The sequence below is a fragment of the Nicotiana attenuata genome, chromosome 3, assembly GCF_001879085.1.
Source record: "Nicotiana attenuata strain UT chromosome 3, NIATTr2, whole genome shotgun sequence".
NCBI classification, from domain to species: Eukaryota; Viridiplantae; Streptophyta; class Magnoliopsida; order Solanales; family Solanaceae; genus Nicotiana; species Nicotiana attenuata.
Window position 1 is genome coordinate 55,300,598 of NC_031991.1, and position 72,089 is coordinate 55,372,686.

At 39.3% G+C, this 72,089-nt stretch overlaps 2 protein-coding genes across 3 annotated transcripts; one reads left to right on the plus strand and one right to left on the minus strand.

Annotated features, from left to right (window-relative positions):
- Nucleotides 19,851-26,629, plus strand: LOC109223801 (phosphoethanolamine N-methyltransferase 1-like). Of its 2 annotated transcripts, XM_019388236.1 has the most exons (12): nucleotides 19,852-20,281; nucleotides 20,361-20,476; nucleotides 21,451-21,588; nucleotides 21,799-21,936; nucleotides 22,967-23,110; nucleotides 23,662-23,772; nucleotides 23,859-24,000; nucleotides 24,542-24,822; nucleotides 25,627-25,788; nucleotides 25,882-25,935; nucleotides 26,022-26,096; nucleotides 26,183-26,629. In XM_019388236.1, the coding sequence occupies exons 1-12, from the start codon at nucleotides 20,266-20,268 to the stop codon at nucleotides 26,279-26,281; spliced, it is 1,476 nt and encodes a 491-aa protein (XP_019243781.1). In that variant the 5' UTR covers nucleotides 19,852-20,265; the 3' UTR covers nucleotides 26,282-26,629. The 2 variants fall into 2 exon arrangements, with proteins under 2 accessions (XP_019243782.1, XP_019243781.1); XM_019388237.1 differs by lacking the exons at nucleotides 26,022-26,096; nucleotides 26,183-26,629 and having other exon boundaries at nucleotides 19,851-20,281; nucleotides 25,865-25,935.
- On the minus strand, nucleotides 27,416-30,054 carry LOC109223802 (tubulin beta chain-like). Its single transcript, XM_019388238.1, has 3 exons — nucleotides 29,561-30,054; nucleotides 28,626-28,895; nucleotides 27,416-28,288 (listed from the first exon to the last, which is right to left on the minus strand). Exons 1-3 carry the CDS (start codon nucleotides 29,952-29,954, stop codon nucleotides 27,621-27,623), a joined length of 1,332 nt encoding a protein of 443 aa, XP_019243783.1. The 5' UTR covers nucleotides 29,955-30,054; the 3' UTR covers nucleotides 27,416-27,620.

The following is a 72,089-nucleotide window of genomic DNA, read 5'->3' on the forward strand; positions in this document are numbered from 1 at the left end:
GTAGAAGTCATGCCTACAAGATTCTATTAACTAATTCAGAATTCAATTATCACTGTCAACCACTTAGACAACATGCCTATAGGATTTAATAATAATTCTAGACTTATGATTGTGATTTACTATTGAGACGCCCAGATATTGTACTGAATTAAAATCAGCAGGCAAATATACATAGGACCTAACACTTGCATTAAGAACTGACTCAACATACTACTGCTCGCTTGTTCATCACATAGATATCCTGCCCATAGGACTCCAAGATTAATAAAGCCTGCTAAATTAGTTGCGTGCATTTGTTGTTTACATGCGGAGGTTAACATGAGCCCATATCTGTCTTTATTTGAGAAGTCCTAATTGTTTTGCTTGTCGCCTAGTATTTTACAATTTTGAGAACCTTAGGCCTAGTCTAGAACTTTCCCAAATAGAGGTCCCAATGCCTCCAGGACCTTAGCTAAGGGACGGGTAGTGCACGCATAGGACACGAGTTAGAATCAATTAGAGCACTTTTAGGTAAATACTCAAATATAGTAATCGGGTAGCAGGAGATGATAGTTTGTGCCCGCTGAACAATATGAGTAACACCCCCGTCTTGGGGGAGTTACGAAGTATTATTTATGTTGCACGGGTTGATCCTACAGGCTATAAAATTTAGGACCCCCCATCCTTATTAAATAGTTTACTCGCTTCCTTAGACTAATTCACATTATTTAAGTTCGATCGGGACCCACCGTTGTGGACCTCAAGGGGTGCCTAACACCTTTCCCTCAAGGTAATTTGAGCCCTCACCCGATCTCTAGTGATGCAAACTGGTTTAATCTGAGTTATTTGCTATAGGTGCCCTAACGCACCTTAACCCGTTAGGTGGCGACTCTCACAACCAATTCTTTTTCCCTACTCTCTCAAAAGGAGTTGTCAAAATATCGAAACCCGATTTCGCGAAAAAAAAAGGGGACGCGACACCAGTGTCACACACGGGCTCACAATGCCATGAAACTAGCCCGGAAAATGATATAATGTGCCAAATAATAATAACAACTGAGACGGAGACATGATATGATATGCATGAATAAGACTGAGTACATAATATCAATAAAACTAATGAGTTGACAACACGAAATGACCACTCGAGTCTAAACAATATCGGCGTGAAGCCCTAACATGATAGCTAGCATGATTTACAGCTCAGCTACTTAATCACATGATAGAAACACGGAAACCCGCAAGAAAGAGTCACTAAGCGGTGCCACGGAATGAACCAGGCTACAATTCTCATAGTGCATGCTCGCACGCCCGTCACTTGGCATGTGCGTCACCTCAATACTAATCACATAGCACATAGTTCAGGGTTTCGAACCTTCAGAACCAAGTTTGGAAGCGTTACTTACCTCAATCAAGCTAAAAATCCTTCTCTGCGACGCCCTTGCCTCTCGAACCGGCCTCCAAACGTCCTGAATCTAACCAAAAGCAATACAATACAATCAATATAGGCCAAGGAACCAATTCCACACGAAAAACAATCAACTTAGACCAAAATCCCGAAATTCACCCAAACCCGGCCCCCGAGCCCACGTCTCGGAATCAGACAAAAACCACAAAACTAGAAAGCCCTTTCACTCATGAGTCTACCCATACCAAATTCATCAAAATCCGACATCGAATCGTCCCTCAAATCCTCAAATCAAACTCTCCAAAATCTCAAGCCCTAACCCCTCATTTTCACCCCAAATCTTCACTAATTACATGATTAAACAACGGGAAATCATCACATATATGAGTATTAGGGCTCAAGCAACTTACCTCACTGATAATCCCTTGAATTCCTCCTCAAAATTGATCCCAAAAGCTTCAAAGCCGACTAGAAATGGTGGGAAATGAACCGAAATTCGCGAAGTCCACAATTTTTGTACTTTCTACCCAGAGATACCGCATCTGCGGTCCAAATGTCACTTCTCCGGCACCGCAGCTGCAAAAAAACCATCGCAGGTGCAGTTCCCACTTATGCCCTCAAAATCCGCTTCTGCGGTCCAATTATCACACCTGCGGTCTGGCAGGTGCGCTCCACTATTCGCACCTGCGACTCCTGCCCACCTCATCCTTGGCCGCATCCGCGGCTCCTTCTCCGCTTCTGCGGGCTCGCACCTGCGGTCCCCTCTTCGCAAGTGAGGTTATGACAGCTGAGTTCAACTTCAGGATTCCTCAAAGTCCAACCTTGTTTCTCCAACCACCCGAAATCAACCTTAGGCCCTTGGGACCTCTGCCAAACATACCAACAAGTCATATATCAACATAAAAACTTAGTTGAACCTTCGGAACACTCAAAACAACATCAAAACACCAAATTATCCTCGGATTCAAGCCTAAGAACTTCTAAACTTCCAGTTTTCGCAAATGATGCCGAAACCTATCAAATCACCTACGAATGAACTGAAATTTTGCACACACGTCACAAATGACACCACAAACCTACTTCAACTTCCGGAATTCTATTCCGACCCCGATATCAAACTTTCCTCTGCCGACCAAAATCGCCAATTATCCAACTTTTGCCAATTCAATCCTAATTCTACCACGGACCTCCAAATGATATTTCGGATACGCTGCTAAGTCCAAAATGACCTAACGGATCTAACAGAACCATCAGAATTCACATCCGAGATCGTTTACACATAAGTCAACATCTGGTCAACTTTTTAAACTTAAGCCTTCACAAAAGAGACTAAGTGTCTCAATCCTCTCCGAATCCACTCCAGGCCAGACCCAACTGACTCAACATACATAATATAGTTGAAGGACACAAAAAGAAGCAGAAATGAGGAAACTGGGCTATAACTCTCGAAACAACCGGCCGGATCGTTACACTCTAAAACTATATCAAGCTTCTCATTAATAACTTGTAACAATGAATAAATATTATTAACATACAATATATTATTGTACCAGCAAAATCAACACTAAAATAAAGCACCAAACTAGTTAATTACCTTAACAGACTTATTGACATGTGTCTTCATCTTTTTTCGAGTAACTTTAATATTTTTCTTCATCTTTATCTTAAAATTAACCTGATTTGCACGTATAATCTCTTCAACTTTGGCTGATACCCTCTAAAAAGAAAAGAAAAATGCTAAGAATTTCAGCATCATAACACAGAAACACTCTTATCGAGTGTAAAAACAATTCAAGAAGGCTAGCATATAATTTTGTATTGTAAGTTATTAGAACTGAAGAACATAGTGAAATGAAATATATTATACTTATCCAGTATCATATACTGATAGAGTATATTAGGGGTATCTAGTATATTACACTAATCCAGTATGTTATACTATTTAAGTATAGTGTATGACTATATTAAACTCATAAAGTATATTAAAATGATTGAGTGTCATAATCATCCAGTATAAATATTATACTGATCTAGTAAATTATATTGATAGAGTATATTCCACTTCCAGTAGAAAAAACTGGAAAATAATGCTTCTGAGAACAGACTCCCAGAATAATATATAGCAACCAAAAATTGAAATGCAAGTTATCAGAACCAAAATTTAGTATACGATAGTAGAAATTAATTAAAAGCAAGACTAATTAAAGTTAGAGAAACAACAACTTACATTCACAATGTCGCTAACATTAACTTTTGATGAATGTTGGAGAAGATATGATGGATTCACCTTGAAAACCTTAAACTACTATTAAATAAATAAAAAGATAAACAATTAGATTAGAACAAAATATATGAACACAAAAACATGATAAAAAGTCACATACTATTAACTTACACTTGCATTAGTAAAGAAATCATTGTAAAGTGTATCATATTTTGGACATCCAATGCTTGAGTAAGACAACATCCTAATTGGCCCCCGATCCTCATATTTTGAAAATTGACAGAAATCATTAACCACTTTCATTATCCAAACATTAAACAAAAATGGGAATCCAAGCACCGTATAAGATGCGATCCTACCAATTATTTCTTTTTCACTGACTCAGTTGTTAGAAGATGAAATAAATTATCAATAAACTCATCAAAATAGAAACTGCCCCATGGAAAAGAAGCACAAAGTTCTTCGTCGTCTATGATTTTCATAGAACGATCACTTATATTTCTACCTTCAAATTTATCCAAAAGAACGACTTCTAATAGATAAATCTGAGCAAGCTTTACTGCATCTTCATCGCAGACCTCGACATCAACACATACATCATTTGCTGCACCAGCACGCAATCGAGAACACTTTTGCATAAATTTATACAAAGTCTCTACCTTCAAACCCTTTTTCACATCAGAGAAATACCGTTCCTTCAAACGGTTCTCTCTAGCGTCAACGAAACTATAATCGGATGCCTCAATCTTAAGCCCGATAATAGTGTGGAAATCATCTTCTGTAAATGCTACATCATGCCCAAAAACTTTAGAACCCATTTTGCTTTTATCCTTGTAAAAAACTTGAGACAACAACATACAATAAGTCAACTTCCCAGAGTGACTCACTTCATTCAACTCAAAAAACTTCCCGAATACACTATTCCTTAACACATCCATTTGAGTTTCGGACAAAAAGGACGATTTGCTTAAAAATCTGGTCGCCTTTCCAATAACAATCAGCAGGAAACCACTGCTTAAAGTCATAAAATCTATCTCCCTCCTAAAATTAAAATACAACACATATAAGCAACATTTCATATAATTTTAAGATAAAAACTTCAACATTACAGAAATACGTACCTTCAATATACTACTTGAAGATTCCATTTCTATAAAATCATGAAAACAAAACATATTACAAATTAGATGTCACGACCCGGATTTCCCACCCTCGGGAGTCGTGATGGCGCCTACTAGTGTGAGCTAGGCAAGCCAATTATTGAACAGATTACCTTTATCCATTTTTAAATTCGTTAACAGTTATAATCCAACAGTTAATAATCAAAGAAATTTAACAAGCGGAAGACTTAAATTACAAGTTTAATAATACTGCTAATACCATTCCATGACAAAACTACCCAAGATTGGTGTCACAACTTCACAGACTGTCTAAGATTACTACAAATAAAGGTCTGAAAGAAATAATACAACACTATCTCTGGAAATATAAGAAACAAACAGGAATAATAGCTAGAAGGAGACGCCAAGGCCTGCGGACGCTTGCAGGACTACCTCGGGTCGCCTGATGGACCAGAAGCAGCAACCTCACTGCGGTCCGAAATCCACAACACTGGGGTCTGCACAAAAGAGTGCAGAGTGTAGTATCACCACAACCGACCCCATGTGCTTGTAAGTGCCTAGCCTAACCTCGGCGAAGTAGTGACGAGGCTAGGACCAGACTACCAAATAAACCTGTGCAGTTATATAATATACAGCGGAAAGTAAAGCAGAAATAAACAAGTAAAGATGGGAGGGGGGAAAGCATGCTCCGGGGAATAACAGGTAAAACAAAATATCAAGAGAATTATAAAGGAGCCAAAATCCAACTACTAACAAGGATAAGGAAAACAAAGGCAGAATTCACTTTCATTTCACATCTTGTTGCAGGCGTGCAACCCGCTCCCATTTCATGTATCTCGTTGCAGGCGTGCAACCCGCTCCCATTTCATATATCTCGTGGCAGGCGTGCCACCCGCTCCCATTTCATTTATCTCGTGGCAAGCGTGCGACCCGATCCCAGTTACAAATCAACAACAACCACAAAGAATCCCAGCAAGGGAACAAGAGCAATATAACAACATCCCGGCAAGGGAACAAGAGCAATATAACGACATCCCGGCAAGGGAACAATAATATTTCAACAACATCCCGACAATGGAATAATAATATCAAAACAAACATCCCGGCAAGGGAACAATGATGATAGTAACATGTGAGGCACAATAAACCACAGCGGAGTCATAACAATTATAATACAAGACTCACGGGCATGCTTGACACCGAAGTATAGATACTCATCACCATGCCTATACGTCGTACTCCACAATTAACACGTAGCAAATAAGACACGACTCCTAATCCCTCAAGCTAAGGTTAGACCAAACACTTACCTCGATGCCACGAACATAATTCACGTTTCAGTTATAGCTTTACCCCTCGATTCCACCACCAATTCGCTCGTATCTAGTCACAAGTTACTTAATTACATCAATAAACGCTAAATGAATCAACTCCAATGCATGAAATTGAGTTTTCCAAAGTTTTACCCAAAAAGTCAAAAATCGCCCCCGGGCCCACATGGTCAAAACCCGAGGTTCGAACCAAAACCCGATTACCCATTCCCCCACGAACTCAAATATATAATTTGTTTTGAAATCGGACCTCAAATCGAGGTCCAAATCCCCAATTTTGAAAAACCTAGGTTCAACCCAAAACACCCAATTTCCCCCATGAANCGAATATGTGTTAGGAATGCGTCGGTTCGGACCCTTGGTATTGATCTAAGCTTTAAAAATCAAAAAGAATCAATTTCCCAGAAAAATGCTATTATGCGATCAAGAATGCGGTCGCAGATCTGGTATGCGGACCGCATTCCTATCGCATAGTGAAGCTGTGGTTTGGTTAAACTTGAGGTCAAGATACGGTCCAAAATGCGACCGCATAATTGATATGTGGACCGCATTTCTACCGCAGAGTGGAACAGAAGAACTGTCAAAATTAGTGTTGAAAATGCGGTATATTATGCGATCGCATAACCAATATACGGACCGCATAATCGTCGCATAATTCCTCAAGGATTTGTGAAGGTCAGTTCTGCGGTGCACTATGCGACCGCAGAACATGAATGCGGACCGCATTCCTGTCGCAGACCCAAACAGAATCCTCAGAGTTTTGGGGGCACTTCTGCGATCGCATCTGCGGACCGCATTTCGATTCTACGATCGCAGAATGCGACCGCAGATCTTGCTCGGCTTCTATTTTTCTAAATTTTAAAACCCGACCCCTTTTGTAATAAAACACCCAACCCCTCATTCTTTAACGATCTTCTACACAAAATAAGAGAGAGGAAGAGAGGGTCTTGAGAGAGAAAGTCATCTCCTCCAAAATTTGATTCTTTAAAGCTATCCGGACCGGGAAATCTCAAACTTATCTTCATCCCCTTTCTCTTGCAGGTAAAATCCCTAACCCTTTTCATTGAATTTCAGGTTTAAATTAAGGGGGGGGAGCCTCATGCATTGGTTCTTGGAAATAATGGCAAAAATGGTGCATGCGTATTTATTAAAACCTAAAACCTAGTGGGGGTAATTGGGTGGGAGCAAAGACTTATGCAAAGAAGGGATTGATAACCTAAGTATGTTCGCGTAGTGGTTTTGAACTTGAATTCTAAGTTACGAGCATTAATTTGTGCATTATATTGCCGTTGCTAGATTTTCGGTGAATTGGAAGTAGAAATTAAAAAGGGATTCAACTCCAGGTATGTATGGCTAACTTTAACCTTTGTAAGATCTCCATGCTTGGTGTCCAAATACTTGGTATGTGATATCTTCATGGATTAGTTGTGAAGCTGAACTCTTGTGAGTAGTATGTGTTTTCTTGTGTAAACCATTTGTGAACTCGTGTCAATGTGGTGCCTTAAACGTTGTTGGCTAAGACGTCCGATATGGTTGTGTAAGAAAAGGGCAATAAACCAAGTTGTAATTGCGAATGTGTTATGTGGTAAGAACCGTGGAATAAATGATGGAAAGGAATCGAAAAACTGGTGATATTGAAATAACTGTGGTAACACCCTTTGTGGCTAGCTGTGGAAAATTATTGCTGTGATTTAAATGGTACAACGGGCTGTTGGAAAAGATGGAAATGGCATTGATAGTCGTATAAACTCTGTGTGAGATGTGTTGCTGTTGTTATTGGGATTCGTTGTTGTATCTCCTGTAAATTGTTGTTGTTGTTGTTGTTGTGCTATTGTTTGTGAATTGTGATTGTTCGGTGGGATCGGGTTGCGCGCCGCAACACAAAGTAATAAGGTGTGGGTTGTGGTGATAAGGGTGGCCGAGGTAATAAGGATGGAAAGTGATCGATATCACTATTGAAATGAAACATGAGAACATTGTGAAATTGAAAATGTGGAAATGATGATGGGGAAAAGGAGAGATTGTCAACTTGTTTGCCTTGATTGTTTTTTCCTTGTGTGTATTCAATTGTTGTTTCCCTCTATTGTTGTTATTCGTGTATGGTTTGAGGTTACTCTGGGTAAAGTTTGTTATTCATACCAGTACAATTCAAATGTACTGACGTCCCTTTTGCCGGGGACGCTACATTCGTGTTATGATTGTAGGTGGATCCGTAGCAGGTACTCCAGCCCACCGATTGTAGCTCCCCTTCGTCCTCCATCAGCTTCTTGGTGAGCCCCTTTCCTCTCGGAGCCCTGCGTGGCTCAGGTCGCTTGTTTTCGGAGTCTTATTTTGATTTTGTGTAAGGTATAGTCGGAGCCTTGTTACCGGCAAATACTGTATTATCCTGTTGTACTATTAGAGGCTCTGTAGACAGTAGATGTGGGTTTAGAGCTTGTGTAAGGCTATGTTCATATGTTGGCAAAGAACTTGTAATTTCATAAACTATTAAGTACGCATGTATGTTTGAAAAAGGATGTTCTAACTTAACTATACGGCTAATTCTTGGAATATTGAGTAAGGAATACATGGGGTGACATGTGGGTTAGGAAAGGCATCCAGGTTCGCTTGGCTGGGGCTACCCGGTCGGGCGCCGGTCATGTCCCTCGAATTTGGGGCGTGACAAACGACATACAGTTGATTTGGAGAAGAAGAGACCTTTGAAAAATCGCCTAAGTGTGTTTACGTTTTGAGAGGATATGAAAAATGGGTTAAAAATTTGGCTAAGTATAAAAGTTGCAGGTCTCAGATATGGGAATTGCGAACAGGGGTTCGCAATTGCAAACCCCGACCTCTGCTATTACTGGAATTGCGAAACAGGGCTCAAATTTGCGAAACATGTGTCGCATTTGTGATACATCAGCCTTCCAGCCATCATCGCATTTGCGAGAGGCTGTCCGCAAATGCGAAGTCGCATTTGCGATGATGAATTCACATTTGCGACTCAGGCTGCCAATCCACTACTTTCGTATTTGCGATGGTTTGTCGCATTTGCGAGCCAGGCTTCGCATTTGCGAAGCCTGCAGACCTGATACACCAGCTGAGAAAATCTGCAATGTTCTAAGTCCGAAATGCACTCTGTGGCCTATCCAAAACTCACCCGAGCCCTCGGGGCTCCAAACCAAATATACACACAACCTCAAAAACATCCTAAGGACTTATTCGTGTAATCAATTCACCAAAATAACATCATGAACATCGAATTAAACCTCAAAGTCAATGAAATTTCTCAAAACTTCTTTAAACATCAAATTTTGCATTTAAGGTCCGAATCACGTCAAATGGATTCCGTTTCTTACCAAACTTTACCAACAACGCATATATATCATATTGAACCTGTACCGGGCTCCGGAACCATAATACGGGCCCGATACCACCGGTTTCACATAACATTTCACTTTCAAAAGCCTTTATATTTTTCAAAAAACAATTTCTTCCAAAAATTTATTTCTCGGGCTTGGGACCTCGGAATTCGATTCCGAGCATACGCCCAAGTCCCATATTTTCCTATGGACCCTCCGGGACCATCAAATCATGGGTCCGGGTCCGTTTACCCGAAACGTTGACCGAAGTCAAATTAATTCATTTTATAGCCAAAGTTTATCATTTTTTCATAGATTTTCACATATAGGCTTTCCGGCTACGCGCCCGGACAACACACGCAAATTGAGGTGATGCTAAAAGAGGTTTTGAAGGCCTCGAAACGCAGAATTCAATTTAAAAACAAGTGATGACCTTTTGGGTCATCACATCATCCACCTCTAAAATAACCGTTCGTCCTCGAACGGACTAAAGAAGGAAGTACCTGAGTCGGGGAAAAGATGGGGATAACGGCTCCGCATATCGGACTCGGACTCCCAGGTCGATGCCTCAGCAGGCTGACCTCTCCACTGAACATGAACAGAAGGAAAACTCTTCGATCTCAACTGACGAACCTGCCGATCTGGAATAGCTACCGGCTCCTCCTCATAAGACAAGTCCTTGTCCAACTGGACAGTGCTGAAATCTAACACGTGGGATGGATCGCCGTGATACTTCCGAAGCATGGACACATGAAACACTGGATGCACGGCTGATGAGCTCGGTGGAAACGCAAGTCTATAAGCCACCTCTCCCACTCGATCAAGAATCTCAAACGGGCCAATGAACCTAGGGCTAGGCTTGCCTTTCTTCCCGAACCTTATCACGCCCTTCATAGGCGACATTCGAAGCAATACCCGCTCACCGACCATGAATGCCAAATCACGAACCTTGCGATCGGCATAGCTCTTGTGCCTGGACTGAGCTGTACGAAGCCTATCCTGAATAATCCTGACCTTGTCCAAGGCATCCTGAACCAAATCCGTACCCAACAACCGAGCCTCTCCCGGCTCAAACCATCCAACCGGCGACCGACACCGCCGACCATACAAAGCCTCATAAGGAGCCATCTGGATACTCGACTGGTAGCTGTTGTTGTAGGCAAACTCTGCTAAAGGCAAAAACTGATCCCACGAGCCTCCAAAGTCAATGACACAAGCTTGGAGCATATCCTCCAAAATCTGAATAGTCCGCCCAGACTGCCCATCCGTCTGAGGATGAAATGATGTGCTCAACTTAACCCGCGTGCCCAACTCTCGCTGAACTGCTCTCCAAAAATGCGAGGTAAACTGCGTACCTCGATCCGAAATGATAGACATGGGCACACCATGAAGACGAACAATCTCCCGAATATAGATCTCAGCTAACCTCTCGAAAGAATATGAGACTGCCACATGAATGAAATGCGCTGACTTGGTCAGCCTATCAACAATGACCCACACTGCATCAAACTTCTTCTGAGTCCGTGGGAGTCCAGTAACGAAGTCCATAGTGATACGCTCCCACTTCCACTCAGGGATCTCAATCTTCTAGAACAAACCACCAGGCCTCTGATGCTCGTATTTAACATGCTGACAATTCAAACACCGAGCCACATATGCGACGATATCCTTCTTCATTCTCCTCCACTAATAATGCTGCCACAAATCCTGATACATCTTAGCGGCGATAGAGTACCGGGAGATATGGGCCTTCTCTAAAATCAACTATCGAAGACCATCCACATTAGGCACACAAACTCGACCCTGCAATCTCAAAACTCCATCATCACCTAAGGTAACCTGCTTGGCACCTCCGTGCTTTACCGTGTCTCTAAGGACACACAAATGGAGATCATCATACTGTCGATCTCGGATACGCTCCAATAATGAAGAACGAGCGACTGTGCAAGATAACACACGGCTGGGCTCAGAAACATCCAACCTCACAAACTAATTGGCCAAAGCCTGAACATCCAAAGCAAGCGGTCTCTCACCGACCGGAATATAAGCTAGACTGCCCATACTGGCTGACTTCCTACTCAGGGCATCGACCACCACATTGGCCTTTCTCGGATGATATAGGATGGTGATATCATAGTCCTTCAACAGCTCCAACCACCTCCTCTGCCTCAAATTTAACTCCTTTTGCTTGAACAAATACTGCAGACTCTTGTGATCCGTGAACACCTCACATGCCACGCCATACAGATAATGCCTCCAAATCTTGAACGTGTGGACAATGGCTGCTAACTCCAAGTCATGAACCGGATAGTTCTTCTCATGAATCTTCAATTGCCGCGAAGCATAGGCAATGACCTTGCCATCCTGCATCAACACTACACCAAGTCCAATACGAGATGCATCACAATAAACTGTATAAGGCCCTGAACCTGTGGGCAAAACCAACACCGGTGCCGTAGTCAGAGCTGTCTTGAGCTTCTGAAAGCTTGCCTCACACTCATCCGACCATATGAACTGGGCACCCTTCTGGGTCAACCTGGTCATCGGGGCTGTGATAGATGAAAACCCCTCTACAAACCGACGATAGTAGCCTGCCAAACCCAAGAAACTCCGGATCTCTGTAGCTGATGCTGGTCTAGGCCAGTTCTTGACTGCCTCAATCTTCTTCGGATCAACTTGAATACCTTCTGCTGATACAACATGACCCAGGAATGCAACTGAACTCAACCAGAACTCACACTTCAAAAACTTGGCGTACAACTGACTATCCCTCAAAGTCTGAAGAACCACTCTAAGATGCTGCTCGTGCTCCTCCCGGCTGCGGGAATATATCAAAATATCATCAATGAAGACTATCACGAACGAATCCAAGTAAGGCCTGAACACTCGGTTCATCAAATCCATAAAAGTTGTTGGGGCATTTGTCAACCCGAATGACATCACCAAGAACTCATAATGCCCGTACCGAGTGCGGAAAGTTGTCTTAGGGACATCGGATGACCTAATCCTCAACTGATGATAGCTAGATCTCAAGTCAATCTTTGAAAATACCTTGGCACTCTGAAGCTAATCGAACAAATCATCAATCCTCACCAGCGGATACTTATTCTTGATTGTAACCTTGTTCAATTGCGGTAATCTATACACACTCGCATCGACCCATCCTTCTTCTTTACGAACAACACCAGCGCACCCCAAGGCGACACACTAGGTCTAATGAAACCCTTTTCAAGCAAGTCTTGCAACTGCTCCTTCAACTCTTTCAACTCAGGCGGAGCCATATGATACGGCGACACACTGGCTACCATTGTTCATGCGTTGAAGATTCGGAGGCATTATCTCTATGGTGTGTCTTGTGAGGTGTTTACTGATCATCGTAGCCTCCAGCACTTGTTCAAATAGAAGGATCTCAATTTGAGTCAGCGGAGATGGTTAAAGCTGCTAAAGAACTATGATATTACTATTTTGTACCATCCGAGAAAGGCCAATGTGGTGGCGATGCCTTGAGTAGGAAGGCGATGAGTATGGGCAGTTTGGCATATATTCCTATTGGGGAGAGACCTCTTGAGGTTGATGTTCAGGCCTTGGCCAATCGGTTTGTGAGGTTGGATATTTTGGAGCCCAGCCGGATCTTATGTGGTTTCTCGATCTTCCTTGTTTGATCGTATCAGAGAGTGCCAGTATGATGATCCTCATTTGCTTGTCCTCAAGGACAGAGTTCAGCACGACGATGCTAGAGATGTGACTATTGGCGATGACAGGGTGTTAAGGATGCAGGACCGGATATGTGTGCCCAATGTAGATGGGCTTCGGGACTTGATTGTGGAGGGGGCCCATAGCTCGTGGTATTCCATCCATCCGGGTGCCGCGAAGATGTACCAGGATTTGAGATAGTACTATCGGTGGAGAAGAATGAAGAAAGATATAGTGGGGTTTGTGGCTCGGTGCCTCAACTGTCAGCAGGTGAAATTTGAGCATCAGAGACCGGGTGGCTTACTTCAGTAGATAGAGATTCCGGAGTGGAAGTGGGAGCAGATCACCATGGATTTTGTAGTTGGACTCCCACGGACATTGAGGAAGTTCGATGCTATTTGGGTGATTGTGGATCGGCTGACCAAGTCCGCATACTTCATTCATGTGTGTACTACCTATTCTTCAGAGCGGTTAGCTGAGATTTATATCCGAGAGATTGTTCGCCTGCATGGTGTCCCAGTTTACATCATTTCAGATAGAGGTACTCAGTTTACATCGCAGTTTTGGAGGGTCGTGCAGCGAGAGTTGGGTACTCAGGTTGAGTTGAGCACAGCTTTTCACCCTCAGACGGACGGGCAGTCTGAGCACACTATTCAGATATTGGAGGACATGTTGCGCGCTAGTGTTATTGATTTCGGGGGTTCATGGGATCAGTTTCTACCGCTCGCGGAGTTTGCTTACAACCACAGTTATCGGTCGAGTATTCAGATGGCTCCATATGAGGCTTTATATGGGAGACGGTGTAAATCTCCAGTAGGTTGGTTTGAGCCGGGCGAGGCTAGGCTTTTGGGTACAGACTTGGTTCGGGATGCTTTAGATAAGGTGAAGGTGATTCAAGAGCGACCTCGTACAGCCCATTCAAGACAAAAGAGTTATGCTGACAGGAAGGTTCAGGATGTGTTTTATATGGTTGGGGAGAAGGTTCTACTAAAGGTTTCACCCATGAAGGGTGTTATGAGATTTGGGAAGAAAGGCAAGTTGAGCCCTCGGTTCATTCAGCCTTTTGAGGTGCTTCAAAGGATTAGGGAGGTGGCTTATGAGCTTGCTTTTCCACCTAGCTTATCGGGTGTGCATCCGGTATTTCATGTTTCTATGCTCCGGAAGTATATCGCGACCGTTTCATGTCATGGATTTTAGCACGGTTCAGTTAGACGGTGATTTGACTTATGATGTGGAGCAAGTGGCTATTTTGGAACGGTAGGTTTGAAAGTTGAGATCAAAGGCTATAGCTTCAGTAAAAGTGCAGTGGAGAGGTCAGCCCGCGGAGGAGGCTACTTGGGAGACCGAGCAGGAGATGCAGAGCAGATATCCGCATCTGTTTGAGGCTTCAGGTATGTTTCTAGACTCGTTCGAGGACAAATGTTTGTTTAAGAGGGGGAGGATGTAACAACCCGGTCGGTCGTTTCATAAGTTATAGCCCCCGTTTCTCCCATTTCTGCTTCTTTTTGTGTCTGTCAGTTGTATTTCATCGTATCTTGTTGGTCGGTTAGGGTTCTGGGTGATTTTGGAGTAAATTGAGACACTTAGTCTCTTTTGAGAAGGCTTAAGTTGGAAAAGGCAACCGGATATTGACTTATGTGTGAACGATCTCGGATGTGGATTCTGATGGTTCGGTTAGCTCCGTTAGGTGATTTTGGACTTGGGAGCACGTCCGAAATGTGATTTTGAGGTCCGTGGTAGAATTAGGCTTGAATTGGCGAAATTGGAAATTTGGCAATTGTCGGAATGGAATTATGGAAATTGGAGTAGGTCTGTAGTGTCATTTGTGATGTGTGTGCAAAATTTCAGGTCATTCGGAGGTGGTTTGGTAGGTTTCGACATCGTTTGCGGAATTCGGAAGTTTAGAAGTTCTTAGGCTTGAATACGAGGGTGATATGGTGTTTTGATGTTGTTTTGAGTGTTCCGGAGGTTCGACTAAGTTTATATGTTGTTATGTGATGTGTTGGTATATTTGGTTGAGGCCCCGAGGGGCTCGGGATGATTTCGGATGGTTAACAGAGAGTTTGGAAGTGGGATTTTGCAACTGAAGTTGCTGCTTCTGATTTTTCCGCACCTGCAGAATGGGAACCGCAGGTGCGATGATCGCAGACGCCGTAAGCAACCGCAGAGGCGAAATTTGTCGCAGGAGCAGAATGTTTGACCGCACCTGCGAGCTTGCTGGTATGAGACCTGGGCGCAGGTGCGGAAGCTTTGGAGTTAAGTGTAAAGCGTAGATGTGGCATCTTGACCGCAGATACGGTCCAGCAGGCGTGTGAAATAGGCCGCATGTGCGAAAATGCCTGGGCAGAAGGTATAAATTAAACCCTTTGCGAATTTTTGCCCATTTCATCCATTTTTTAAGACGGGATTGGAGATTTTGGGGAGTTTTGAAGAGGGAATCAAGGGGATACTCATTGAGGTAAGATATTTGAGCTTAATACTTGTGATTATGGTAATTTTCAGTTGTTTAAGCATGAAATTGGTAGAAATTAGGGATGAAATTGAGGGGTTAGGGCTTAAAAATTTGAGAGTTTAATTTGAGGATTTGAGGGACCATTTGATGTCGGATTTTGATGATTTTGGTATGGATAGACTCGTGAGTGAAATGAGTTTCTAGTTTTGTAATTTTTGTCGGGTTCCAAGATGTGGGCCGGGGGTCGGGTTTGGGTGAATTTCGGTGTTTTGGTCTAAATTGAAGTTTTTCGCGTGGAATTGATTCCTTGGCCTATATTGATTGCATTGTATTGCTTTTGGTTAGATTCGGGACGTTTGGAGGCCGATTCTAGAGGCAAGGGCGTAGCGGAGTAGGATTTGGCTTGGTTTGAGGTAAGTAACGCTTCCAAACTTGGTTCTGAGGGTTCGAAACCCCGAACTATGTGCTATATAATTGTATTGAGGTGATGCACATGCCAAGTGACGGGCGTGCGGGCGTGCACCGTGAGAATTGTGGCCTGGTTAATTCCATGGCACCGCTTAATGATTCTTTCTCGTTGATATCCGTGTTTCTATCATGTGATTAAGTAAATGTGTTGTAAATCATGCTAGATATCATGTTAGGGCTTCACGGCGATAGTGTTGAGACCCGAGTGGTCGTTTCTTGCTGTCATTTCATTTGATTCATTGATATTCTGTACTCAGTCTTATTCATGCATATCATATCATGTCTCGGTCTCAGTGGTTATTATCTGGCACATCACAATATGTTTCGGGCTAGTTTCATGGCATTGTGAACCCGTGTGTGTGAGACTGGAGAGTGATGATTGAGTGAGGCCGAGAGCCTGATTATGAGTGACAGTGATGGGACCAGGCTGCACGTCGCAGCGGTTATGTTGATGATTATGATAGCGCTCGGGCTGGAGAAGCCCCTCCAGAGTCTGTAACACATCCCCAGTGAGCGCAAATGATATTTGAGGGATGGATTTCCGTGGACATGGATTTGTCCAAGTATTGATATCTGGAGATGGATTTCTCCCCAGGGTTGGATTACCCTTTTTCCTCGGTACCGAGTGACTTATAGTCAGCGATGAGTATGTTCCGAGATGGATTTCCCTGGGCCGAATGGCCATATGCGGTACCGAGTGATTGAGTGTGTGTGTGTGTGTGTATATATATATATATATATATATATATATATATATATATATATATATATATATATATATATATATATATACCTGGAGATGGATTTCTCCTCATGGTTGGATTACCCTTGTCCCTCGGTACTGGTGGGCTTGCAGTCAGTGTTGTATATGTTCCGGGATGGATTTCCCTAGGCCGGATGGCCATATGTAGTACCGAGCGGTTGAGCACTTGAGAGTGGGAGCACAGTGCATTTCATACATTTTGCGCATTGGCATGTAGAGTTAGCTGAGCTTTATATCACACATTGTTCAGATCTGTATTTATCTTACTGTTTGAGTTGTATTCTTGAATTGACAGCATGCCTATTTTTCCTGCTCAGTTTATTTCTATTACCTGTTGAAATTACGTTCGTCACTACATATCAATCCATAGTTTGGACTTGTTACTTACTGAGTTGGTGTACTCACGTTACACCCTGCACCTTGTGTGCAGATCTAGGTATTTCAGGCACGGTAGCGGCTGTTGACTATTCCAGTCGCGGACTTTTATCGGAGATAGCGAGGTAGCTGCCTGGCGATTGCAGTCCCACCTTTCTCCTTCTTTATCTTCCTTTTAGTATACTTTGGCTATTTTCAGACTATTTTAGTCTTGTTATATTTCAGAACAATTATAGTATTTGCTCATGACTTAGTGACACCCGAGGTCGGACTTTTATTTCCGCATTTTGGCTTTTGAATTTATCTCTTTTATGGAATTTCAGTATGAAAAAGGTTATTATCTAATTTTTAATGAAATATCGAATCATTTTGGGAATGTGTCGGCTGGCTAGTTCCATGATAGGCGCCATCACGACCGGTTGGTTTTGGATCGTGACATACACCAAATTTAAATATAAAGTCCAGCACATTTCAAGTTTTAACAAGAACTCGAGAAATCTATAATGCAGTTGAAGCAAAAAATACTTGAAAATTAACACTAATATATAGAGACTAGAAAAATATTTGAACAACATATCAAACCAAATTACGCAACGATTACAACATTACAACATAAAACTAAGGTGAAATATATAAACGGCCCCTTGAAGTTGTCCTCAATGACCAACTGAACACCTCAAATGAGCCTATTTTCAGTTGGACACTTCTTGCCTTTAATAAAGTAGGTCAACTAAACACCAGAGACCAACAAACCTCATGCATGTATTACAATTGCGGATGACATGTCAAACGAACAAATCATTAAATGACACGTGTATTTGTTTAAAAAAAAGATTATCTATTAACTTTCCTACCCAAAGAACATCTGCCCACCCTAATTAATTGGTCACCATGGCTGCCAAAACCCCCTACACAATTTTCTTTCTTTTTTCTTTCTCAAACCCAAATCAAAAATCATCCTAACCCACTTAAGTGAAGATTTTCACCAGCAGAACCATTTCGTCTCCAGCCCTTCCTCCTCGTCTCCAGTTTTCTTCAGCAACTATTTTGCAGAAGAGGGGAAATTGAAAAAAAAAAATCAAACACACAACTCACCCTTCTTCAATCGGAACTTCACGTCAATTTAGAAACCCAATAGATGGCAGCCTTGAACCAAATCTTAAGAAAGGAAGATATGCCGGCGACAGAGATATTTGATACCGGACCGGAGTATGTTGGAGGAGCAATGTTGCCGATTTTCCTAAACGATTTGCGGCAAAACAGCGACCTTATCGCTGGTCTTAGGGTGGAGATCGGTGGTGGTTTCTTGAGATTTCATCTTCTGCTATGTTAATCTCCAAATCCTTTGTTGATATCTTCTCATTGTTGGGAATCCTACGTTCATTGTAACTATTTGGAGGCTTATTCTTCAACCTAAGAGAGCGACGAGGTGGGTCAGTTGACAATGGCTGGCTCTAAGCTGAAGAAGAGGTTTGGTGAAGATGGAATATTTTGGGAAGAAAGTGAAATTAATGTGTGGAAAATAAAATATAATGGGACCCACATAAAATAAAGTTAAATTTAAAAGAAAGAGAAAAAAACCTTAATTTTGAGAGTTTCACGCGCTTAGAATTGAGTATAAAGCACACACTTTGCCATGTCAGCGTGAAGGGTTCACAAGGTCGTACTTTAGTGGAGAAGAAGCGTCCAACTGAAAATAGGCTCAGTTGAGGTGTTCAGTTGGTCGTTGAGGACAACAGAGTGATAAAATTATCAGAAATAAGACGAACTACTGGCAGAGAAAAAATCATAAAAGTTAAAATGCCACAAATATTTAAACGCTACCAGTACGGAAATCAAACTTAAAGCTAACGAAACAATAATAACAACGAAAATTCAAACACATTTTTGTAAAAACAAAACTCACCCGGATAATTTTGAAGAAAATTAGGTTTAACCCAGACTAAATTCGAGGAAAGTGCTCTCACGAAAGCGATTAAATATGAAAAGTAACTAAACAGGATGTTAAAATGTTCAAAGGCAATTATGTCATTTACTAATATATTTTAAGTTAAAATGGCTAGAAATCGATTACATTAGCGATGCTGGCTATTTTTGGATAGCCAGCCGTAAAAATGGCTATGCCATGCCATTTTAACCCCAAATTAGCGTAACAGAGAAACTTTGAAATAAATAAAGAATAGCTAGATTTACAACTGATAATTGAAAAATAGCTACAATTTCAAAAGTAATAGAAACTTAACCATTTTTTCATTCAAAGATAAAATTTAAACAAAAACACCCTTAAAAATTCGAAAAAATTTCAGCATAATATGCTGGAGTTCGAATTTTTTACATATGAGATTCTAGCATAATGTGATGAAATTTATAGTGTGCTCGAGTTCCAACATAATATGCTGAAAGTTTATACATGGAAGCTCCATAATCTAGCATATTATGCTGGAACTTTCTGTGTATTGGAGTTACAATAGAATATGCTGGAAGTTTATACACAGGAGTTCCATAGTCCTGCAAATTATGCTGGAACTTTTCATATTTCAACAAAATAGTGGCTATTTTTAATGACTGTGCAAATAGTGGCTACTTTTTAATTACCGGTCCGAAAACTGGCTAGCAAGTTCCATTTTCACGAGAATCTTACGCAATTTCACGTGGCAAAGGCCCATTACCGGTGATATCATATTCATCTTCACCAAATACTACTTTAAAAACAAAACTAACGTTTCTCTATCATCTCGCCGATTCTCTCTTTTCGCCATTCACCTTCCTATCATTTCTAAAACCCTCTCATCCTCTCTCTCTCTCTGTTACACATAAACCCTGAGATACGTAGCCTGTTTTCCCATTATCAATGTTTCGTTTCAAATAAATAGGTAAGTCTATCCGTAGCCATAACCCATCGCAATTCACAAAACATTTTACGTCTAGCTGATGCAGCAGAAAGGTAGAAAGAATAACCGTAGATCCAGGAGCTTCTCTAGATCTCGCCTTGCCATTGAGGGTTTTTAGCATTTTTTCCCCACCCTAATACCCAATCCACATCACCTACATTGTTTTCAACGATCCAAATCATCAGATCGGATTCGCATATCATCACAATTCACACAACAATGGCTGCTACTTCAGGTCTGTTACTTGAGTTGTCACTTATTTTCTTTATTGGACTGTTATTAAGGTTTTGATTGTGAATGTGGTGTGTGTATAGGACAAGAGCGTGAGGTTCAAAAGAGTTATTGGATGGAGCACACTGCGGAACTTACTGTGGAGGCTATGATGCTCGACTCGAAAGCAGCGGATCTTGACAAAGAAGAGAGGCCTGAGGTATATATACTAACTTTCTGCTTCCTTGTATGGTCTGTTGATATCCAATTTTAATATGTCTTATCATACAGAGATACAGTTGGTTCCGTTACTTTATTAGAGCTTCATCTTGGTTGGGTAGAAATTACTGTAGTAATTATTTATAAAAGCTGTGTTGATTAGGAGTACTGTTTCTCCGAGTCATTTTCACTGATTTCCTTTTTGGCACATACCCTTTACGTTTGCCAAAAGAACAAAAAAAAAAAGTGGTATTGTGCTTAATTTTGTTTGGTATTTTATATTAGGATGTGTAATTGGTAATTAGTACCTATACCTTATTAAACGTGGTTCATCATGCCAGTAGCTTTGAAATTCCCTGCTTGTCATCTGAACTGACAAGTATCCTTAAATATGGGAATTTCTGTTTGATTCCCAAATGCTTTCTTACAGTCACAAAAAGAATAATCATGGCGAGTAATTTTATTGGTTCCTAGTGACTGATGAAGCTGGGACTGACACGTAGGATAAATTGTTGAAAAATTTAGTGTTTCTTTTCCCGCACTTGTCTTCAACTTGAAATTGCCCAGCATTTCCCAGGTGTCTTACGATGTATATAATTGTCCTCAGTGAAGTCTAATTCGTATGCAATTTAATTGGTTTAATTTTGAACTTCAGTAACTAGGGGTAAGATTTTGACCTAGTACCTTTACATGGACAAAGGTCAATGGACGGGTTACTGTTCATAATTTAGACAGATTCCATACAGCCTGGAGCTCTTCGGAGGTCCAACATCTTTGAGTAGTCGTCTTTACTAATGTCGCCCTATAAAGAAGATTATTGTATTTCCTACTTTGAGAGGAAACTAGCAAACTTTTTGTCCTTAGGATTGTTTCAGAACCACACATTCTATATGGTTTGTTTGTGAGTTGACATGATTACGTGTATGACAATTTAAATATTTCCCCAAATTTTGAAACTTTTGGCTGGTCATGTAGGTGCTCTCTCTCCTTCCGCCATATGAAGGGAAATCTGTGCTGGAATTGGGTGCTGGTATTGGCCGTTTCACCGGCGAATTAGCCAAGAAAGCTGGACAGCTTATTGCATTGGACTTTATTGAAGGTGCAATTAAGAAGGTTTGTGGCTGTTTGCCTTTCAGATATTTGCATTTTCTGTCTCCGTCCACAACGCGCTGTGCATGAGAAGGATAATAAGATACTTGTTAGAATTAAGAGAAAATAAGAGTTGGTTTAAAAGATTACTTGTCACTTCTTCATGTTTTTCAAGTGATGATATACTTAATAGGTTTCTCTGTATCCTTATCCTTCTAATGTGCTTCCTTGCAGAATGAAAGCATAAATGGGCACCATAAGAATGTCAAGTTCATGTGTGCTGATGTGACTTCTCCAGATTTGAACTTTTCACCTGAATCAGTGGACTTGATATTTTCTAACTGGCTATTGATGTATCTTTCTGATGGAGAGGTAAGTTTCTTTTCTATCTTTTGCCTTATCTTCCACATGGAAAATCACTGAAGTTGCCTTTATATAAAAATGGATCAACAATTAATTGTGTCAAATTATGCAGGATAGAAGGGCTATGATTCAGTTAATAAAGATTAGCTAATATTCAACACACTGTTGGTCACTGTTTAACATTTAGTGCTTTTTAAATAATAGATATCCATCTTAATAGTTGTGTATGTAGGTCATGGTTAGGCAAATCTTGAAGTATACAGGCACGTCGTATGGAGGTCATGGTTAGGGAAATCTTGAAGTAGACAGGCACATTGTTAGTTACACATTTAAACTAATACGAGTTTACAAAAAGAAGTCATATCCAATCTCTGTGGGTAAGTATCTCTCTCCAACAAGTGACATGCCATGGTCCTCAGTAAATCGGGGTGTTTCCTTTGCTAAACGTTCTTTTATAGTGCAAATAGCTGAAAATAAGAACTTAATGCCGTGCTCTTTTAACCTTTATTTCCACCGACCGTTCCTTTAGAGAACTGGAAAATGGTTTTAGGTTGAAAGTATTGCATTCAGCGCTATATGGCAATTTACCATTTTAGCACTTCTTTCCCAAACCTATTTTATGATATGCTACTGTAGCTTCCTTTTGTCTCCTTTGTCTTTTTGTCCTCTTGAGCCGAGGGTCTTTCAGAAACAGCCTCTCTGTTCCTTCGGGGTAGGGGTAAGGTCTGCGTACACACTACCCTCCCGGACCCCACTAGTGGGATTTCACTGGGTCGTTGTTGTTGTTGTTGCTACTGAAGCTTCTCAACAAGCCTAGTTTATACGATTTATTTACTGCAACTATTACTAAATATCAGCATCTACCATGGGTGGTAGCTTACTCGTAACACGACTGGTAGAGATGGTCCTCACTCTTTTTAGCTTACTGCCAAAATGACTGTTTGTGATCTTCCTCTCTCATCATACCTTTGTCTGACTTGATATGCTTTTTAACTAGTTGCCGCTTTAACATTTGAAACTGTTTTTACCCTTGCTGCAGGTTCAGGATCTTGTTGAGAGAATGGTTAAATGGTTGAAAGTTGGTGGTTACATATTTTTCAGAGAGTCATGCTTCCATCAGTCAGGAGACCACAAGCGAAAGAATAACCCTACCCACTATCGGGAACCTAGGTTTTACACAAAGGTCTTAGCTTTGCTTTCAACTGCTTTCTTGTCCCACATGATATTATGAGAAAAATGCACTGTTGTTTAATAACATTTGTTATTTCCTTGGCATTCAACTCAACACAGTGGCTGAAGTATGTTATTGCATTTGACCAACCATTTGGCTCCATGTAGTAATTTTTTTTTTATCATGCTTCTATGTGTATATTGTTGTCTTTTCTCTTCACCATTAAATGATCCTCTTTAGTAAATCCTAGATAAGGCATTTTCTTTTCTCTGCAACTTTTCATGTTTTCCTGAAATTGCAGCTTTATCATAAAGTGCTTTGAAACTTTATTGTGGACACTAAATTACACTGTTTCTATTAAACAATTTAACCCAAATCCTTACATTACATATAATGAAAGTATAAAAGATTTGAACTGATGCATTTGTCGCTTTGAAAATAACTCTTTAGGTTTGCCTCTTCTTTGCTTCCTCTACATGGGTCTCTTTTTCTGGTCCTCCTCTCTTCATTGGTATGCGGAAAGCATAGTAAGAAGAGCTAAAAAAAATAGCTGTCAATTGCAGGTTTTCAAAGAATGTCATGTAAATGCTGGTAATGGAGAATCATTTGAACTTTCTCTCGTTGGTTGCAAGTGCATCGGAGCTTATGTGAGGAACAAAAAGAATCAAAATCAGGTAGAATTATGCTTTCCTCATTGACCCTTTTGTTAGTTAATGTTAACTGATCCAGGCATTGTTTTCTTGCTGCTTGCACATCGCAGATTTGCTGGACATGGCAGAAGGTTAGTTCTGAGGATGACAGGGGATTTCAGCGGTTCTTGGATACTGTTCAGTACAAGTGTAGTGGTATTCTGCGCTATGAACGTGTCTTTGGACAAGGTTTTGTGAGCACGGGAGGAATTGGTATGCCTCTCAGATTGCACGTCTTACACTTGTCTTGTGTAATATAGAGGGATTGTTAATATGAGCTTCCAGTCTTTGGGTTTACCAACAGATTTAATACAAGTTGGTTATCTCATTCATCATAGGTATATATTAATCAATAATACTAGAGACTAAATTTATGACTATAAATCAACTGTGCGTTTGGTACTGGACAAACATTTGTTTCCATAGATGCTCTTTGACATAACTACTCATATTGCAAAACAGTTGTGTTGAATCGGAGAACCCAATCAACCTCGTAAGTGTTGTCCAGTGGCTCCATGAATGTCTCTCCTTACAACGTGTAGGTTCTCCAGTTATGTCCTCAGACCTGAAAGTTTATAATGACTAAGTTTCTTTTGTTTGACGTGTCATTGTGGTGACTGGTGAGGACTTGTACCAATGTGCACTTGGTTCTGTGCAGATATCTGCTTGCAAGTATCTCTTGTGGCTTTACGTTATCCAGTATTACTCTTTTCCAATTATTTTAGTTTCTGATGCAGTACTTGTTCTTGAGCAGAAACTACAAAAGAATTTGTAGCCATGTTGGATCTTCAGCCTGGCCAAAAAGTCCTTGATGTTGGCTGTGGCATTGGAGGAGGTGACTTCTACATGGCTGACAAGTACGATGTTCACGTTGTTGGCATTGACCTTTCTATCAACATGATCTCTTTTGCTCTGGAGTGTGCTATTGGTCTCAAATGTGCTGTTGAATTTGAGGTTGCTGATTGCACTAAGAAAACATATCATGATGGTGCATTTGATGTGATATACAGTCGGGATACTATCCTTCACATCCAGGTAATTTCACTTGTGTGGAGCTTCAAAATCTTTATCAACTAATATTCTTCATTTATATTTATCTTATCTTCCTTTTGGTTCCTTTGTCAATTGTTTTATCTGTAGTCAATTTTATTTTATGTAGTGACAGATGAGTGATAATTGATTAGCACCATGCCCCTGTCTCACTGCATATATATTCTTCTGTAGCAAACTTAGGAACACATCCATGTCATCTCATTTTCTCGGTCATTTTACAACTCTTAAGTCAATGTATTTTGCTAATTTGTTTTTATCTTTAACAGTGTTGTCAAAGGCGCGCTTAAGCCCTGAAGCGAGGCTCAAAATATGTTAAGCGCGTCGCCTCGCTTTGTGGGTGCTTTACTGTTGCATCAAGGCTCTAAGACATACTTTTCCTTACCAATGAATGTAATCCTGAAAAGGCAACATTAAACAATTGATATTTCACTTTATCGTAAAGAAATTTTTTTGTCCATATATTTGTTATTCATGCTTATAATTATTAGTCTTGGACTACAAATACATATTTTTACTTTTTCTCCAGTTGCGCCTTTTATCATTAAAGCCCACTCTTTATTTGCACTTTGCGCGTAAAGCCCCAACAAATCTTAGAGTTTTTTTGCGCTTTTCGCCTTTGATAACACCGATCTTTAGTGATAACACCGATCTTTAGTGATGAAGAGCCTTGCACCACCAAATTATCTGTCACTTTTGTCCTTTAATCATTCACTGTTGAAGTCAATTTAATTCTTATGCCTGATTTTCATGGTTTATTTATTTGTTGTTTTATTGGTGTGGTGTCAGGACAAACCTGCATTGTTCAGATCTTTCTACAAGTGGCTGAAACCAGGAGGCAAAGTCCTCATAAGTGATTACTGCAAAAAAGCAGGAACAGCATCAGAAGAATTTGCAGGTTATATTAAACAAAGGGGTTATGATTTACATGACGTTGAAGCATATGGGCAGGTATAGATCCATTCCATGTAATTGTTCCCCTCCTATTATTTGCCTGTTTATCATTTGACACAGCTTTTCTTTTGAGGTGTGCTAACCATATAGATGCTCAGAGATGCGGGTTTTAATGAAGTTGTGGCCGAGGATCGTACTGAACAGGTATGTGTTTTACAAATCTTGTTTAACCTTGTGTGCAAGGCGAGAAAGATATTGATAGAACCTATATGTCTGTACTTGCATTGCAGTTCATTGGAGTTCTCCAAAAGGAGTTAGATACTGTGGAGAAGGAAAGAGAGTCATTTATCCACGAGTTCTCTGAAGTGAGTGCTTCATCATTTGATGCACTTTAACTTTTGTTTCTTACAGAATAATTTCCTCACTTTTGTTTCTGATATTAATATCACAGCAAGACTATAATGAAATAGTTGGAGGTTGGAAGGCCAAGCTAATCAGGAGTTCTTCTGGTGAGCAGAGGTGGGGTTTGTTCATTGCCAATAAGAACTGAATTATTATCCAAATGTGTGGTGGATCCGGTCCCATTTTATGTACTTGAAGATGAACATGCCTTGCAGTAATTTTAGGTTATGTTTGGTCTCCCAAATAATAATCGGGTTGTTTGCCTGTGTTCGGGATAAAATTACTATACTGGTTCCCTAATGTTGGAGGAATTTGTTCTTCATTCAGCTGCCATTCTACCCTAGACTTTGATGCATATCGCATCCATATTGAGTTCTATATTTCCTTGTGTTACTCACCCAGGTTAGCTTTTTATCTGCGTCTGCCTTGTCACTTAGTTTATATCTCCTCTTTGATTGAGCCGCTCGGGATTTTCATTTTTCAAATATCTCCATCATAATCTGCTTTTTAGCGATCACCACTGATGAAAGGAAAGTCTTATCTCGTAAAGTCATGAGCAGATCACCCTCATTTTCACTTTTTATGCCGTGTGTCAATGCATTGAATGCCCCAAATGATTGTACTATTAAGCTTCTCCTGAAATGACTACTCCTAGAGTAGTCATGTTCAATTTGTGCGTACAAGAGGATTCTAATTGGATGAAAAGAAGAACCCACATGGTATAATGGTACTACTACAACAACAACAACAAAAAATCCGGGTTTGGGCAGGGTAGTGTGTACCTAGACCTTACCCCTAAGATAGAGAGACATTGTATAAGGGTCTCTATTGATAATTATTAAGGATCCTTCATAATGTGTACTAGGGAAATGGGGGAAGAATTAGCATACTGACTCGCTTCCTCCTTCCCGGTTGGTTTAAACTATATTGGAATCTCGTTTAGCCTCATTTAGCTAGATATTGCGTGTTTTGGGATAATCCCATGGTAAGCCTCTGCAGTTATAATTTGGCTAAATATAGAAAGGAATGTACTTATCAATCTACAGGGTGAAGTTATGATGCTGAAAACTTGTAGTACTGAGTCACGAGGTAATTTTCTCCTGAACCCACGTAATTTAATATCATACTTCACATAAATTTATCTTGCTGTTAATTTTGATTAACATCCACGAGTGAGATTCATGACTCACAGTAATAAGAAGTATCTTCAACATATGTTAGGTAAATTTGCATTTAAATTCTACTAACGGAATAGAAAGATTTTCTATTTTTGAGTACAAAGTCAGGAAAATAGAAGATTTTTATGGTCTTGCCGTTTAACCTTGTGAATGAGCCTCAGGACATGATACAACATGCTAGGCAGAGCATGACAAAGAAAAATTTGTAGAAAACAGTATGACATAAAAGATAAACACAGTACAAATATGGATCTAATGGAGTTTCATTGCAGCAAGTAACATACGTAAGAGCAAATTTGACGAACACCTTTAATCTTCTGCAGCTTCATCTTCATAATCGCTATTTTCTTCAACTGTTGCATCTTGGTACTGCTGATATTCTGCCACAAGATCATTCATATTGCTCTCTGCTTCAGTAAATTCCGTTTCATCCATTCCTTCTCCAGTGTACCAATGCAAGAAAGCCTTTCTCCTAAACATAGCAGTAAACTGCTCACTCACTCTCCTAAACATTTCTTGAATTGAAGTTGAATTCCCAACAAACGTCGAAGACATTGAAAGCCCTTTAGGTGGTATGTCACAAACACTGGACTTGACATTATTTGGAATCCATTCCACAAAATACGAAGAGTTCTTGTTTTGCACATTCATCATTTGTTCATCTACTTCTTTTGTGCTCATTTTGCCTCTAAACAATGCTGAGGCTGTGAGGTAACGACCATGTCGAGGATCAGCAGCACACATCATGTTTTTTGAATCCCACATTTGTTGTGTCAGTTCAGGAACTGTAAGTGCTCGATATTGATGAGATCCTCTTGATGTTAGAGGCGCAAATCCCACCATGAAAAAGTGAAGTCGCGGGAAAGGAATTAAGTTCACAGCTAGTTTTCGAAGGTCAGAGTTCAACTGACCCGGGAATCGCAAGCAACAAGTCACACCACTCATTGTTGCTGAAATTAGATGATTCAGGTCTCCAACTGATCACAACAACAAAGCAGATATATTCGATCTTGAATCAAATTATGACTAAAGATTGATCATGCTTATAAACGAATTAGGCCTTTTTCCTGTTTTTACCGCCTCATCTAAAAAGCAAACTTTTACTATATTATATCTCAACACACACCCCTCATATCTAACACGTGCCAAACACATAGAAATTATGTTTTCTTTTTCCGTGGCTACAAAATTTGAACCCAAGACCTCTGCCTGCTTTGATAAATGTAGAATTGTGATAACACTCTCTAAAAACTCAAACTATCAGAAAAAGAACAATTATATATTATTTAATAATTATTATGTATTAATACTTACAACTTGGAGTGGAGAGTTTGAGAGTCCTGAAGCAAATGTCATAGAGAGCTTCATTGTCAAGAACCATACACTCATCAGCATTTTCCACCAGTTGATGAACTGAAAGTGTTGCATTATAAGGCTCCACTACTGTGTCTGAAACTTTTGGAGATGGAAATACAGAGAAAGTAAGCATCACTCGATCTGGATATTCTTCCCTGATCTTTGATATTAGCAGTGTCCCCATTCCTGATCCTGTCCCTCCTCCAAGAGAATGACACACCTGAAATCCTGTATTCACATATTTTGCTTTGAGATAATAAATAACATATTCCTCTAAAAAAGCTACCTTCTTTCTTATTAACTAAGCTAATAAATACTTTGTCCGTCCAAACAGTGGCGGATGCAGGATTTTCGTTTAAGGGAATTCAAATAGAAAAAAAAGAAATTAAAAGAGAATAGGTCAATGGGAATTGAACCAGCAACCGAATAAAGGTTTTAAACCCCCTTGACTACTAAGCTATACTCTTGGGTTGTATGAAGGGGATTAAAAACATAATATATATAGGTACAAATTGAATTCTGCCTTACATATACAGTGTAATTTTTTGGGTCCCTAAATCTGCCCCTGCGTCCAAAAGGCCAAAAAAAGGGCAGCTCGGTACATAAAGTATCCCGCATTCACGCAAGGCCCGGGGGAAGAGCTGCACCCCAAGGGGTATGATATAGATAGCCTAACTTAATGCAAGTATTAGTGACTGGTTCCATGGACTTTATCCGTCCAACTTGCACGAAAAATTCATCTAACACACTTTTTTTTCAAGCCAAAAATAATTCTAGGCGTTTTACAGACAATCAGTTCACATATAAGATAATTACAAGTAAATCTCAATGCTAAGCATTAATTACGAACTAACATGTGATAACATATGTTAAAATACAGTAATAGTACTAACCTTGTAAGCAGTCGGAGTTTTCAACTTCTTTTCGGACAACATCAAGAACAGAGTCAATAAGTTCAGCACCCTCAGTATAATGGCCTTTAGCCCAATTATTTCCAGCACCAGACTGTCCGAAAACATAGTTATCGGGACGAAAAATCTGACCATAAGGACCGCTTTTTATGCTGTCCATAGTACCATGTTCAAGATCCATAAGCACTGCCCGTGGCACGTAACGGCCATTTCCAGTTTCATTATAATATACATTCACTCTTTCAAGCTGTAAATCAGAATCCCCACAGTATTTTCCAATAGGATCAATCCCATGTTCATCACATACTACTTCCCAGAATTTTGATCCAATTTGATTCCCACATTGTCCTGCTTGAATATGAAGAATCTCACGCATTTTTTCAAGATTTTTTTTGGCTAGGGAATGTTTACTACAAGTTTTTTTCCAACTTTTTCTAGTAACTCTCCCAAGGGGTTGAGTTTAATGCTGAGGATTTGTAAGGTTTATATAGAAGTAATGATGATGTGAAATAGTACAAGGCTGGAGTTAGACAAGAGTTTAAGTTATGTCAGACACGTCAGTGCAAGAAATTTTTACACTATCAAGTCAACCAAAAGATACATACAGGTAAACCTCTTTTAAATATGCGCTATGTATTCATGAAAATAAAAAAACTACCTTCTACAACAAGTAAATGCAATATGATGTGTAAAAGTTCTTTATATTGATGGTGTATATAACTTAAACCGAAAAATAAAGAGTGAGGATTAAGTTTCCATAGGTTGATCCAACGGTTTAAAAGTGTCCGTCCTGTTGAAATATAGCTATGGATATTTTGTGGGTTGGCCTCTCGTGAGCAAAGTTTGCCAATTGTGACTCTTTCTCTTAAAGATGTGCCGTCCTTGCGTAATGTTAAATTTAGTCAACTTACCTATATTTCTAAAATGAAACTTTAATTATTCTTTATTTGTTTTGGGTGATCTAATTATGTCAAATATTCGGTAAAGTTGATGTGCAGCTTCATTCTTTTATCATTAATTGAAACTGACTCTTTAACTCTATTCTTGGAACTCTATTTAGGTAATATTCTTTGTCATCGGCAACAACAACAACCAAAAAAAAAAAAAAAAAAGAAATAAATCATTGCTCAATGAATGAGCCAGTTGATCCATGTGGGTAATATTGCAGCAGCAAAGCAATTTTTTTTTTTTTGCCTGACGAATTAATTACTTGAGTAATTCCTTTATCTATTTTTCGTCGGAGAAGTCTTTTCCTAATTTATTTTTGTATATTTATTATTTTCTCCTATGATCCCACGAAGCGCGGATAACTTAACAAGTGATTCTTTTAAAAAGTCTATGACGACAAAATTGATCATGTATTATCTTTATCTGGTAACATTTCATTTAAAGGAACATAATAAATAAGGATAGAATGTGAAATAAGAATACTCATATTAAGTTATGAGGAAATTTATGTACACATGATAGAATATATATATATATATATATTATTAGCAGGACAAAAATATAATTTAAAATAATTCATATATAACTCTAATTTTATTATCAATTACTACATAACGTTCCCGCCAGTGTTAATCATCCTATAGATTAATCTTGCTTGCAAGTGAATGAAACGACCCCTTAATGCCACGTTTGGAGAATTAACCCAATTAGACCCCTAACAAACCACTTCAATTAAAAATAAACCGCAAATATATAATATATATACAGTTCAAGTATAATACGAGTATAACCGTATATGATCTATGCAATACTGACTAAGCAAAATATATAATGTATCTCCCTGGCTATTTGTGTAAATATCCCCAAGTGTTTCACTTTAGGCCCGAGAGTTTGCAGGTCCAACTTAAAAGAGCTATGGAATACGCAAAAGCCTTCTTTGTTGTGTTCCCTGTGCAAAATGGTGAAGCATCTAGCTAGCTGGACTGGGCCGTACGTCCTATTCACAAAAAGAGATTCTCATACAAATAGTCCGTCGTATTCGTTGTTTATATACAATTATACATATATAATATGTAAATTGTACATATATTATACTTTCACTGACTTAAGTAGCTAGATGAACGGCTATTTAGGTTAATTCTTCTTGCAAAAAAAAATTGGAACAAGACCATTGAGAAGTGAGGTCCCAACTTGCTCTCTAAGCCTGTCTGTAAACCAAGCTCTTAGGAGTATTATTTTTGGGATATTTACAATATAGCCGTAAATTTACTTTTTTTTTTGGCCAATATAATACATAGGTTATAAACATATTATTATATAGATTATGAAAATATTATACATCCGCCAATTATGTGTAGTTTAAGATGATCAACTATTTAGGTTAATCCTTCTATTTTTATTTTTGGTCAATTAACTAGACCTCCCCTCAAACTCCCTCTACTTTTAAAGATCCATCTTCCATCTCATGACATTTTTACCCATAAGGTTGATTTTATATTGAGATTGAAATTTTCCATTGGTATCGCAAGTATCTCAAGATAATAATTAGTGGATAAATTTGTACGTTATTTCTCCATATTTCCCAAATTAAAATTTTGAATCTTTATAGCTTGGTAAATTCAAGTTAATTTTTTCCTGGATAATCTATACGTCACCTCGAACCTGGACCTGGACGTAACACGGTACCCGGTGCCTGACTACTGTGAGCGAGCGAACCAACTAACTGACTGAATCAACATGTGATATCATAACATACTGAATGCGGAAGATAAACTAACACATGCTGATATGCTGAAAGTCTGAATGATATAAATTAATGTGCGAAAATACTAACAAAAGTCTGAAATATATCTGTAGCCAATATTGCTTAACATGAAAAGCTGGTGACTCTGTCTAACTATTACTCTATTCTATGAAAGCTCTAATAAAGTACTGAAAACACTAACTGTCTAAAAATACTGAAGACTGTAAGGTAATTATTATGCCCCGAAAGAACTGAGGATCACCAAATAGCTGGTACGAGAATCCTAGTACTCTGAATCGTCAACTTGTAAATCATTAACTGCATCGTGAGATGCAGGCCCCAGACAAAAGGGACGTCAGTACATTTGAATTGCACTGGTATGTAAAGCAATTCAAAGAAAGAACTATAAATGTTGAAGCTGATACTGAGATGATAACTGAGAATTGATAATTGATAACTGAAATGATAATTGTTGAAACCGAAACAGAAATGATAACTGATAACTGATAAGCGAACTGAACCAATGAAGTAAGGATATGAATACTCCCTCTTCTGAATGATGAACCACCTATTTATCTGAATAAATAAACTGCAACCCCAGGCCTAATATATGTGTGCACAAGCCGCGGCCTCGGGACCAAGTATACGTATACATAACTGCGGCCTTAGGCCCAAAGATTCATAAAGCATTAACTACGACCTCAGACCCAAAGATGCATAAAGGATTAACTGCTGCCTCAGGCCTAAATATAGAGGTTCGACATTCAGGGATTTAAAATCAGGAACTAAGAATCATACTGCAATACATGATACTGAAATACTGAATCATATTGAGTTACATGATACCGGAGTGCTGAATAGAACTGACTGAGACATGTATTCATGAACTGATTATGAAAACTAAAACTTTAACTGTTCATGACATGCTGACTAATCTAGATTGAGACTCATGGGCATCAAACCCAAGTCTGTATTGATTACGCACTGATTTCACAACGTTCAGAATGAAAGTCATGAACGAGTTACGAAGCTAGAGAATAGAAGTTCTGCAACTATTCAAGAAACTAGGTTTAACTATATTTCTGAGGCAATTAGTAACGTCATAAAAGAAACGTCGTGTAGGGAGAATCATTAACATTCCCAAACATAGAGAGTTAGCCTAACATACTTGACTTCCTACTCTTGAGCGTAATACAACATTCGTCAACCCTTTCAACTTTAATCCATATCAATACAAGTCAAAGGGATTCCATATTAGCAATAATACTCATGTTTTGGTCACTTAGGCGTTTTATCAAATACTTGGTGGGTATAAAGCTTCACAACATCCCATTTTCTTACTACTAGGAAATTCTAAAATCTCAACTTGCTATAATCAATACCATTCTTCATCATCCTTAAGATAAACAACACCCTTAATCAGTAATCAATAATCAACAACCCAAACCCATAATTATTCATGATTTATATCAAACCCATCAACTCATATCTAATGAACTTAGAGTCTATAATTATTAATCTAATGCTATAATCAATTAGAGAATGAAGATATTACCTTTTGACGTTCATTCCTCTTGAAAATTCAAGTTCTAGGATTTTTTCTCACAACAATGATGTCCCAATGGAATATCTAATAATTTGAAGGGTTTACCCTTGTTAATAAGGTATTGGAGAATTGTAATTAACTTAGAATCACTATTAAAACTTACCTTGGATGACGGAAGGACCTTTGAGGAGTTAGGTTCTTGAGAGCTTCCCTTTCTAGAGCAAGTTTTGTATTTTGGGGTGTGAGGGACGAAATAGGGCTTTAAAAATAACCCCCCGATGCGATACCGCACACCTGAAGGCCCAACCGCGCACCTGGACGTGGAGTAGGGCAGTAGCATTGCCACAAGTGCGCGGCCGCGCACGGGACCATATAGGCGCGCACCTGGGCGGCATATTGTCAAGTAAAACGAACATAACTTTTATCTCAGAAATCCGTTCCGGCTTCACAATATATCGCTGGAAAGGTATTTCAAATGGATACAACTTTGATATTGTTTTCCCAAATTCGTAACGGAATTTTATTAAATTATTCTAGAAGACAGACCTTCCATAAACTTAGTCGATTTTATCGAATCTTAAGCACCCCACTCTCCGTCTTGATTCCAAAATAACTATTTTCACTCATAATTACCTGATAGGACTTCATATGTCTAATATGTCACATTAATACTCATTAACACGTCCAAACCTAGTCCAAATTTACGGAGCATTACATTATCTCCCCTTGGGATCATTCGTCCTCGAATGATTGTCCTGATTGTAATTACGGCTAACTATGGACCTTAAACGGGTCTGGTGTTAACATGTATTTTCATGAATACTTACATACTGAACTAAATGAATACATGATTACTGAACTGCTGAGATACTAAACTGAATGACTACTGCATTAACTGAATACTGAGCCGACTGAATACTGAAAGATATGGAGATTATAATATAAGGTCTAAATGAAAAGGTTAATTACCTCCAAAATTTCTCCAAAACACCTTCCAGCTAACAAAACATAACACAAGCTTCGCACCGCATCATAATGCGCATAACATGAAACACATACGTAAATACTTGTCTGCCATGGATACGTGAATACTAAACTAACATGGATATATGAATAGTGAACTGGCACGAATATTTGAGTACTGAACTGGCATCAAATCTGAGTACTAAGATGGCATGAATATATGAGTATCGGACTGACATGAGTATCTGATTATTGAACTGACATGAGTATTTGAGTACTGAACTGACATCAGTATCTGGAAACTTGAATGTCATAACATGATACGTGAAGTACTGGGTGTACAACCGGTATCTGGTGGCAACTCCAATTCATAAGCTATTTGTCCGATCTTTTGTAGGATTATATATGACGTGATATATCTGGGACTGAGCTTTCCTTTCTTCCCAAATATTATAGCACTTTTCAAAGGCCAAACTTTCAGAAACGCCCAATCATTAAGTTGAAACTCTAGGTCTCTATGCCGCACGTCCGAATAGGACTTTTGGCGACTATGAGCCATTTTCAACATTGTTGAATGAGATTGACTTTTTCCATAGCCTAATAGATCAAATTTGGTCCCAACAACTCCGTTTCACCAGCTTCGAACCAACCAATTGGCGATCCACACCTTCACCCATACAGAGCTTCTTATGGTGCCATCTTGATACTAGAATGGTAGGTGTTATTATTAGCAAACTCAATGAGAGGTATGTGATCATCCCAATTACCTTTAAAATCAAGGATATATCCTCAACTGTCTGAATAGTGCACTCTGCCTGGCCATATTTCTGAGCATGAAAAACTATGCTGAGGTTTACTCTTATGTCTAATTCTTTCTGAAAGGTCTTTTAAAAGTTCGTTGTAAACTGAGTACCGTGATCTGAAATGATGGAAAACAGAGTCCCATGCAATCAGACGATTTCCTGAATGTACAACTTGGCATAATCTTCTGCAGAATCTGTGGTCTTTACTAGCAAGAAATGTGCTGACTTGGTAAGCCGATTTGCAATCACCCAATCAAATCATTCTTTCAAAATGAGTGAGATAATCCTGTTATAAATTTCATATTTACCATCTCCACTCAAAAATATTTATATTCTGGGGTAAAACACTAGACTTACTGTTGCTCGACTTTTACTTGCTGATAATTCGTACACTTGGCCACAAAGTGTGTGACATTCTTTTTCATGTCGTTCCACCAACAAATTTCCTTGAGCATGATACATCTTTAGGGAAACTAGGTGGATAGAATACCTAGAATTATGGACTTCTAATATGATCTTCCTTCTCTAAGTCCATCTATGTCTGGAACACACAATCCGTCTTGGTACCTCAAAGTACCATCATCTCCCCCTTGTTCAAAAGCCATCATCTTAAGCTTGTGAATCCCCTCTTTTATCTGCAACAAGTAGGGATCATCAAATTATTTCCCCTTTACTTCGGCTATTAATAGGAACAAGTCCTATTATGGACAATAACTTCACCATTTTTGGAGTCCGAAAGTCGAACTCCTAGCTTGGCTAAGCGGTGAACTTCTTTCATTGTAGTTTTCTTATCTGCCTCAGTCTTGAGCTATACTTTCCATAATTGATTATCTTTTCAAGGTACTTCCTGAAAACACTTATAGTATTGTTGTGAGCTAAGTCTTGGACTAGTACTCCGAAGTTTAGAGTCTCGTGCAACGGCACTACCCTCATGATACATAACTGTCATAGTTTTATAGTATATCCAATGCTAACTATGCCGGTTTCAAATCTCCAACTGGACTTACTGACGATTTTCACATCTCTCCTTTGACCAAAGATTAAGGTCTTGGACTTGCGGATCCTTCTCTTTTTTTTTGGAATTCGAACAATTTTCCTTATTTTCTGCAATTCCTTGCACTTTACATCAATGATGACTCATCTTCTGATGTACTTCTAAACAATCTTTCTTACTAGGAAAAGCTAAATTACTTATATAAACGGAAAGCTAATGTATTCACAACCATCATACACAATCTAAATGATTTAACTTTGCTCACACTGTCAATCTTAGGAAGACCCCTTTTTGATAACTCTTAAAGGCTATTCTTCTGTAGTTTGTTCTCTCACTACCTAGCTGATATTTTTTCTTTTCCTGTCACTGTACTTCGGGTTTAACTTAAACTCTTTGGATTATAACATGCGTTCGATGTTTCAAACTGTTACCCGCTCATTAGAGTTAAGCTGGCTAAGCAAATCAAATTTTACCTCTACTAGCTCTGCTGAAATTATTAATTCACTGTATCTACTCAGAACATACTTACTGTTCTTTCAGTTACCACCTGCTAGCATCATCTTTTCTTATTCTGATTTGAATAACTAAAGTGAAGCATAGGTTATTCCTAACTCCCCTCACCATCCAACTTTATTCTATGGTCGCATACTATCTTTCTATTTGAACTATGTACATGGATCACACTTAGAAAAATTTCATCTGTCTTAAAAAAAATTGGAATATCTAGCCCCGAACTTTCTATGCACTTTAAAATTATATCAAACTATAACCATCTGGGGTAAACACTTAGTAACACAACCTAATGGGAAACTGCCATATCTTTTATCTCACAATAATAATTGCTTCTTATAGTAACTTACTAAAGTGGTAATCTCTAGTTCTTATGTGAATAAATTTGAACAACTTAAAATCATTCCCAGAAATTAAATATCGGTTGCTCTTGGTTCTCATTTCGTTAACCATATCTTCGTAGTCATATGCATGAGACGTATGAAAAAATACATCGTTGGTAATAACAAACATTTCTGACTCCTAGGTATTTTTCTAGGCTCTTTTATGTCCAAAACTATAGTGATGAATTTGTGCCCGCTGCGGTTAAATCCTAAACCTGTTACATTGACACGCCCCAAACCTGGGGAGCGAGACCCGTTGCCTCACTTAACCTAGCGTACCAACTTGCGACTGGGGGACTCTGAACATACAATGTCATACTTTGGACATGGGGCCACACTGCAAGACAATTTGCGAAACAAAATATAAAATTGAACGAAACTAGAATATAAAGCTGGGACGACAAGGCCGTCATAACTACTATAGCTGACAAACCAACAAAAATATACATACAAGGCCTACAAGCCCTACGTACTGCACTAACTGACATGATATATCTACAGGCCTCTACTGATGGATGTACTGTGGTGAACAGGGCTTCGACCTACCCATAATACACACACACACACACATACACAATATGTACTCAAAACCCTAGACCCGACAACTCCGAAGGACATGGAGCTTACTGATAAATCTAATAACAGGCAACACCTATAGAGGAGGTCTATCAATCTGTCTATCTGAACCTGTATGTATGAAATGCAGCATCCCCATGAAGGTGACGTCAGTACGAAATAATGTACCGAGTATGTAAGGCAATAGAATAACTGAAAGTTGAAACTACACTGATAATATTGTAACAGGGAGTCAAAGATGATCTGGAGATATACTTAATTGCTGATACTAACTTAACTCTCTTAATATAGTAAGTAAAATAGATGTACGACCCTATAAGGCTCGGTACGTGTAACTGCTCGGTCGTAGTAGGCTCGTTCATAGGCGCTCGGCTATACTAAGCTCTGTAGCTCGGCCATTCTGGGCTCGCTCATAGGCGCTCGGCCACAGTAGGCTCGGTATATAACTTACCATCTGATCAGAGGTTGCCCAATAGAGGCCTGCCCACCGATTATAGCTCGATGGTGGTGATTGATATATATATATATATATATATATATATATATATATATATATATATATATATATATATATATATATATATATATATATATATATATATATGTCCCTCTACTCTCTTGACTAGAAGAAGACAAACTTAACTGAATATAAAGTCTCTATAAGGAAGGATACTGTAACTTATGAGACTATGATAATGTACATAAGTTCAAGAATATGAACTTCTCTTTATGTTTCGTTATTAAACACATGTAGTTATGGGATCATGCAAAAATGAAGGAAAGGTTTAGCCTTAACATACCTTGTCACAATCTTTCCAATAACCATGTTGAACTCGTCTCTTCTCACCATAATCTACAACAATGATAATAATACTATCATTAAGTTAAGAAAGGTACAACTATCGCATAACAAACGATAGGATTATTATATATTAAAACGGGCAGCATCTCCCCTATAATCTTTACTTCCTCCAAATTCAAGATAACAACAACAACACCAAGAACACAACAATAACAACATATATACATTATTTTTCCAACCTTATATACCCCACAAAATACTACAGAATAGCCCAGCACACCCTAATCTCTTCAAACACAAAACGACCATCGTAGTAGAGTCGAACAACCCGAAATTTTACGAAGAACGACCAGCCCACCACCCTGCATTTATGGGGTGTTTCTCCATACCCTTTCTCAAAAAAAAATCCATAAAATAGTAGCAAAATACGCAATCCAACAACAACACGAAACATCCCACAAAACAGTCTGCTACAAGTTGAATAACTTGAACTCACGGCTTCCGATCACCATCCCATGAGTTCTTACAATTATAGAACGACTTTTCATACATTTCCAGCAGAAAAAAATGCATGAAAAAGAGCAGTAAACATATCTTATTTGTTGAATATCTCAGCTCTTATCTTGGTTCTTCAAATCCTAGGTTTTTCCTCCAACTAGAACTTGAAAAGGAGAGAAAATCAATTAGGGTTTGTGTGCAAGTTTTGGGAGGCTTTTTGCATGGGTTTATGTCTGGTTATTTTGCTACATAATGAGTGTTATATTGCAGGAGATAAGACCTTAAATGGGCTCTTTGGACGACCCGAAATAGCCCCTTTTTGGACATATTTAATTCTTTTATTTAAGTACTTGTCACCTAGCAGTCTGCGTAGTCTCGCAAAAATGCATATATCTCACTACTCTGATGCCGTATTGACAAACGGTTTAATGCATATACTCATATATCTTCAATTTAATGGGCTCGTAACCCTAAGTATATTGGGATAAAATTGCAGTGACAATTGACACAAATTTTAGTAAAGCTTATGAACGTAACTTGTGATGACTTTCATCGACTTTTGTTCCACAACTCGCTTGAACTCAAAACATAACACGTGAATATCATAGAAATAAATTAAATTATAACATAAACCTCTTATCATGTTAAGAACCCTAGTCTCATCCCAAAGGTACGGGTTATAACATTCCCAACTTGTCGACTTTCGACGAAACATTATTTTCTTCAATTCCTTTGCTTCTGAATCATCCAACCCTCTTTTTACTTGTTGTTCATGATCTTCAATATTTGTAACCTCCTAGGTAATATTATAACTTACTTTATATACTTTCAAAGATGATCTCATTTTTGGTCTACATTAGTGCAACAGCCCAGCCCGCTAGTGATATTGTCCGCTCCAGGCCTAGGCCCTCACGGGTTTAAAACGCGTCACTAGGGTTTAAGGCTTGTTAACTTATATACTCAGCATCCCTCTTGTGTTTTGCCGATGTGGGACTCTGTCTTAAGTCTGGGGTGTTACATACACCCCCTCTTATAGACTCAGCATCCTCGCTGAGGTTTGCCCCACCGCATGGGATTCGCCTAGACTCAGCACTGAGGCTTGCCCCGCCTAACGGGGATTTGCCTAAACTCAGTTGAACTCTGACCCACCATCGGCAAGGCTGACACAAGAATGGCTCTAATACCATCTGTAACAGCCCAGCCCGCTAGTGATATTGTACGCTCTAGGCCTAGGCCTTGAAGAGTTTGAAACGCGTCACTAGGGTTTAAGGCTTGTTAACTTATATACCCAACATCCTTCTTGTGTTTTGCCGATGTGAGACTCTTTCTAAAGTCCAGGGTGTTACATAGTTTTGTCACGCCCCGAACTTGGGCCTGGATGTAACACGACACTCGGTGCCTGACTATATGTGACCGAGCGAACTGGCTGGCTGAATCAACATGTTATATCATAACATACTGAATGCGGAAGATAAACTAAGACATGCTGATATACTGAAAGTCTAAATGATATAAATCAAATGCGGAAACACTAGTATAGGCCTGAAACATATATGTAGCAACATTGCTTAACCTTAATTGCTTGTGACTCTGTCTAGCTATTACTCTAGTCTATGAAGCCTCTAATGAAGTACGAAAAACACTGACTGTATGAAAATACTGAAGATTGTAAGGTAATGATAATGCCCCAAAAGAACTGGGGATCACCAAATAGCTGGTACGAGAATCCTAGCACTCTGAATCGTCAACTTGTAAATCATTACCTGCATCATGAGATGTAGGCCCCGGGAAAAAGGGACATCAATACATTTGAATAACACTGGTATGTAAAGCAACTGAAAGAAAGAATTATAAATGTTGAAACTGAAACTGAGCTGATAACAAAGAATTAATAATTGATAACTGAAATGATAACTATCGAAATAGAACTGAAGTGATAACTGATAACTAATAACTGAAATGATAACTCATAACTGAACTGAACAAAGGAAGTAAGGATATGAATACCCCCTCTTTTGAATGATGAACCACCTATTTATCTGAATAAATAAACTGCAGCCTCGGGCCCAATAAATATGTGCACAAACTGCGGCCTCGGGCCCAAGTATACGTACATAACTTCGGTCTCAGGCCCAAAGATGCATAAAGCATAAACTGCAGTCTCATGCCCAAATACAGGGGTTCAACATTCAGGGATTAAAAATCAGTAATTGAGAATCATACTGTAGTACATGGTGCTAAAATACCGAATCATATTGAGTTACATGATACTCCAATGCTGAATAGAACTAACTGAGACATGTATTCATGAACTGATTATAAAAACTGAAACTTCAACTGTTTATGACACGCTGAGTAATCTAGACTGAGATTCATGGGTGTCAAACCCAAGTCTATATTGATTACACAATGATTTTACAAAGTTCAGAATGAAAGTCATGAACGAGTTACGAAGTTAGAGAATAGAAGTTCTGCAACTATTCAAGGAACTAGGCTTAACTATATTTCTGAGGCAATTAGTAACGTCGTAAAAGAAACGTAATGTAGGGAGAATCATTAACATTCCCAAACATAAAGAGTTAGACTCACATACCTTAACTTCCTGCTCTTGAGCGTAATACAACATTCACCAACCCTTTCAACTTTAGTATATATCAATACAAGTCAAAGGGATTCCATATTTGCAATAATTCTCATGTTTTGGTTATTTAGGCATTTTCTCAAACACCTTGGTGGCATAAAGCTTCATAGACCTTATTAATGGTGTCTCTACACCCAATAACCCATCCTATTGCTCCTAGATAAATTCTAAAGTCTCAAATAGTTATAATCAAGACTATTCTTTATCACCCATAAGGTAAACAACACCCTTAACCAATAATCAACAACCAACACCTCAAACCTATAACCGTTCATGCTTTTCTATCAAACCCAACAACTCATATCTCATGAACTAGAGTCTATAATCATTAATCCAATGCTAGAACCAATTAGAGGGTGAAGACATTACCATTTTGAAGTTCAATCCCCTTGAATTTGAGTTCTAGGATTCCTTCTCTCAACAATGTTGTCCCAATTGAATATCTAATGATATGGAGGGTTTACCCCTGTTAATAAGATGTTGAGAAATTTAAATTAACTTAGAATCACCATTAGAACTTACATTGGATGGTGGAGGGACCCTTAAGGAGTTAGGTTTTTGAGAGCTCCTCTTTCTAGAGCAAGTTTTTATGTTTTGAGGGTGTGGGGGACGAAGTAGGGCTTTAAAATGACCCCCCAAGTGTGCCCCCTGCGCACCTGACCGTGCAAAATGGCAGTTACACTGCCACAAGTACGCCGCCGCGCACGGGGCGCGCATATTGCGCACTGTTCTGTAAAACACACATAACCTTTTGTAAAGAGATCCGTTTGTGCTTCACAATATATCGTTGTTTCAAAGGCCTACAACTTTCGTGTTTTGAGTTTTCCCAAATACCTTACACATTTTCACTAAGTCCTGCCGCAAGTCTGACCTTTTGTAAACTTAGTAGAGTTTATCTTGTACACCTTACTCTTCGTCTTGATTCTAAAATAACTATTTTCACCCATACTCATCCCGCTAGGACTTCATATGTCTAAAATATTAGATTAATACCCATTTAACATATCCACACCTAGTCCGAATGTACGGGGTGTTACATTATCTCCCCCTTGGGATCATTCATCCTTGAATGATTGTCCTGATTGTAACTTCTGCTAACTTTGGACCTTAAACGGGCCTGGTGGAAACATGAACTTTCATTAACACTTGCATACTAAACTGAATGAAGACACGACTACTGAACTGTTGAGATAGTGAACTGAATGTCTACTGCATTGACTGAATATTGGTCTGCTATGGATACGTGAATACTGAACTAACATAGTATATGAATATTGAACTGACACGAATATTTGAGTAATCCGAGTACTAAGCTGGCATGAATGTCTAAGTATTTGACTGACATGAGTAGCTGAGTATTGCACTGATATGAGTATCTGAGTATTGAACTGACATGAGTATCTGAGTACTGAACTGACATGAGTAACTAAGTACTAGAAACTTGAATGCTATAGCAGGATACGCGAAATACTGGTTGTACCACCGCAAATTCTGGTGGCAACTCCAACTCATAAGCTAATTGACCGATCCTTCGCAAGAATCTATATGGCCCAATATAGCAGGGACTATGCTTCCCCTTCTTCCCAAATATCATAACGCCTTTCATAAGCGAAACTTTCAAAAACACCCAATCATCAACTTGAAATTCTAGGTCTCTATGCCGCACGCTAGAATAGGACTTTTGGCGGCTCGGAGTCGTCTTCAAACGCTCTTGAATCAACTTAACTTTCTCTATAGTCTGATAGACCAAATTTGGTCCCAACAACTCCTCTTTACCAACTTTGGACCAACTAATTGGGGATCTACACCTTCGCCCATACAGAGTCTCGCACGTGCCATCTTGATACTAGAATGGTAGGTTATTATTAGCAAGGTCAATGAGATGTATGTGATCATCCCAATTACTTTTAACATCAAGGACATATCCTCAACTGTTTGAATAATGCGCTCTGCCTGGCCATCTTTTTGAGGATGAAAAACTTGTACCTAATCATTTCTGAAAGAACTTCTAAAAGTTCATTTTAAACAGAGCACCACAGCCCGAAATGACGGACAACGGAGTACCATGCAATCAGATGATTTCTTGAATGTACAACTTGGTATAATCTTCTACTGAATCTGTAGTTTTTACTGGCAAGAAGTGTGCTGACTTGGTAAGTCAATTTACAATCATCCAATCAAATCATGCTTTTAAAATGAGCAAGATAATCCTGTTATAAATTTCATATTTACCATCTCCACTCAAAATATGTGTATTCTATGATAAAACACTAGGCGTTTCTGCTGCTCAACTTTCACTTGCAGACAATTCGGACAATTGGCCACAAAGTCTGCGACGTTCTTTTTCACGTCGTTCAACCAATAAATCTCCTTGGTCATGATGCATATTTGGGGAACCTGTATGAAAAGAATACCTGGAATTATGGGCTTCTAACATGATCTTCCCACTTTAAGTCCATCTATGTCTGGAATACACAATCTATCTTGGTACCTTAAAGTACCATCATCTCCCCCTTATTCAAAAGCCATCATATTATACTTGTGAATATCCTCTTTCAACTGCAACACGTAGGGATCATCAACTTGTTTCTCCTTCTCTTCGGCTACTAAGGGGGAACAAGTCCTGTTCTAGACAACAACCCCGTCATCTTCGGAGTCCGAAGTCAAACTCCTATCTTGGCTGGTGAACTTCTTAAACCAGAGTTGTCTTATCTACCTCAGTCATAAGTTATACTTCCCACACTTTATCTTCTTAAGCACTTCCTGAAAACACTTATAGTATTATTGTGAACTAAGTCTTTGACATGTACTCTAAATTTTCGAGTCCCGTGCAATGGCACTACCCGCATAACACATAAATAGGCATAATTTTATAGCTTTTCTGTGATCACTTTATCATCAATAACTAAGCTCGGTGATCATGCTACTCACTAAGTGTTTCTTACACATGCTAGACATAATCTCTGTGGTAATTATACAATTTTCTTTCATTACCGAACCGATTTTATTTTTCATATCCCATGTTAACTATTCGAGTTTCAAATCTCCATCTGGACTTACTGATGGTTTTCACATCACCCCTTAGACCAAAGGTCTTATACTTGCGGATCCTTCCTTTTTTTTGTTGGGATCTAAATAACTTTCCTTATTGTCCGCAATTCTTTGCACTCTACGTCAATGACGACTCATCTTCCAACTTACTTCTGAGAAATATTTTTTAAACTAGAAAAAACTAAATTATTCACATAACGGAAAGCTAATGAATTCATAACTATCATACACAATCTTAATAATTTAACTCTGCTTACACTGTCAATCTTGGAGAAACTACATTTTGATAATTCCTAAAGGCTATTCTTCTATAGTTTGCTCTCTTATCGCTAAATGATTGTTTTTCCCACTATCATTGTACTTCAGATTTGACTTAAACTCTTTGGGTTCTAACACACGTTCGGTATTTCAAACTGTCATCCACTCACTAGAGTTAACCTGGCTAAGTAAATCAAATTGTACCTCTACTAGCTCTGGTGAAAGTGCTAATTCACTGTATCAACTCAAAACTTACTTATTATTCTTTTCCTAAACACCTGCTAGGATCACGTTTTCTTGTTCTACTTGGATAACTAAAGTGAGGCATAAGGTTATTTCTAACTTTCCTCACCATCCGGCCCTGTTCTACGATCGCATACTTATCTTTTTTCTGAACTATGTACATGGATCACTTAGAGAAACTTCATTTGTCTTAAACGAAATTGGAATATCTAACCCCAAACTTTCTATACACTTCAAAATCATTTCCGACTATAAATACTTAGTCACATAATCTAAGAGGGAATTATCTTATCTTTTATCTCACAGGCTTCTTACAGTAATTCACTAACATGCTACTCTCTAATTCTGATTTGAATAAATCTAAACAACTTAAAATCTTTCCCTGAAATTCAATATCGGCTGCCCTTGGTTCTCATTTCGTACATCATGTCTTCTTAGTCATATAAATGAGTCGTACAAAAAATACATCTCTAATAATAACAATCGTTCCTGACTCCTAGGTATTTTGCCCTTAGGCTCTTTTTTGTCCAGAACTATAGTGAACAATTTTAGGGTCTGACATCTAAACTATCATCATCCCATATGTGGCTCCATTTCCAAGAATTAAAAGAAATTGTTCCTGAGGTAAAACACATAAGAATACACTACCATGTACAAACTTATCTTCAAAGTATACCATTATCTGATAAATCACTACCTGCGCCATCTGTGAGTCTTGGTCTTAATCCAGACCTAAAATATATGAAGATTTCGCTATAATCACTATAACTTACATTTTCTTTGAGAACCCATATGCATCACTGTATACTCACAAGTCACCAGAAATTTTGATACACTGAAAATTGGATATTTGGTAAACATATAACAAAATACTAGCGTACTGAATAACCATAAACTTGCTAACTGAAAGACTATATAACTGGTAACTGAGATAAACTGATAACCATAATATAAGATACACTACAAGAAAAAAACTTTTTAGGGACCAACATTTAGCGACGAGGTATGAATCTGGTCCCTAGAAGTACACTAGTAAGGACGAGAATACTACTGGTCCTTAAATCTCTATTTCTTTAATTAAAATATTAAATAGAAATAAATTTTTTTATAATGTACGGTACTTAATTATAAAAATTTACCGGGAAAAAGTGGCTCCATACCCAAATTGGAATAAAACATAATAAAATTTACCTAAAAAACTCTAACTTTTATCAAACCTAAATCTACCGTCAAGTCTCATCTCCCTCACTCCTCATAGAAGTAAAAACCCTATATTCCTTAATTTTCATACTTCTCTCAAAGCCATTTTCTTGGTATGTTAAGAAACATTTTTCTTGGTATGTTAAGGAATATTTTTCTTTTATTTGTCTTACGATAGGTTTGCTAATCTCATATTTTGCAGGTTTGGGGAAAATATCAAGTTGAAAAACTGCTACCCATCTCACCACAAGTAAGCACACTTTCTTTTTCTATATATCTTCTGGGTTAACCTTTGTTTATTATTTCTCAACAACCCATTTTTGCAGGTTTGTGAAATCTTCATTTATTAATTTTTTTTTGTTGGTAGAAATTGATTGCTAGTCAGCAAATATTTTTAAAATTAATTTTTTTTTCTAGATTATATTTGCTTGGGTGTACCTTTGTGAATTCTTTGTAAAAGCCTATGCTCTGTTTGGTTTTTTCCCTTCAAATTTGTTCTTCCTCTGCTATATTCTTTGTTCTTATATTTGAAACTTATGCTTAGAAGAATTTTTGCTTTTATTCAAGTTGGAGTAAGGATTTGTCTGCAATTATTTATGTTCCATAAAAATTCTGATCTTTACTTCATTTTGTTTAGATTGTTTGTGAGTGTATTTCTATGTTTCAGTCCTTTTTTAGTAGGAATTTAGTATTAGATTTTAGAGATCCCTTTTAGCAGTAAATATTTGAATACAATACCTGATGCCTAGTGTTATGCTTCTCTTTTAAGTGGAATGATGTGTTCTATCTTGTTGTAAAGTTATCCTAGATGAAAAGTTTTATTGCTGTTGCAAATGACATTGTTGGTACTCTTGCAACTAGTGTGTTACTTGGCTTAAAAGTTGTGTTTTAGCTGAAACTAATAGTGAGACTGCTGAAACTAGTCTCAACTAGTAAATATCACTATTACAACCCGTAAGACTTCTCTCAATGGGTAAACATCTAATAATTAGACTACGACAACTAGTAAGATCATCTTAATGTTATTTGCGGTTGTTGGCGTACATTTTTGTTTTAGCTTTTCACTGTAAGCGCTATGTTAAATTTTTGGTCTTATTGGATTGAAGAGGTACAAATTGCTTAATGTGTTTGTAATTTTAAAAAACTTGTTTAATGTAATATTTAGCTAGTTTTTCTCGACTTTTCTAACTTTTAGTGAACTAGTCTAGAATGCATTGGTTTACTTTTAGAATTCGTTACTGTTACTTTTTATTGTATTCAACTTCTGGAGTATTTGTGGATAACCAAACAAAGTGAGAACTAGAACCTTTATTTTCTATCAACCCTTTTTTAGTTTTAATTTTGTAAATTCAGTTAATAATTGTTAACTCTAGATAAATGTTCTGATAAGAATGTACTCCTGATGGACCAGAGAGATTGTTAAAGAGTAATAAGTACACTAGTTGATGAGTGTTAAATAGAAGAATTGTGTGTTATGTCTATTTTGACAATTAATTTGTATCTTATCTCAATAGTGATATACTTTTAGTTTTAGTTTCTTAAATGTATCAGTTTTTTTGGATAATTAATCTTAACTTCTTGTGGCTCATGACACTTTGTTTCTTACAGAAATCTATATTACAGTTATACAATTTTTCCTAAAAGGTTATGGGCATCTTACAGTACTTTCATTATCCTATATTTATTTCCTAATTTGATTTTAATGTAACCTCCAAGGTTATGGCACCTAGTAAGCAGTGGATGCAACTTGTTGAAAATCGACTTGATGAAGCCTACTTAAATAGGGTGCAAAGTTTTTGGATTACGCATTTAAAAGAATAGGAGGAATGTGTGAAATACCATGTCCATGTATCAAATGTTGTAACACAACTTTAGGAACACGTGAGATTGTAGATGCACATTTGAAAGTATATGAAATAATTCAAATTTATACTTTTTGGTATCTTCATGGAGAAGTTTTTGGTGAGCCTCAATCGGAATGTGAAGATGAAGATGAAGATGACAATGAAGCAGAAGAGTGTGAGAGTGATGATGATTTACGAGAAATTTTGAGTGATTTATATCCTATTGATGGAGGCACTACGGACATTGGTTCTGATGATTTACTTGAAGAAGAATTGAATATTGAAGCAAAAAAAATTTACGGCTTATTGAAGGATTTTGAGTAACCACTGTATCGAAATTCTAAATGTTCAAAGCTTTCTACTTTGATCAAATTGCTTCATATAAAAAGTATTGGTCGCTGGAGTAATGAGTCATTTACAATGTTATTAAAAATGTTAAAGGATGAGTTATTGCCTGATGGAGCTAATTTTCCAGGTTCATATTATGAGGAAAAGAAGGTAATTCGAGTTCTCGGGCTTTCTTACCAAAAGATTGATGCTTGTAAAAATAATTGCATGTTATATATGAAGGATGATAAACTGCTTGAATCGTGCAAAGTTTGTGGCGCGTCCAGATGGAAATTGGATAAACATAGTGGGGAAACAAGGAATAAAAATGGTAAAAAGAAAGCATCAAATACTTTACGCTATTTTCCATTAAAGCCTAGACTTCTGAGGTTGTTCATGTCTTCAAAGACATTTTCTCTAATGATATGGCATCAAGATAAAAGAGTTGATGATGGAACGATGAGGCACCCAGCTGATTCAAACGGCATGGAAATCTTTTGATGAACTTCATCCCTCATTTGCAGCCGAGCCTCGTAACGTCGACTTGGACTTGCTAGTGATGGATTTCAGCCATTTCGAAATTCAAAAATCCTATATAGCATTCGGTGTGTGGTACTTATTCCTTATAATTTATCACCTTGGTTGTGTATGAAGCAAGAAAATTTGATTTTGTCAATGCTTATTCCAGGTGCAGATAGTCCAGGAGATGCAATTGATATTTATCTTCAACCCTTGATAGATGAATTGAAGGAGTTATGGGAAATTGATATTGAGACCTTTGATGCATCAACCATAAAGAATTTTAAGTTGCGCGCTTCTTTTTTATGGACCATCAATGACTTTTCAGCCTATGGAAATTTATCTGGATGGAGCACAAAAGGAATGGCATACCCATGTTGCAACAGAGACACTTTCTCAATTAGATTGGCTAATAGCAAGAAGCAATGTTTTATGGGTCATCAGCATTACCTTTCTCTAAATCATAAATGGAGGAATAATAAGGAGTCATTTGATGGAACAAAAGAGCGAAGGCTCACACCAAAAGAGCGTTATGGTATTGAGATACTTAATCAAGTACAAGATCCTGAAGGGCTACGATTAACAAAGGATCCAAAGAAATGGATCAGAATATCAATGATGCTTGAAAGGATAATTGGAACAAGAAGAGTATTTTCTTTGAACTTCCGTTTTGGAAATCTCTTTTCTTACGACATAATTTGGATGTTATTCATATAGAGAAAAACATATGTGATAACATTTTGGGTACTATCATGAATGTCAAAGGAAAGACCAAGGACACAATTAAAACTCGACTAGATTTGCAAGAAATGAACATCAGGCCGGAATTGCACCCCATCAAAAAAGGGGAAAAATACGAAGTTCCAATCGCATGTTACACATTGTCTCTTGAAGAAAAGAACAAGTTATGCCTTTTCTTTTAAAGAATTTAAAAGTCCCCGATGGATTTTCATCTAATATTTCTCAATGTGTGAATATGAAAGATCACAATATTTTTGGCTTAAAGAGTCATGATTGTCATATTTTTCTACAATATTTACTCCCGCTTGCATTACGTGGTATTTTGTCCAAAGAAGTGTGTGAACCACTTATTGAGTTATCTTTATTTTTTAATGTCCTTGGATCAAAGGAGTTAAGGAGGGAAGACTTGGAGCAAATTGAAGCCCAGATTCCTCTAACTCTTTGCAAGTTAGAAAGAGTATTTCCTCCTTTATTTTTTGATGTCATGGTGCACTTGCCTATTCATTTAGCTAATGAAGCTAAGATTGTTGGGCCTATTCATTACCGATGGATGTATCCTGTGGAGCGATGGTTATATTTTTTGAAATCTCTTATTGATAATCGGGCTTGTCCAGAAGGGTCTACTGCAGAGGGATACATTGCAACTGAATGCATGACATTATGCTCAAGGTATTTGCATAGAATTGGCACAAAGTTTAATTGGCCTGAACGAAATTATGATGGTGGTTTGAAGAGTTGTGCTAGAGGTTTATCTCTATTTTGTCAACCTGGCAAAGCTTTAGGGGCTGGAAAACAAAAAGAGCTTGAAGCAAATGAATTGGAACATGCACATATATACATACTGAAGAATTATAATGAAGTTCTACCATATCTCGAGTATGAAAAATTATATTTCATATCATTTCATTCTCTCCCTATTTTCTTTAGGATTATTTCTCCTTCTGTATGTCAATTGTGGTTGATCAAATTTTTGTAGAGAGTTTGCACAAATTCATGTCGATATTCCTCAACACTTGTCTGATGCAGAATGGAACAGGCGGTTTATTGAGTGGTTTAAAGATAAGGTGAGTAATAGATAAATATTAAATATGAAAAATTTAATATTATATTACTTATACTAAAGTTTTCAATTTAATCTTGTTGATAGGTCGCGCAATTGTATAAAGGAGATAATAGTAAGATCATGAAAGATTTACTCTCACTTTCACGTGGTCCAACTGGATGTGTGAGATATTTTAATGGATACATTATTAATGGGTACAGATTTCATGTGGAAGATCATGATAAACAGTGACTCAAAATTATGGTGTGGGTGTAGTTGGTGCGACTGATAAAGATAGCGAGAACCTTGATTACTATGGAGTTTTGACTGATATACTTGAATTGCAATTCGTCCCTGGTAGAAGAGTGATTTTGTTTCGATGTAATTGGTTTGATATATATGATAAAATAAAAGGAGTTAAACAAGATTAATATAATTTTATAAGTGTTAATTGGGGGCGATTTTTAAAAACAAATGAGCCTTTTGTATTAGCGGACCAAGAATCTCAAGTATTTTACGCTAATGACAATTCCAATAGGGGTTGGCGTGTGGTGAGCAAGATGAAACCTCGTGATTCTTATGAGATTGTGCAGCAAATAGATGACAGTATTGTAGATTCAGAAAATCCTACACAAAATAAACGAAAAAAACGGATGAGGTAAAACATCTCTCAATGCATTGATACATTAAATGTTCTACATTCTGATTGCATAATTTTTGTGCTAATGCATTGTTTTCATTATGTCATTCTTATTTTGGTTTATTTTGATTTTTTTGTAGGCCTAACATGAAATGACCAAAGCTTGAAATTGAGGTCGGATCCACTGCAATGGCTGCCAAATATGGATTCCTTCTACCAGGTTCTCTAGCGAAGGGATGAGGGAAAGGGCTTAGATCAATGTGCTCTATAGGGGTGCCTGGGAATAAGGTGGGATCCTTCCATCAAAATGCTTTTCTTACTGCTCAAAGTATGTCTAAGTCTTCTACTGGTGAAAGAAGTCAAAGTATGTCTAAATCTTCTACTGGTGAAAGAAGTGAAAGTATGTTAATATCTTCTAATGATACAAAATCATATTCTCTCATATTTGTTGGTCAAGGTATTCAAGCACCAAAGAAAAACTCCCTGGTTCCTGAAAAACAGCTGATGCAACTTAAATTTTCATTGCCTCCATCTACTGATAGTCTACTGTCTGCATCTACAAAGAAAAACTGTAACGACCCGGCCGGTCTTTTTTAGAATTTACGCCCGATCCCCTATTAACTGCTTTCCCCGTGTTCATTTCTACTATTTTGAATTTGCCGGGATATTCGGTTTTGAGTTTCGGAGAGTTTTGGGACACTTAGTCCCTAAATGAGAGCTAAGTGTTGGAAATTTGACCGTAGTCGAAACAGTGTGAAGACGGCCTCGAAATGGAATTCCGATGGTCCTGTTATCTTCGTTGGGTGATTTTGTGCTTAGGGGCGTGATCGGATTGCATTTTGGAGGTCTGTAGCTAATTTAGGCTTGAATTATCGAAAGTTGGATTTTTGAAGTTTCTGGTTCGATAGTGAGATTTTGATCCGAGGCTCGGAATAGAATTTCGGAAGTTGGAGTAGCTCCGTAGTGTTGAATGTGATGTGTGTGCAAAATTTCAGGTCATTCGGACGAGGTTTGATAGACTTTTTGATCGAAAGCGTAAATTTTGAGTTTTTGAAGTTCTTAGGCTTGAATTCGATGTTAAATTGGTGTTTCGATGTTGTTTTAGGTGTTTTAAGGATTGGTATAAGTTTGGGCAGTGGTATTAGACTTGTTTGTGTTTTTGGTTGAGATCCCGGGGGCCTCGGGTGAGTTTCGGGTGCTTGACGGAAGTTGAATTTGGACTTAGGAAGATTTTTGCATTGGGGAACCTGTCATAACCGCACCTCTGTGTGTGGGACCGCAGGTGCGGCACCGCAGAGGCGGAAAATTTGGTCCAGCTCCAGGAGCCGCAGGTGCGAGAAGGTTAACGCACCTGTGAGATCGCAGGTGCAGAAAATATGTCGCAGAAGCGGAAAATTGATTTAGGTGAGAAGTCGCAGGTGCGACCTTGGCTCCGTAGAAGTGGGACCGCAGGTGCGGTGCCGAGACCGCAGATGCGATTTTACTTGGCAGAAAAGGGGCAGAATCGAGGGTTTTGTTCAAAACTTGGAAAAAATCAAATTTGGAGCTGGGGTTAGGGTGATTTTGTGAGGTTTCTGAAGAGAAGATCATTGGTTAACGATTACTTGTTCCTTTCTAGTTATATTCCATTAATCTTATCTTAGTTTTGTTATAAAAATCGGATTTGGAGATGAAAATTGGGAAAAATGGAAAGAAAGTTCTTAGACTTAGAATTCAAATTTTGATGGGAAATTTGACCTTGGATTTGGATAATTTTGGTATGCATGAACTCGTGAGAGTATGAGAATTCTGAAAATATAAATTTTACCCGATTCCGAGATGTGGGCCCGAGGGGCATTTTGGTCATTTCACCTAATTTCGCGCATTAGCTTAGAGTTTACTTGTATAATTAGTTACTTGAAGTATTATTTACATTATGCAATTGAATTGAATAGATTTGGGCCATTTGGAGTCGAATACTCATGGCAAGAACGTGGTTTCTAGTTGATTTTGAGCGGGTTCGAGGTAATTGGCTTGTCTAACCTTGTGTGGGGGACCTTCCCCTTAGGATTTGGTATATTTGTTAATTGAAATGCCTTGTACGTGAGGTGACGAGTGCGTTACTTGTGCTAATTGTTGGAAAATCCGGTTTTCGCTAAGTAATTACGATTGTGTTTTCTTCTCCTGTTATTACTACTTGCAATTTAAGCCTGCTGTTAGCTTAGAGAAGCATGCCTAATTGACTTACTTGTTTTATTTGCTTAAACTGAGTTAATTGTGTTATGTGAAGCATGTTAGGTTAGAATTTCCTGTTCTACCTTGGTATGAAGTTGAGTTTAAATTGAGAATTCCTTGTGTTGTTGTTGTGTGTTTTACTTTGGGACTACGGGACGGCATCCCGGGAGATCCCCTGTATGTATTGTTGATTTGAACTGAAGTGCGGGATACCAAGAGATCCCTAATACGTATTGAGGATACAAGAGATCCTCGGGATACCAAGAGATCCCTAGCATAAATTGTGGATACCAAGAGATCCTCGGGATACCAATAGATCCCTAGCATATATTGAGGATACTAAGAGATCCTCGGGATACTGAGATATCCCCGCTTGTTATCCTTGTGAAGAGTGGTATTTCCTTGTGTTTGTTTTGCCTCTGTTCCAGTTATTGAGTTTCTTATTTTCCTGTATTGAATTCTTATTGTTAACTTTCAACTGTACTGCTCATCTCATTCTGCCATACCTTATATTTTTATTTTACCTCAGTAGGGCCCTAACCTTCCTCGTCACTACCCGACCGAGGTTAGGCTTGGCACTTACTGAGTACCGCTGTGGTGTACTCATGCCCTTCATGCGTATGTTTTTCATGTGCAGATCCAGGTACCTCTACTCAGTATTGGTATTGCCATCAGCTTTAGGTTCTTACACGGTATATTGTGATGCTTCGAGAGTTGGGATCGGATGTGTGTTGATGCAGGAGGGTAGAGTTATTGCATATGCTTCTCGGCAGTTGAAGCCTCATGAGAAGAACTACCCTGTTCATGACTTAGAGTTGGCTGCTATAGTTCATGCTTTGAAGATTTGGAGGCACTACTTATATGGCGTATCTTGTGAGGTATATACGGATCATCGCAGCCTTCAGCATTTGTTCAAATAGAAGGATCTTAATTTGAGGCAACAGAGGTGGCTTGAGTTACTCAATGATTATGATATTACCATTTTGTATCACCCGGGGAAGGCCAATGTGGTGGCCGATGCTTTGAGCCGGAAGGTGGTCAGTATGGGTAGTTTGGCATATATTCCAGTTGGGGAGAGGCCCTTTGCAGTTGATGTCCAGGCTTTGGCCAATCGGATGGTGAGGTTAGATATTTCGGAGCCTAGTCGGGTGTTGGCTTGTGTGGTTTCTCGGTCTTCCTTGTATGACCGCATTAGAGAGCGCCAGTATGATGACCTGTATTTGCTTGTCCTTAAGGACAGGGTCCAGCATGGTGATGCCAGAGATGTGTCTATTGGTGATGATGGCGTGTTGAGGATGCAGGGCCGGATTTGCGTGCCCAATGTGGATGGGCTTCGGGAGTTGATATTAGAGGAGGCCCACAGCTCGCGGTATTCCATTCATCCGGGTGCCGCGAAGATGTATCAGGATTTAAGGCAGCACTACTGGTGGAGGAGAATGAAGAAAGATATTGTGAGTTATGTAGCTCGGTGTCTCAACTGTCAGCAGGTGAAGTATGAGCATCAGAGGCCGGGTGGTGTACTTCAGCGGATGGATATTCCAGAGTGGAAGTGGGAGAGGATTACTATGGATTTTGTGAGTGGTCTCCCTCGTACCTCGAGGAAGTTTGATTCGATTTGGGTGATTGTGGATCGGCTGACCAAGTCCGCGCACTTCATTCTGGTGTACTACCTATTCTTTGGAGCAGCTGGCAGGGATTTTCATCCAGGAGATTGTTCGGTTGCATGGGGTCCCAGTTTCTATCATCTCAGATAGGGGTACTCAGTTCACTTCCCAGTTTTGGAGGACTTTTCAGCGGGAGTTGGGTACACAGGTGGAGTTGAGCACAGCGTTTCATCCTCAGACGGACGGGCAGTCCGAGCGTACTATTCAGATATTGGAGGACATGTTGCGTGCCTGTGTTATTGATTTTGGAGGTTCTTGGGCTGAGTTCTTGCCACTTGCAGAGTTTGCTTACAACAACAGCTACCAATCCAGTATCCAGATGGCGCCGTATGAGGCCTTATATGGGAGACGGTGTAGATCTCCAGTTGGTTGGTTTGAGCCCGGCGAGGCTAGACTATTGGGGACAGAGTTGGACCAGGATGCCTTAGAGAAGGTGAAAGTGATCCAGGAGAGACTTCGTACAGCTCAGTCGCGTCAGAAGAGTTATGCGGACCGGAAGGTTCGAGATGTATCCTATATGGTGGGCGAGAAGGTCTTGTTGAAGGTTTCGCCCATGAAGGGCGTTATGAGGTTTGGAAAGAAAGGGAAGTTGAGTCCGCGGTTCATTGGGCCTTTTGAGGTACTTAGGAGGATTGGGGAGGTGGCCTATATGCTTGCTTTGCCACCCAGCTTGTCGAGGTTTCATCCGGTATTCCATGTTTCTATGCTCCGGAAGTATGTTGGGGACCCGTCTCATATGTTAGACTTCAGCACGGTTCAGTTGGATGATGATTTGACCTATGATGTGGAGCCAGTGGCTATTTTGGGTCGTCAGGTTTGGAAATTGAGATCAAAGGATATAGCTTTGGTGAAGGTGCAGTGGAGAGGTCGGCCCGTGGAGGAGGCTACCTAGGAGACCGAGCAGGAGATGCGGAGCAGATATCCCCACCTATTTGAGGCTTCAGGTATGTTTCTTGCCCCGCTCGAGGACGAGCATTTGTTTAAGTTGGGGAGGATGTGACGACCCGACCCGTCGTCTCATGTGTTACCGCCCCGTTTTCCCCATTTATTGCTTTTTCATGTTTCGTTATCGGCATTTGGTGAGTTAGAGTTGAATTGGTTTGGTTTTGGTGGAAAATGAGACATTTAGTCTCTTTAAGGAAGGCTTGTGTTGGAAAAGTCAACCGGATGTTGACTTATGAGTTAGAGGGCTCGGATTGGAGTTCCGGTGATTCGGATAGCTTCGAGAGGTGATTTGTGACTTAGGAGTGTGATCGGAAGTGATTTTGGAGGTCCGGTGTAGAATTAGGCTTGAATTGGCGAAGTTAGTATTTTGGCGAATTCCGGTTGATAGGTGAGATTTTGATCCGAGGGTCGGAATGGAATTCCGAGAGTTGCAGTAGCTTCGTTAGGTGATTTTGGGTGTGTGTGCAAAATTTCAGATCATTCGGAGGTGTTTTGGTCGGGTTTTTGATCGAATGTGTATTTCGGAAGTTTTTAAGAAAGTTAGGCTTGAATCCGATGTGATTTAATGGTTTTAGCATTTTTTGATGTGTTTTGAAGATTGGAACAAGTTTGAATAATGTTTTAGGATGTGTTGGTGCTTTTGGTTGAGGTCCCGGGGGCCTCAGGGTGATTTTGGGTGGTTAATCGGACCATTTTTGGACTCAAAAGGTTGTAGGTTTTCAGCTGTTGGTGTTGCAGAGAATTGCTCTTCGCGTTCGCATGGGTGTTGTCGCGAACGCGTACAGGGAATTTGAGGCTTGGAAATTTGGTCTTCGCGTTCGCATCTCCTTGGTCGCGTTCGCGTAGTTCTGAAAGGCGAAGCTTCGCGTTCGCGTTTGGTATCACGCGTTCGCATAGAAGGAAGTGAGGGCCCTTGGTGTTTGTTCATTGCGTTCGCGGCCATTGGGACGCGATCGCGTAGTTATAGTTTCTGCAGGTTCGCGTTCGCGTGCTAGGAGCCGCGTTCGCGTAGGGATAAATTTTGGTCAGCATTTTATGTTCATCGCGAACGCGGAGGAGTTGACCCCGTTCGCATAGGGTAAAAATACACCTGGGCAGAAGGGTTTTATATTATTTCATCCGCGAAGCTTGGTCCATTTTCCTCCATTGTTGAGCACCTTGAGAGCTTTTTGGTAGAAATTGAAGAGGGTTTCGACGGGTATTGATCGGAGGTGAGTCCTATGGCCTAGAAACGTCATTTTATTGAAGAATCAACCTTTAAATTCATGGAAATTTGAGTAAAATTTGAAGAACTAGGGTTTGACTTTTGAAATGAAATTTTTTGATTTGAGGGGGCATTTGAGCTCCGATTTTGGTAAATTTGATATGTATGGACTCGTGGCGAGACGACAAATCCGGTGATGTGAATTTTGTAATTTTTCGAGAAGTGGGCTTGGGGCTCGGGTTTTGCCAACTTCGTATTTTTGATGTTTTTCGAGTCTTTTCGATTGGGTTATGTTTCTTTGGCCTATTGTAATGTATTCCTTGTGGTTTTGATCAGATTCGACGCGCGAGGAGGTCGATTCGAAAGGAAAAGGCATAGCGAGCTAGACTTTGGGCCGGCTTGAGGTGAGTAATAGGTGTAAATGATGAACTGAGGGTTTGAAACCCCGGAATTTCACATCGTAGCGCTATATTAAGGCGAGGCACGCGCTCTATGACGAGTGCGGGGTCGTTTGTTATTGGGGATTGTGACATGGTCCGTCCCGGTGATGTTTTACTGTGTTTTTCTACTAGAACTTGTTGGAAATCATCGTTACTTGGATTTGACTGTTGTATTTGGGCTTCGGGCCGGCTATTCGAATCCTTCAGGGTTTGGTATCACTGATATTGCATACTTTGCATATTGTTTAACCTCATTCCAAGGTTTTAAGTACTATTTTGCAAACTCAGCCCCTTTTCTCAGATTTGAAAACTTAAATGACATTTTAAATGATATTTTGGGCTGTGAATTACTGATTTAAAATGCCCAAGAGGCTTATAGTGATTTCTGGATACATGGTTGGCTCGGGCTGCACGCCGCAGCAGTACTATATTGATATTGAGGCCGAGGGCCTGGTTGGTGCCACGAGATGACTTGATTATTTGCGCTTGGGCTGTAGGAGCCCCTCCGGAGTCTGTACACACCCCCAGTGAGCGCCGTCAACGATAAATATATATGGTTGGCTCGGACTGCACGCCGCAGTGGGTACCTGAGTGTACCGGTATATGCATTGCATTGCATTCATGCATTATTACTTACCTGTTTTACCTGGCATGGTTCTTTCTGTACAATTATTTCATTGAGTTGTTAGTTTTACTGTTAAAGGTTTGGTACTGCCAGTTATAGTTTGCCTTGTGTTTTTCAGTGATTTCTTATCTTCAGCCATTATTTATGTTTATTACTCACTGAGTCGGAGTACTCACTTTACTCCCTGCACCTTGTGTGCAGATCTAGGTGCATCACAGGCTGAGTGAGGATTATTTAGCAACACAACAGCATCGGGGAGCATTGAGGTAGCTGCATGGCGTTTGCAGCCTTCGTCTCTCCCTCCTATCTTTTTCTATTTTATTCCGCATTTTATCCTAGACAGACTGTATTAGGTTGAAACTCTGTATTAGAGGCTCATGTTCGTGACACCGGGTCCTAGTTTGGGATTTATGTTTTCAGTATTTTGTTAAACTTCCGCGCATTGTTCAGTATTTCTAAACTTTTGATAAAAATGGCTTAGTTATTAATATTTGTGCTTTGAAATTATGAACCATCTAATGTGGGAAATATTGTTGAAAGGTCGGGCTTGCCTAGCAAAATGTTGGGCGCCATCACGACCGGGGATTGGGTCGTGATAGTTTTTTCCTGTGCTTAGGCATCCAATACGTTTGGAATTCGATAGGAAGAGAAGATTTATTGCTCTAAGCTTCATGGAACGATCTAGAGTAGAAAGAAACAAGACAATCCTGGATATCTTGGTAGTTAACCGTTTATATGAGTAGCCGGCAGACACATATAAAGGAAAATTCACTGGACACGACTTCATAGACTCCCTAAGACTCTTAAACCTAGTGCACTGATACCAAGCTTTGTCACGCCCCGAACCTGGGCCTGGACGTAACACGACGCTCGGTGCCTGACTACATGTGACCGAGTGAACCAACTAGTTGGCTGAATCAACATGTGATATCATAACATACTGAATGCGGAAGATAAACTGATACATGCTGATATATTAAAAGTCTGAATGATATAAATTAATGTGCGAAAACACTAACATAAGTCTGAAGTATATATGTAGCTAATATTGCTTAACATGAAAAGTCGGTGACCCTGTCTAACTATTACTCTAGTCTATGAAGCCTCTAATGAAGTACTGAAAACATTAATTGTCTGAAAATACTAAAGACTGTAAGGTAATGATAATGCCCCAAAAGAACTAGTGATCACCAAATAGCTAGTACGAGAATCCTAGCGCTCTGAATCGTCAACCTGTAAATCATTACCTGCATCGTGAGAAGCAGGCCCCAGGAAAAAGGGACGTCAGTATATTTGAATTACAATGGTATGTAAGCAACTAAAAGAAAGAACTATAAATGCTGAAACTGAAATGATAACTCATTACTGAAATGATAAATTAAAAGTCTAAATGATATAAAATCAAATGCAGCTAATATAGGCCTAAAANATGTGACTCTGTGTAACTGTTACTCTAGTCTATGAAGCCTCTAATAAAGTAATAAAAGCACTGACTGTTTGAAAATATTGAAGATTGTAAGGTAATGATAATGCCCCGAAAGAACTGGGATTACCAAATAGCTGGTACGAGATTCCTAGCTCTCTGAATCGTCAACCTGTAAATCATTACCTGCATTGTGAGATGCAGGCCCGGGGAAAAAGGGACATCAGTACATTTGAAAGCACGGGTATGTAAAGAAACTAAAAGAAAAAATTATAAATGCTAAAACTGAAATTGAGCTGATAACTGAGAATTGATAATTGATAACTGAAATGATAACTATCGAAACTGAACTAAAATGATAATTGATAACTGATAACTGAAATGATAACTGATAACTGAACTGAACAAAGGAAGTAAGGATATGAATACCCCCTCTTCTGAATGACGAACCACCTGTTTATCTGACGAAATAAACTGCGGCCTCAGGCCCAATAAATATGTGCACAAAATGCGGCCTCGGGCCCAAGTATACGTATACATAACTGCGGTCTCAGGCCCAAAGATGCATAAAGCATAAACGGCGGCCTCAGGCCCAAAGATGCATAAAGTATAAACTGCAGCCTCACGCCCAAATACGGGGGTTCAACATTCAGGGATTTAAAATCAGTAATTGAGAATCATACTGCAATACATGGTACTGAAATACTGAATCATATCGAGTTACATGATACTTGAATCCTGAATAGAACTAACTGAGACATGTATTCATGAACTGGTTATGAAAACTGAAACTTCAACTGTTTATAACATGCTGAGTAATCTAGACTGAGACTCATGGGCATCAAACCAAGTCTATATTGATTACACAATGATTTCATAAAGTTCAGAATGAAAGTCATGAACGAGTTACGAAGCTAGAGAATAGAAGTTCTGCAACTATTCAAGGAACTAGGCTTAACTATACTTCTGAGGCAATTAGTAACGTCGTAAAAGAAACATAGCGTAGGGAGAATCATTAACATTTCCAAAACATAGAGAGTTAGCCTCACATACCTTAACTTCCTGCTCTTGAGCGTAATACAACATTCGCCAACCCTTTCAACTTTAATGTATATCAATACAAGTCAAAGGGATTCAATATTAGCAATAATCCTCATGTTTTGGTTACTTAGGCATTTTCTCAAACACTTGGTGGCATAAAGCTTCATAGTCCTTATTAATGGTGTCTCTACACCCAATAACCCATTCTCTTGCTCCTAGATAAATTCTAAAGTTTGAAATGGTTATAATCAACATCATTCTTTATCACCCATAAGGTAAACAACACCCTTAACCAATAAGCAACAATCAACACCCCAAACATAGGTTAACGTTCATGCTTTTCTATCAAACCCATCAATTCATATCTCATGAACTAGAGTCTATAATCATTAATCCACTGCTAGAACCAATTAGAGGGTGAAGACATTACCTTTTTGAAGTTCAATCCCCTTGAATTCGAGTTTTAGGGTTTATTCTCTCAACAATGATGTCCCAATCGAATATCTAATGATATGGAGGGTTTACCCATGTTAATAAGATGTTGGGAAAATGAAATTAACTTAGAATCACCATTATAACTTTCCTTGGATGGTGGAGGGGCCATTAAGGAGTTAGGTTTTTGAAAGTTCCCCTTTCTAGAGCAAGTCTTTGTGCTTTGGGGGTGTGGGGGACGAAGTAGGGCTTTAAAATGACCCCCCCAAGTGCGCCCCTCGCGCACCTGAACGCGCAAAATGGCAGTAACACTGCCACAAGTGTGCGGCCGTGCACGGGGGCGTGCACTAGGCGCGCATATTGCGCACTTTCTGTAAAACGCACATAACTTTTTGCATAGAGATCCTTTTGGGCTCCATAAGGAAAGATATTTCAAAGGCATACAACTTTCGTGTTTTGATTTTTCCCAAATACCTTACCCATTTTCACAAAATCCTGTTGCAAGACTGACCTTTTATAAACTTAGTAGATTTTATCGAACCTTGTACACCTCACTCTTCGTCTTGATTCTAAAATAACTATTTTCACCCATACTCATCCCGCTAAGAATTCATATGTCTAAAACATCAGATTAATACCCATTTAACATATCCACACCTACTCCGAATGTACGGGGTGTTACAATTATTTTGCTTTCGACGCACTTTTATGTACGAAAATATGGGGTGTAACATTACACCATGGGGTCTGACATTTAAACTATCATCTTCCAACATATGGCTCAATTTCCAAGAATTAAAATGAACCTGTTCAGTGAGGTAAAACAGATACGGATACACCACCATACAAAAACTTGTCCTTCAGAGGTACCATCAACTGATAAATCACTTCCTGCATCATCCGGTTAGTCTTGGGTCTTAATCTGAACCTAAAACATGTGAATATTTCTCTATAATCATTGTTACTTAGATTTTATTTTAGTATCCATAGACATCACTGTATACTCATGGTCATAGTATTTGGATACACTGAAAATTTGATGGTCTGGTAACTAAATAACTAAATACTGGTGTACTGAATGACCATAAACCTACTAATTGATAGACTATATAAATGGTAACGGAGGTAAACTGATAACCATAAAACATGACAACTGCTTTCGCACTTTTACCCCAGTGGGAAATCATTCTCTTTAGAACCTTAGGTTGTTCCTGCGCGTCGCTTGGGCATTCGATACGTCTGGAATTTGATAGGAACAGAAGGTTACCTATTGCTCTAATCTTTATGGCACGATCTAGAGTAGAAAGAAATGAGACAATCCTGAATGTCTTGGTAGTGAACCGTATATATGTGCGGCTGGCACACACATATAAAGGAAACTCCACTGGACACGACTTCATATACTCCCTAGGACACTTAAACCTAGTGCTCTGATACCAAGCTTTGTCACGCCCCGAACCTGGGCCTGGATGTAACACGGCACTCGGTGCCTGACTACTGTGATCGAGCGAACCAACTGGCTGGCTGAATCAACATGTGATATCATAACATACTGAATGCGGAAGATAAACTAATACATGCTAATATATTAAAAGTCTGAATGATATAAATTAATGTGCGAAAACACTAACATAAGTCTGAAGTATATCTGTAGCTAATATTTCTTAACATGAAAAGTCGGTGACCTTGTCTAACTATTACTCTAGTCTATGAAGCCTCTAATGAAGTACTGAAAATACTAATTGTCTGAAAATACTAAAGACTGTAAGGTAATGATAATTCCCCAAAAGAACTAGTGATCACCAAATAGCTGGTACGAGAATCCTAGCGCTCTGAATCGTCAACCTGTAAATCAATACCTGCATCGTGAGGTGCAGGCCCTAGGAAAAAGGGACGTCAGTACATTTGAATTGCACTGGTATGTAAAGCAACTAAAAGAAAGAACTATAAATGCTGAAACTGAAATGATAACTCATTACTGAAATGATAACTGATAACTGATAACCGAAATGAACAAAGGAAGTAAGATATGAATACTCCCTCTTCTGAATGATGAACCACCTGTTCTGAATAAATAAACTGCGGCCTCTGGCTCAAGTATACATATACACAACTGCGGCCTCAACTCCAAAGATGCATAAAGCATAAACTGCAACCCCAGGCCCAAAGATGCATAAAGCATTAACTGCGATCTCTGGCCCAAATATACATAAAACATTAACTGCGGCCTCAGGTCCAAATACGCATAAAGCATTAACTGCTGCCTCATGCTCAAATACAGGGGTTCAATATTTATGGATTTAAAATCAGGAACTGAGAATCATACTGCAATATATGATACTGAAATACTAAATCATATTGAGTTACATGATACCAGAATGCTGAATGGAACTAGACTGAGACATTTATTCATGAACTGATTATTACAATCTAAACTTTAACTATTAATGACATACTGAGTAATCTATATTGAGACTCATGGTCATCAAACCCAAGTCTATATTGATTACGCACTGATTTCACAATGTTCAGAATGAAAGTCAGGAATGAGTTACGAAGCTAGAGAATAGAAGTTTTGTAACTATTCAAGGAACTAGGCTTAACTATATTTTTGAGGCAATTAGTAACATCGTAAAAGAAACGTAGTGTAGGGAGAATCATTAACATTCCCAAACTTAGAGAGTTAGCCTAACATATCTTAACTTCCTGCTCTTAAGCATAATACAAAATTTGCCAACACTTTCAACTTTAATCTACATCAGTACAAGTCAAAGGGATTCCATATTAGCAATAATACTCATATTTTGATCACTTAGGTATTTTATCAAATACTAGGTGGATATAAAGCTTCATAGCTCTTATTAATGGTGTTTCTACATCCAACATCCCATTTTCTTACTCCTAAAAAATTCTAAAATCTCAACTTGCTATAATCAATATCATTCTTCATCATCCATAAGATAAACAACACCCTTAATTAATAATCAACAATCAACAACCCGAACCTTTAATCATTCATGATTTTCTATCAAACCCATCAACTCCTATCTCATAAACTTAGAGTATATAATTATAATCCAATGCTATAATCAATTAGAGGATGAAGATATTACCTTTTGACGTTCAATCCTCTTGAATTCGATTTCTAGGGTTTCTTCTCTCAACAATAATGTCCCAATCGAATATCTAATGATTTGAAGGGTTTACCCATGTTAATAAGGTGTTGGAGAACTAGAATTAACTCAGAATCACCATTAAAAATTACCTTGGATGGTGGAGGGACCTTTGAGGAGTTAGGTTCTTCAGAGCTTCCCTTTCTAGAGCAAGTTTTTGTATTTTGGGGTTGTGGGGGAAGAAGTAGGGCTTTAAAGATGACCCCCTGGGGGGCTCCCGTGCACCTGAAGGCCCAACCGCACACCTGGAAGCGCAGCAGAGCAGTAGCACTGCCACGAGTGCATGTCCGTGCACGGGACCATCCAGGCCCGCACCTGGGCGTGCATACTGCGTATTGTCCGGTAAAACGAACATAACTTTTTGCTCAGAAATCCGTTCAGGCTTCACAATATATCGTTAGAAATATATTTCAAAGGGCTACAACTTCGTTGTTTTAAGTTTTCCAAAATTCCCAACAGAATTTTACTACATCCTTCGAGAATATAGACATTCCATAAATTTAGTCGATTCTTATGCACCTCACTCTTCGTCTTGATTCCAATATAACCATTTTCACCCATACTTATCCCGACAGGACTTTATACGCTTAAGATGTAACATTAATACTTATTTAACACGTTCACACCTAGTCCGAATTTATGGAGCGTTACACTATACTAATATCAAAACTTATTTGTTATTATTGTTTTGGATTTTTGTTTCTAAAACTTATAGTTATACTTTAAAAAAGGCAATCCGGTGCAATAAGCTTCTGTTATGTGTAGGGTCCGGGGAAGGGCCGGACCACAAGGGTCTATTGTACGTAGCCTTACTTTGTATTTCTGCAAGGTGCTGTTACCACGGCTCGGACCCGTGACCTCCTGATCACATATGACAATAACTTTACCAGTTATGCCAAGACTCCCCTTCTGTTGTTATACTTTCCAAGTAAGAAAAAATTTCATTATTAATCAAGTATATATCTGAAATTTTAGTATTACTTTTGCCCTAGTACTTATTGAAAATTAATAAGTTTTTTCACATATATATCAACAATCCATTGAAAAGGGTTGTTAGAATGAGCCCATAGCTGCGATATCGCCAACTGGTTAATTCTTGCTTTCCTATTTTACCCTTAATGACATGAATTTAAAATCACAAAATTCAAAAGATATTAACTTTTGATATGTTACGTCATACACATGTTTAATTAAAATCACAATATTTGGAAGTATTCTCTACATTCTTAAGTATTGTACTCCCTCCGGTCCAAAATAAGTGATTTTTCCAGATTTCAAGAATGAATTAATTATTTTTTTCCCTACATTGTCCTTGGAGTAAATAGTGTTGGAATATGTGTTAAGAGTGTTTATGTGAGATAGTAAATGTTAATATGGTCAATTCCATTGCTAATTAATGCTAAAAAATGGATTTCTTTATCTATGTGAAAACATCCAAAAAATCACTTATTTTGGACCGGAGGGAGTATTCAATAACTTTATATGGCCTATAATGATTTTTTTAATCCATAGGCATATAATGGAATCGGCAAACAGTAGTTCCATCACCATCGAATTTTATACTGGGACCACAACCAGTACTGCAACCTGGATCCATGCGGCGTTTATAGTCTTCACACAGTTTCAAGAGTCCCTTCTTTGTCTTGTCTCAACTTGTTTAATTTGTAAATCAACTATCCAATCTCCTTCCTCCTTTTTACATGGCTAGTCCAAAGACAATGAAACCGTTGCAGCTAAAATTACACATCTTGTTACCCACCCAAAAAAAAAAGAGAAACTTTATTAGCCTATAGGGAAGAAGTGTGTATATATATGTATGGGGATTGGTATATGCTTCCGGAAAGGGGAAGAAAAAGTAGCTAGAGACATATATTGTAAAGCCTATTACTGTAACTGTAAACTTTAACCTATATATATACATGAAATATAGAGGTTGACCCATTTTGGCATGCAAAAATTCGATGGTTAATCAAATTCTGAAACAGTAGCGTTGATACTGATTTTTCACGACGACACTAAACTCAAGAATACTGTTCACCATTAACATACCTGCCACAATATATGAGATTTATTTATAATAAATTATTAAATAGAATATATATATGGAGGGTATGATATATCATTCCATAATAATGAGGATTCAGATGGCTCAGTATTGGAGTCTAGTGGGCTTTATAGTAATTAGTAGAGATGGAATTGAGACATGTAAAGACATATACGCACAGGGACACACCTACTAGAGAGCTATATAGGGAGTATAGAAAAGATTCCGTTTTGGGGACAGTCATCTTCATTGCACCTAAAACATGCATGGTAACCTACCCCCTGCATTAGTTACACCCTATTCTGGACGTGTATTAAGAATTAGGTAGGCGTTTGGACATAAAAATTGTAATTTAAAAAAAAAATTAGTATTCGGAGTTAAGTTAAAAAATGGTATTTGAAATTTGAAATTATGTTTGGACATGCATTTTACTTGAAAAAATGTTACAGTTTTGTAAGTGGGAAAAATTTTGAATTTTTTTGAAAAACTCATTTTTGATTTTTTTTTTTTAAAAACTTAAAACATTTCATGGACAAACAATTTTATTTTTGTATGAACAAATGGGTCCTAAGATCTCATGCAAAAACAGCATTTCCTCCTTAGAAGACGAGAATTCAGGATTTAAATATTATGGTTTTGGCAATTTAATTATGTGTAACGACCCGACCGGTCGTTTCAATGAGTTACCGCTCCGTTTCTCCCATTTCTGCTTCTTTATGCTTTGTTCATCTGTGTTATATGGTATCGGGTTATTCAGTCTGAATTCGGAATGGTTTTGGAAAGGTTTGAGAAACTTAGTCTCTTAAGTTGGTCTTGTAGTTGGAAAAGTCAACCGGAAGTTGACTTGTGAGTAAAAGATCTCGGAATTTGGTTTTCATGATTAGGATAGCTTTGTGAGGTGATTTGGGACCTAGTAGCGTGATTGGAATGTGGTTTGAACGTCTGGGGTAGATTTAGGCTTGAATTGGCGAAATTGGAATTTTGGCGTTCTCCAGTTGGTAGCGGAGATTTTGATATAGGGGTTGGAATGGAATTCCTGAAGTTGGAGTTGGCCCGTTGTGTCATTTGCGACGTGTGTGTAAAATTTCAGATCATTCAGACGAGGTTTGATAGACTTTTTGATCGAAAGCGAAAATCGGAAGTTTTTGGAGTTCTTAGGCTTGAATCTGTGGTTGATTTGATGTTTCGATGTTGTTTTAGGTGTTTCGAAGATTGGTACAAGTTTTAATAGTGTTTTGTAACTTGTTGGCGTGTTTGGTTGAGGTCCCGAGGGCCTCGGGATGGATTTGGATGGTTGACTGGGAGATTGGTGTTTTGGAGCAGCTGCTGAATTTTCTGCTTCTGTTGTTTCCGCACCTGCGCGCACCTGCGGATTGGGGACCGCAGGTGCGACGCCGCAGATTCGTTTTAAGGGCCGCAGATGCGACCGAAGTGGAAAAGGGCAGGAGCCGCAGAAGCGGAGCTTAGGGCGCACCTGCGATAGCGCAGGTGCGGGATTCTGATCGCATGTGCGGTCTTTGGGCGGATAAATGGAATCCGCAGATGCGCACCTGGGACAGCAGGTGCGTGTCCGCAGGTGCAAGATTTCTACCACAGAAGCGGTTTAGCTGGCGCAGAACATATAAATAATGGACTTCGCGGTTTTCAGCTCTTCTTCACCTTTTTTAAGTCGGTTTTGGAGCTTTTTGGGAGATTTTGAAGATAGAATTCAAGGGAACTTCGTTGAGGTAAGATTGTTGAACCTAAAACTCGTTTCTATGGAGTTATTTCACTGATTAGGCTTGAAATTTATGGAAATTAGTGGGTAAAATTGAAGAACTAGGGCTTGAAATTGGAGGCCTTTGATTAGGGATTTGAGGGGTCATTTGTGGTCGGATTTTGGTATATTTGATATGTACAAACTCGTGAGAATGTAAGGATTCTGTTGATGCAATTTTTAATGGATTTCGAGACGTGGTCCCGGGGGTCGGGTTTGGTCAATTTCGGGATTTTTGGTGTAAAATGGTTATTTTCGAGTGGGTTTTGTTCCTTTAGCGTATATTGATGAGTATATTCTGGTTTTGGATAGATTTGGAGCATTCAGAGGCCGATACGAGAGGCAAGGGCATCGCGGGCTAGAGTTTGGATCGGATTGAGGTGCGTAATGATCGTAAATATTATCCTGTGGATATGAAACCCCAGATTTCACATCGTTGTGCTATTTTGAGGTGACACACACGCTAGGTGACGAGCGTGGGGTCGTGCACCGTTGGGAATTGTGACTTGGTACTATTTGATATTGTTATATTTTGGAAAGTATTATTGTGTTTGGGTCTAAATGTCGTGTCTGGGCCTTGTGCCGATTGTTTGGACCCTTAGGGGCTTTTAGTACTGTTTTCCTTATTTTTTTCGGTTTGATATTTACACTCAGTTATGCTATGTTCTTACTATTTTCATAACTCGGTTTTATTCACTCCTTTTGATTTTATAAATGATATTTTGAGCTGAGTACTTGTTTTACTGTCAGCCCGAGGGGATTGTGTGAGATCTGATTGAGTGAGGCCGAGGGCCTGTGTTGTGAGGATATCATGGGATCGCTGCGCGCCGCAGCATGTGGTACTGATTTGTGATATATGAGAGGCCGAGGGCCTGATTTATTATGCCACGAGGTGGCTTGTGATTATTTTGAGGTCGATGTCCTGTTTGATTATGCCCCGAGATGGCTTGTTATAGCGCTTAGGCTGCAGGAGCCCCTCCAGGAGTCTGTACACCCCCAGTGAGCGCGGGTACCCAGTGTGAGATGTGATATTGCCCGACGGGCTATTGTTGTTTCATGTTATTGCCCGAGGGGCTGACTACGAGTGATTGTGAGGTAGCCCGAGGGGATGCTTCTATTGATATTTTCCCCGAGGGGCGGTTGTTGATTTATGTTGTTTTCCCGAGGGGCTGTTTACGTTTCTAATCTTTTACTCACTGTTTTTCGTCACTCGTTTGAAACTATTGAAAGAAGTTTTGAAAAGGATTTTATTGAATTGAGTCGTTTTTACGAGTTCATTGATTTTACTGTATTATTTTGGCTTTATACTGTTTTGCTGTAGCATTTTGACGTGGCTTGCGTGTTTTCTTACTGCTCAGCTTCCTTTACTGTTATTACTTACTAGGTTGGCGTACTCACATTACTCCCTGCACCTTGTGTGCAGATCTAGGAGTCTCGGATCACTCTAGCGAGTGTTGATTTGTTTTCCAGCAGGCTTTTGGAGTTGACTAGGTAGCTGTTTGGCGTTAGCAGCCCAGTGATTCTCCTTCCTATCTTTATTCCGCTTTGCATTAGCTTTGTTTCAGATTATGTTGTCTTTTCATATTTCTAGACGAGTTGTAGTTTCTCATGATTGGTGAGACCCCGATGTTGGGCTGTGTTTTGTTTCCGCGTTGTTCTATTCTACCTTACATTTTGGGAACTTAGCTTATTAACGACTTTTAATTACTTATTATAATTGTTGGGTTGGTTTTGGGATTCGTGTCGGCTGGCCTAGTTTCACGATAGGCGCCATCACGATCGGGTCCGTTTTAGGGTCTTGACAAGTTGGTATCAGAGCCTAGGTTGCATAGGTCTCACGAGTCATGAACAGGTTTAGTAGAGTCTCGTAGATCGGTACGGAGACATCTGTATTTATCCTCGGGAGGATGCAGAACCTTTAGGAAACTTCATATTCCTGAATTCCTGTCGTGCGAATCTGTTGATTCTGGTACTAAACTTCTGTTATTCTATTCTCTCATAGATGGTGAGGACACGCGCGACCGGTCAGGATAGACGACCACCAGTACCACCAGTTGGGGCCACTAGAGGTCGAGGACGAGGTCGAGGCCGTGGTAGGGGCAGGGGTGTAGCCCGCACAACATCTAGGGCAGCACCTGTAGATCCACCAGCAGCCCCAGTTCAGGATCAGGTCCCAGTTGTGGATGCTCCAGTAGCACCAGCTCAAGCACCGGCTGGGCCTATTATTATTCTGGGTCTTCAGGAGACCACGGTTCAGATCTTGACCGTGTGCACTAGTCTTGCTCAGGCGGTCGCCGTTTCTACTACCGCAGCCACTTCTCAAGCCAGGGGAGGCACTAAGACTCCCGCTGCCCGCACACCCGAGCAGGTAGTCCAGCGATTGCAGACACCGGAGGCACCACCAGCCCAGCCGGTGGCAGCTGCTTAGGGTTATGTAGCACCGCTTATGCCAGAGGACGAGCAACGCATATTGGAGAGGTTTGGTAGACTTCAGCCTCCGACTTTCAGTGGTACAGAAGGCGAGGATGCCCAGGATTTCTGGGACAGGTGTCAGAGGATTCTTCGCACCGCGGGTATTATAGAGACCAGCGGGGTCGCATTTACTACTTTTCAGTTTACTGGAGCTGCCTTCACTTGGTGAGAGGCTTATGAGAGGCGTAGGCCTGTTGGTGCGGCGCCCCTTACCTGGCAGCAATTCTCCGTTCTCTTTTTGGAGAAGTATGTGCCACAGTCCCGCAGGGAGGAGCTGTGCAGGCAGTTCGAGCAGTTGCGACAGGGAGATATGACTGTGATGCAGTATGAGATGAGGTTCTCAGAGTTAGCTCGTCATGCTATTTGGTTGGTTTCTACGGGTAGAGAGAGGATCAGGAGGTTCGTTGATGGCCTCATATATTAGCTTTGGATTCTTATGACCAGGGAGAGGGTGTCAGGTGCTACTTTTGGAGGAGGTTGTTGATATCGCTCGCGAGATTGAGTCAGTTCATCGCTAGGACCGAGAGGAGAGGGAGGCCAAGAGGCCTCGGGGATCTGGTAGTTTTGGGGGTTCTCCTTCGAGGGGTCAGTTTCAGCACGGCAGAGGCTGCCCATTCAGGCATGCTCAGTCAGCTCACCCAGGCTATCGTGGGGCATCATCGGGCCATGGTTCTCACAGTTCTCAGCAGGGTCATTCATCACTTAGTGCCCTCCCAGCCCAGAGTTCGTCTCGTGCTCCATCAATTCAGGGATCTTCCATGCCAGGTCCCATTGCTAGTCATTCTGGTGCTAGGGGTTCCCTTCA

Excerpts from the sequence above, each read along its gene's own strand:
- LOC109223801 (XM_019388236.1), top strand. Across the intron at positions 21,937-22,966 it reads TGTATCTTTCTGATGGAGAG|GTTCAGGATCTTGTTGAGAG; the intron begins GTAAGTTTCTTT and ends CCCTTGCTGCAG. Across the intron at positions 23,773-23,858 it reads ACAAAAAGAATCAAAATCAG|ATTTGCTGGACATGGCAGAA; the intron begins GTAGAATTATGC and ends TGCACATCGCAG.
- LOC109223802 (XM_019388238.1), bottom strand. The coding sequence starts at position 29,954 with ATGCGTGAGATTCTTCATATTCAAGCAGGACAATGTGGGAATCAAATT. Across the intron at positions 28,896-29,560 it reads AAACTCCGACTGCTTACAAG|GATTTCAGGTGTGTCATTCT; the intron begins GTTAGTACTATT and ends ATGTGAATACAG. Across the intron at positions 28,289-28,625 it reads CAAACTCTCCACTCCAAGTT|TTGGAGACCTGAATCATCTA; the intron begins GTAAGTATTAAT and ends TGTTGTGATCAG.